Consider the following 69,096-nt stretch of genomic DNA (forward strand, 5'->3'; position numbering starts at 1 on the left):
CCTCCCAGAAGTCCCCTCATGCCTGGTTCCCAGTCAGTGCTCACCCCACCCACGAGGCGAGCAGCAGCTGCATTTCCTCCCACCACAGATTACTTTTATTTGCTCTGGAATGTCATATAATTGGGGACATAAGCACGGACTCTTCGCGGAAGGATTCTTTCGTCTTGAGGTTCACTCATGTCATAGCAATTTGTCCTTTTGAATGCTGAGGGATAGCCATTCTCTGAGCACACTCCAGTCTGTTTATGCTTTCTCCTGTCCATGAGTACCTGGGGCCACAACAGACAAAGCTGCTACAAACATTTACGTAAAAGTCTGTGTGTGGACCGGTGCTTCCATTTCTGTTGGAGAAACACCTGCAAGTGGGATTGTTAGGCAACAGAGTAGACTCTGTTCAGCGTTATAAGAAGCTGTCAAACCTTTTCCCTAAGTGGTTATACCACGTTGTGCTCCCATTGGCGCCATGTGGCAATTCTAATTGTTCTACATCTCTGCTACCTTCTGGAGTTTGGAGATTTAGCAATCTGGTGGGTGGAGGTAGCATGCGATTGCATGGTTTTAAGTTGCACTTAGCTCTTGACTAATGATATTGAGCATCTTTTCACGTGCATATCGAACCTTTGCATCTCTTCTATTGTAAAGTAGATCTCTGCTTAACTTCTTCCCAAAGGGGTCTTGAGATATGCGAATTGCCCTCATCTAACTTATAGAGAGGAGCAACCTTCTCGTGTGTATTAGTTTCCTAGGGCAACTGTAGCAAAGGACCACAAACTAAGGGCTTTAAAGCAAGAGCTCTGGAGGTCAGACGTGCACAATCAAGACTTTTTCCTTTCCTCCCCCAGCCTTTCTCAATCCTTGGTATCCCTCACTTCGCCGCGGCAACACTCTGATCTCTGCCTCCGCCTTCCCCGCGCGTCTGCCTTCATCTCCTCTTCCCTCTTCTTATAAAGACACCAGTCATAGTGGATTCAGGGTCCACCCTATTCTAGTATGATCTCATTGTAACTAATTCCATCTGCAATGACCCTATTTCCAAATAAGGTCCCATTATGAGGTCCTGGAGATTAGGACCTCAACATACCTTTTGGGGGGACACAATTTGAACTGCTCCCTAAATTATGCTCAGACTCCATTTGGACAACAGTGATGCCTCCTGAAAATTTTAGAACGCTTCTCAGCACTAACTCTGAGGCAGGTACGGTGCATGAAGTGGAATTGTTATGTTAGCATTACCGGTAAGACGTTTGACCCCTCCAGGGACGGGTGGAGAGGTCAAGGAACCTGCCCAAAGTTAGCCTGGGAACAAGGGTGTGAAACGCCAAACGTCATGCCACGCCTACGGCTTTCCCAGAGCAGTTCTTCCACTGGCCTCAAGGTGGCGCCGGAGAGCAGATGGTGGATTCCAGCACTTGGCGTTTAAGCACATCTCCAAGTGAAAGGTGAACAAGAACCATCCGAGTCCTTTGTTCATACGTAGCTCTTGCTTCAGTTGGTCTGAGGAGGAGCCAGGAAGGTTCGCTTGTACCAAGTTCCGAGGGGATGCAGATAAGGTCAATGGCCCTCTTCTAACGTTCCTAATAATCACACAAACAACCAGCAGGCTCTGTGCCCTGAGGTAGCCCCATGCCACAGAGCAGGAAACGGATGCAGATTTGAATCCAGCTAGTCTAGTGCAAGGAACACTCCTTCAGTATGAGACAGACAGTGTCCAAAGGGGACCCAGGCCGGGGCCTGGGGTGGGGGCTCTGGAAGTGGGAGGGGGGCAGTGTGAGATTCAGGGTCAGCAAAGAACCCTCCTCTATCCTGGGCTGCTCCCCCTAAACTCTCACCAGTGAAATCTTTCCTCTCTCTCTTTCTCATTCTCTTTTCTATCTTCCTAACCTTCAGAACCTTTCTCTATGATTCTGCTTCAGTCTCTCTTACTCATTTTTTTGTGTGTGTGTCAGAGACAGAGAGACAGATAGAGAGAGGGACAGACAGGCAGGAAGGGAGAGAGATGAGAAGCATCAATTTTTCATTGCAGCTCATTAGTTGTTCATTGATTGCTTTCTGATTGCTTTCTCATATGTTCCTTGACCAGGGGGGCTACAGCAGAGCTAGTGACCCCTTGCTCAAGCCAGTGACCTTTGGGCTCAAGCCAGAGACCTCAGGGTTTTGTTTATTTATTTATTTATTTATTTTTATTATTTTTTTTTTTTTTGTATTTTTCCGAAGCTGGAAACGGGGAGAGACAGACAGACTCCCGCATGCGCCCGACCGGGATCCACCCGGCACGCCCACCAGGGGGCGATGCTCTGCCCTTCCGGGCGTCGCTCTGTCGAGACCAGAGCCACTCTAGTGCCTGGGGCAGAGGCCAAGGAGCCATCCCCAGCGCCCGGGCCATCTTTGCTCCAATGGAGCCTCGGCTGCAGGAGGGGAAGAGAGAGACAGAGAGGAAGGAGAGGGGGAGGGGTGGAGAAGCAGATGGGCGCTTCTCCTGTGTGCCCTGGCCGGGGATCGAACCCGGGACTTCTGCACGCCAGGCCGACGCTCTACCACTGAGCCAACCGGCCAGGGCCAGAGACCTCAGGGTTTTGAACCTGGGTCTTCCGCATCCCAGTCCAATGCTGTATCCACTGCGCCACCGCCTGGTCAGGCTCTCTCACTCATTTTTAAAGCTACCCAAAAGTGCAAGCCCTCTCTCTTTCCCCCTCTATCTCAATCCACCTTCAAATCACTTCTTCTAATCTCTTTTTCTTTAATGCTCTCTGTCATCATCTCTTTCTCTCTTTCTCTCTCCCTCCTTTTCCCCCACAACTCCCACCACCCTCCCCCTGGCCTGGCCTCATGCCCCCACATATGCTATTGTTGGCCCCAGTGCGGTGTGTTTTTGGGCAAAGGTGCGGGACTCCCACTCTCTAGGCTCTGCCCTGCACCAGCTGCACAAGTGGCGTCAAATCACTAAGCGCTCCTGCCCACCAGCCTCCTGGCTTGGCTTGTGGAAAGCCTCCCTCCTGACGTTGCTGTCAGACCTGGAGAGACAGATGCAGAGAGGTGTCTGGCACTCAATAAATGATTGTCATCATTATTATGATTACTAATAAAAGGGAACCCACCACCGGCCTCTCTGTAGCCAACAACTAGATACTTATCTGATGTGTGGAATGCATGTGCAAAATACTCCCACTAACAAAACTGAGGCCACTCCCTGGCCTCGGTTTCTAGCCAGGATCAACCTCCCCCAACAGTGACGACAAGGACACCGGACACAGGACACACCAGTTTTCAGAGTCACAGCCCAGGACACTTATCACCCTTAGTTCTGGCTTCTGTGAGATCCTGAGCCAATACTGTGAGTTTTAGGGGTGTGTGAAATCAAGTGAGAATCAGTGACAGTTGGTTTCAATTAAGTGTTAATTTAATAAAGCAGGGATATGAATAGTATCAGAAGGTGGCCACAAGGAGTGGTGACACAACACACACACACACACACACGCATCTGTGCGTGTACACACACACACACACACACACACACACACACACACACACACACACACCCTTTCTAACCCTGCCTGGGGTCTCAGCCTCAGGACACAGTCTTTGCCAGGTGTGGCTTGATGATTTTACAAGCTTCTGTTTTCACTCCCTTTAGACTTTAGGTGCAGAGGTTGAACATCATAGGCATGATTACTGTTACCAGTTTTTATGGAATCTTTCTTTCTTTCTTTCTTTCTTTCTTTCTTTCTTTCTTTCTTTCTTTCTTTCTTTCTTTCTTTCTTTCTTTCTTTCTTTCTTTCTTCTTTCTCTCTCTCTTTCCTCCCTCCCTCCCTCCCTCCCTCCCTCCCTCCCTCCCTCCCTCTCTCCCTTCCTCTCTTCTTTCTTTCTTTCTTTCTTTCTTTCTTTCTTTCTTTCTTTCTTTCTTTCTTTCTTTCTTTCTTTTCTGAAGTAAGAAGCAGGGAGGCAGAGACACAGACTCCCGCATGCACCAGACTGGGATCTACCTGGCATGCCCACCAGGGGGCAATGCTCTGCCCATCTGGGGCATTGCTCCACTGTGGCTGGAGCCATTCTAGTGCCTGAGGCAGAGGCCATGGAGCCATCCTCAGTGCCCAGGCCAACTTTGCTCCAGTGGAGTCTTAGCTGTGGGAGGGGAAGGGAGAGACAGAGAAGAAGGAGAGGGGGAGGGGTAGAGAAGCAGATGGGTGCTTCTCCTGTGTGCCCTGGCCGGGAATCGAACCCAGGACTTCTGCATGCCAGGCCGACACTCTACCACTGAGCCAACTGGCCAGGGCTTCTTCTTTTTTTAAAATTGGATTCATTGGGGTGACATAGGCTAATAAAGTCATGTAGGTTTCAGCTGTACAAAGAACCCATCTTTTCTTTACCCCCCCTCCCTCTCTCTGTCTTCCTTCTTCCTATCCTCCTTCAGTCTCACAAAATGTGTAGTGTGATTCCTATGGGCCTGGAATTTTAATTTATGTAATTGGAATTAGATTATGTATCTCTTACTCTAAGTCACTTTTCAAACAGTGCTGTGTTTTTAAGACCCAGCTGTATTGCTGTGCTCATGCACCTGCCCCACTGTGTTGAACTCCAGGGTGATGCCCCCACATTTACCCAACAATCCCCCCAGGGAGGGAGATGCATTGACTGCCAGCTCCCAGCCACCACAAAGAACACTGCAAGGCACATCCTTGTACGTGCTTTCTTACGGGTGTGTAAGGATTTCTTTGGGATGTATAGCCAGGAGAGAAATTGCTGAGTTGTAGGTTGTGAGTCACCATGTAATTTGATGAAATAGTGCCTGATCCTTCCTCACAACTGGAGGCCCCACACTCCCCGAGTAGCACCTAAAACATCCTAATGTCTGTATGTCCCTGACCACGCTTAACACTATGCAACCTTTGAATTCTCTCCAGCCTAATTGGTGCAAAGTGACATCTCCTTGTTTCAATTTACATTTCCCTGGTAACTAATGAGTCTGAGTATCACCTCATGTGCATGTTAGCTTTTGGGGTTCTGCTTCTGCAGATGGCCTGTCCGTCTCCTCTACCCACTTTCTCACAAGGGTGGCCACCATTTTTCTTATTAATTCACAGGAGCATCTTATAGGTTCTAGTACCTTATTCACTTTTCCACATGACAAATAACTTTCCCATTCTGACAAATGCCTATAAATAGTTCCTTTCACCCTCCTTTAATCCCAACTCTTCATCCTGACACAACTACACTAGTCAATGTTGTGTCCTAGGACCTGTGCTCTGGAAATCTTAAGAGTCATTATTTCCTGTTCTGGAGATCCAAAGACACCCTCCTTGCTTTTATTCTGTTAATGTTATAATGTGTCTTTCCCATACTGGCTTTAATACATCTGGAATCTACCTGCATAGGTGGCATTATGGAAGAATCTAAGTTTACTTATTTATTTTAAACTTTTATTATTTGGTTTTTTATTTTATTTATATTTTCTCAATTATAGCTGACATTCAATATTATTTTATATTAGCTTCAGGTGCACAGCATAGTGGTTAGAGATTTTTATAATTTACAAAGTGTTTTCTCCAATAAATCTGGCCCCTACCTGACACCATGCATAGTTATTACAATATTATTGACTGTATTCCCTAGATTTAGTTTTCTCTACACAGTGAGCCGGTTTTCCCTATACTGTTTATAAGTATACTATGGTTCCCCCATTCACTTGGGTTGCAGTTTTATCCTATTTTAGACATGCTATATAATATTATATTGAGGTTCAGGGATCCCTTTCTGAGCTCTTTTTCTTCTGTGTCACCGATCCAGCTGTCTGTCCTTGCATGAGCACCACACTTAAAAAGAATACATTACCCGCGCTTTTTGGTATGTCCTAATATCTAGTAGGGCAAGGAGCTTACTTCTTGCACCACCACAGCCCTGTCCTCTCAGCACTTACATCACCATGTGGGGAGACACGGAGCCTCTCCGCCCTTAACAGAAACTATTTACAGACCTCTGTCCACTCCTGGTTCGGGAGCTGGACTCCATACTGGGAAAGACACATCCAAGAAGAGAAAGTCAAAGCTACCCAGGAAAGTGTGCGCCGCATCTTAGCTCAGCGTTCCGTTCCTGAAACTTCGTTTCCCCATCATCTCCTCTGGGTCAGCATCCTGAAAACCGATGACAGTAGCCCAGGTCCTTGAGGTTTTGTTCTCCATTTCAAGCCCAGCTGTTGGCAGTCCATGCTGGGAGCAGTTGCTTGAGCGAGTCACGGAAACATGCAGGCTTCTTCTTTCTTCTTGCTGCCCCATCGTTCTCCTGTGGCTTTCCTTCTCAGGATGCAAAGTGGCCGGCCCACTTCCGGGCACCCATGTTCCAGGTGAGAAGAAGGGGAAGGTCTAAACACATGCCCTCCCTTTTCTCAGCCAAACAGAAACTTCCCAGGAAAACCCTGACACTGACCTTCAGCTTATATCTTACTGCTTAGAGCCCAGGCCACATGGCTGCCCAGATGTAGGGTGAATATCTTTATGTGGGTCATGTGCCACCCTGAGTAACAGCTGGCCTCAGAGGGTAATGAACGGGGGAGAATGAGGACCACATCTCAGTTTTGCCCAGTTTGTCCCATGCTTCAGACTGGTTCACAACACCCTAACCTCAGCCTCCACTCCCACACCTCCCTCCCGACACCCTGCTCACCCTTGAGCCTGAACGTGACCGAGGGTGTGTCTGGACTCTGACATCAGGAGGAAGAAGCGTGGGGATGAAATATGAGCAGAGACTCAAGCTCCCTGCATGTCCCATACTTTTTATCATAACTTTAGCAAATGCCACATCAGCGCATTACCGTTAAGCTGGTTGAAGAAACAAGAAACTGCCCAAATGCCCACTTGCAGTAAAAATTGGTAAATAAATTGGCATACGTTTATACAATAGGATGCTGTGAGGCAATGAGATGAGATGTTTACAACTACTGACAAAAATCTGGCCCTGGCTGAGTGGTTCAGTGGATAGAGCATCGTCTCCATATGTAATAGGGTTGCGGGTCCCGGTCAGGGGCACGTACAAGAAACAACCAATGAATGCATAAATAAGTAGAACAACAACAAATTGGTGTTTTTCTCTCTCTGTCTCTCTCTCCCTCCCAATCAATAAAAATTTTTTAAAAAAATCTGGAGGAAACACACAAATAAAATATTGAACTAAACAAATGTTGTGTGATTTTTTTTCTATAAATCTATCTAGACAAATACATTTATATTTCTTTATGCAAAGCACAACTAAACTAGTTTTGTTTGCTCAGGGAATTGTCAAGACTGGTCCCTGTTGGCATCTGCTTGCACAGGCTCTTGGCCTATGCCTCGCCTGTCCCTGTCCCTACCTCAGACCCTCTGCCCTTGTCCTTTGTCTGTAATGCCAGACCCCGGGTATTCCCAGGGGTAGTCAGTCACTTTTCTCCCTGTAGGTCTCAGTTCAAATGCCACCCATTACTGTCCCGGGCTTCTGTGACAAATTATCACAAAGTTAGAGGCTTGAAACAACGCACATTTATTCTCTTACAGCTCTTGAGGTCAGAATTCAAAATCGGCCTCAATGGGTGACAGTCAAGTCCTGGGCAGGCCGGGCGGGGGGCGGGGGTGTCTGCTGGGGGCTCCAGGGGAGAAGTCACTCCTGTGTCGCCTGCATTTCCAGGCTCGTAGCCCTTCCTTCCTCAGAACCAGCAGTTTAGCCCTCATCTCGTTCTGACCCCCGACTCCCTGTGATGAGGACCCTTGGGATTGTAACGGTCCCACCCAGATAATCCAGGATAACCCTTCTATCTCAAGAACCTTAACCACACCTGCAAAGTCCCTTTGCTGAATAAAGTCCCATATTCACAGGTTCCAGGGTTTAAGACGTGTACATCTTTGTTGGGGGGCGGAGTTGTTACACTGCCCACCACACCCTCTGTGTGACCATCCAATATAAACAGGTGCCTCCCCCTAACATTACTTCTCTTTCCTTGTGCCCTTCTCTCATTATATTCATATTATTTACATATGTACAATAGGACCTAATGTACTTGTCTATCTCTGTGTGGAACGCGAGCCCCATGAGGCAGGAATTGTTTTCGCTGTTTTGCCTGCCGTGCCAGCCTCTGGAACCTCGTTCCTGGCACACAGTAGCCGGACTACTCGATCAATCTTTGTGAAGAAATAAAAAGCAGCTGGAGGGGGTCTGTTTCTTGTGATGGAAATAACGTCCCAGAGCAAGCACAGCAGTGGGGGCGGGGATGACCTGCCCCTGGCGGCCGCAGGGCCACCTGCTGAGTGCGGCAGGGGGGAGACCACACACAGAGTCCACTTCGCCTTGGACGCTTTATTTCTGGCCATTCTGGGAAACGTCCCCAGGACCCAACTGGAGAGATGGGATCAGCCCACTGTCAGGGAAGAGAGAGACCCTGGAAACTCGGGGTGGGGGTGGGGCTGGAGGTTAGCACTTCAACATTCTTTGGAAGGAATGAAGGGGGAGACTCTGGAAGGAGTGTCAGATCCCCTCAGGGGTGAGGGCCTGCAGGGGGTGGGGGCGCCAGAATGCTGAGCCCTGGGATGACTCAGGAGTTGGCCCGGATTGTGTTCTGGATCCACTTGGTGAACTGGCAGAGGTTGGTGTAGACACCAGGTCTGTTGGGCTGAGCACAGGGAAAGTCTCCCCAGGACACGAGGCCCTGCAGGGTGCCACCACAGACCACGGGGCCCCCGGAGTCGCCCTGGGGGGAGAAAGGGACGTGGGGCAACAAGGCACAGAGACACAGAGACAGAAAAGGTAGATAGATGAAGAGACACAGATAAAGACAGAGAGAGAGAAAGAGAGAATGTTAACATTTCACCCTACATCCAAATCTGTCTCTCTACCCAACTCTGACCTCTCCTTGCTCTGAGCCCCCCATTGCACCCCTCCCTGTTTCCCCCTCACTGCACCCCTCCCTGTTTCCCCCTCCTTTAGCCTGGGAAGACTGGGCTGCTCCTGCTGGACACTTCCTCCTTCTCCTTCCTTGCTCTCACTCTTCCTTGACACCAGCTCATCTTGGACAGAGACGTCACTCATGCAGAGAGGCAGTTTGCAGTGAGAGGCTGTCCTGCGTGTTGTAAGATGTTCAGCAGCGCCCCCGGCATTTATCCACTAGGTGCTAGTAACTGCCCTCCTTTCTGCCCCCACCCCCTGCACAGTTGTGACAACCAAAAATATTTCCAGGCATTGCAATAAGTCCCCTGGGGTTGCAGAATTACCCCCAGTTAGAAACTGTGAATGAAAAGGGGGCTGCCTGGCATGTCTGACAAGCTCAGTAACTGAAAGTAACCAAATAAGATGTTCTAATTATTAAAAATAAATTCTAATTTGAGTGAGTTATTGCAGGAAGTCACATCTTGTATGACAAGTTAACCCTGACCTTGAGCAAGCCCCGCCCATTGTTTTTGTGTTTCTGGAATAATAACATACTTTAAATGTCAGCATGATCTCTTCTCCAGACCCACAGAGACAGACACCCTGATACTGGGAGGAGATGCCCTCAACATTCCTCATGGTTATCTTTTACCCCCCGTAGCTCCGTAACTATGAACACCAGACGTTAACCACCCATGTAAAAGAAACATGTATCTCCCCATGTTTCTTTGTATCCAATCCTAGAGACACCCCTTCCTTTTGCTTTCTCCCACCTCCTTAATGGACCACCCATGGATTCTAATAATAAAATAAATAAACCCGCTATTCCCTGGAGCATTTTCTCAATCCTTTAAAATTTTGCCTCTGGTCTGACTCAGATAAACTCTTTAAACCTTTCTTGAGGCTTGGAGCTTCCTTTGTGGACAGAATTGCTGGACTAATTTGGGTTGCTGATCCTCAGTTATCCATAGCTCCGTGTTATCAGCTTTCTACGATAATACTCACCACTCTTTACTGTCATTTCTTAATTATTTTTTTATGCAAAATAAGAATGACTTCTCAGAGCCCAGTATCAATTATAAGAAAGCCTAACCAAGGCCTGGAAACAACCAAAGTGTCACGGGCACACGGTACAATTAGTTCCTGTGCCATGGAGATGTCACCTGGAACCTGTGTGTTCCTATGGACCGATGTCACCCCATTACACTTAATTTCTAAATAAAAAAAATTAGAAAAAGAGAAAGCCTAAGACTTGGCTTCCTTTCTCATTAGCAGACACCATTTAAAGCAGGGGTAGTCAACCTTTTTATACCTACAGCCCACTTTTGTATCTCTGTTAGTAGTAAAATTTTCTAACCATCCACCGGTTCCACAGTAATGGTGATTTATAAAGTAGGGAAGTCACTTTACTTTATAAAAGTTATAAAGCAGAGTTACAGCAAGTTAAAGCATATAATAATAATTACTTACCATGTACTTTATGTCAGACTTTTGCTAAGTTTGGCAGAATAAATCTTTATAAAACAACTTACTATCTACCTTTTTATTTATACTTTGGTTGCTCCGCTACCACCCACCATGAAACCTGGAACACCCCCTAGTGGGCGGTAGGGACCAGGTTGACTGTCACTGATAAAGGATAAAGAGCTTCACTCCCTGGACATCTAAGTTTTAATTTTAATTTTTTTCTTTTTTTTTAAGTGAGAGGCGGGGAGGCAGAGAGACAGATTCCCACATGGGCCCTGACCAGGATCCACCTGGAAAGCCCACTAGGGGGCGATGTCTGCCCATCTGGACCACTGCTCTGTTGCTTGGCAAAACCAAGCAATTTTAGTGCCTGAGGCGAGGCCATGGTGCCATCCTCAGTGCGCAGGGCCAACTTGCTTGAATGAGCCATGGCTGTGTGTGTGTGTGTGTGGGGCGAGTGATAGAGAGAGAGAGAGAGAGAGAGAGAGAGAGAGAGGGAAAGAGAAGGGGGAGGGGAATGATGGAGAAGCAGATGGGTGCTTCTGTGTGCCCTGACCAGGAATTGAACCTTGGACTTCCACACCCTGGGCTGATGCATTACCACTGAGCCAACCAGCCAGGGCCTAAATTTTAATTTTCTTGTGGCTTAATTTTTTTCACGATTTCTGGCTTTAAAAAGCTGCAAATTTTCTTTGGAGAGGCTGTCAGTTAAGTGCGCTGAGCCTTGGCTTCTCATCTGTAAAATAGAGCTAATAATAACAACACTTAAGTGGGTTACTCCACTGAGGTATGTGAACTACTTAAAACAGTGTCCAGTGATCAGCTGCTCTCACTATGACACTGTTCATATTAATGTTGTTGTTATAATTTCTTCCTTTCAGTGACCAAGCCCAGACCACATGCTGGTATAAAAAAAACAACTTGTAGTCTGCAAAAATGAACAGACAAAAACCAAGCCATACAAAATTTCAAGGTACTAGGCTTGGCTAGAGGAAAGCTGAATGGTTTAAAATGCGAGCCTTCAAATTAGACATGTCTTCTTTTGATGATAGCCACCCTCACTGCTCTATCCAGACAGGTGTGCTTCCACTGTGACGTGGGAACAGAATTGAAACTGGGAGATCTGGGAAGGTGTTGCAGTTGTCAGGTGTGTAAAATTAGGGTGGTGGAGGTGGTTAAGAGCTTGCTAATTTACATCCCACTAAAACAAACACCTCAGGGGCTAAATACATATAGGAGAAGAGTCCTGATTGCTGTAACTGTTTAATTTTAATTTTTTAAATTTCTGTCACTCAATAAATAGAGCTTCCATGAGAACATAGGTAAGCTCTGTGTTGGGGATCAAGAAATATTGTTAAACATTGGTCCCGCCCATCTCTCCAACCTCAACTCCTGCTGGCCTCCATCACTGCCCCTCAAACACTGTTCCCTAAACATGCTGGCTTCTTCCTGTTCTTTGAACCAGCCAAAATTCTCTCTGCCTCAGGGCCTTTGCACATGCTTTACTTACCTTTTAACCTTTGCAAGGCTGGCTCCTTTGTGCCACTTAGTCCCTGCTCAAATGCCACGTCTCCCAGAAGGCCTTCCCAACCACCATTTTGAATATTGCCCCCATTGCTGGCTATCCTAAAACTATGTTTTAGTTTCTGCCTAGCCCTTCCCACTCTCTGAAATTACCCTATTTACACAGTTTCTTGGCCATGGTTTTATTTTCTAAAAAATTTAAAGGTGTCTCTTTTTACCTTTTTGCTCCTCCTGCCCTTTCAACAACTTTGTTATCAATCTTCTATATTAAATGTTCTCTTCTTCTTTTTTAAGTACCTAGCATGGGGTTTCCCTTTTTTTTCCTCAAGACATCTTCCTAACACTTGTTGAAAAACTCATGCTAGGGTTCGATCCCTGGTCAGGGCACACATGGGAAGCAGCCAAAAATGCACAACTGAGTGGAACAACAAATGCTTCCCTTCCCCCTCCCTTCTCTCCTTTCCTCTCTCTGTCTCTAAAAATCAAGCCCTGGCTGGATAGCTTTGGAGCGTCCTCCTGGAGTGCGAAGGTTGCCGGTTCGATTCCCCAGTCAGGGCACATACAGGAGCAGCTCGATGTTCCTGTCTCTCTTTTTCCCTGGCTTTCTAAACAAAAAAACAAAAAAACTCCAAAACAAACAAAAAATATCCAACCAATAAAACAAACAATAAAAATAACTTCCATGTTACAGATTTTGTGGGAAGACGATAATTCACTGCTATCTGCCTGAAATTTGCCAAAATAAATAAGCAAAACTGTGATGTCTGTTCTATGATTTGATTTCTTTACCCTGTTGTGCCCTGCACAACCTCCCAATCCTATCAAGCAGCTTTGATCTCTCCCTCTCGATCTGTGTCTTATCCAGCAGCCACCAGCTCTGTGGGGCGGTTGAAATGTGCCTGGCCCAAACTGAATGACACTGTCAGTGTAAAAATACATACTCACTTTCAAAGACTTATTATGAAAAAAATGTAAAATATCTCACTCATAATTGTTTTATATTAATTACATTTTGAAATGATGGTAGTTGAGATATTGGGTTAAATATATTATTAAGATAATTAATTTTACATGTCTCTTTAAAAAAAAAATTGTTGCAGCCCTAGCTGGATTGCTCTGTGGATTAAACATCGTCCCGGCACACTGAGGTTGGAAGTTTCATCCTGGTCTGGGCACACATGAGAAGCAGCCAATGACCGCTCAGCTAAATGTAACAATGAAGTGGAATAGCAGGTTGATGCTTCTCTCTCTCGCTCTCTCTCTTTCTTTCAATCAATAAAAAATTTTTAAAAAATGTTGCTATGTGAAAAGTTACTCATACACCTCATGTTATATATACTTCTATTGGACAGCGCAGTTGCATAATATAAGCTCTGTGAGAAAAGGGGCCCTGATTGATTTGGTCATGGCTGGACTCTCAGCACTGGGACAGGTTTCTGGCTCCAAAGCTGGCCCTTAGTGGGCATCTGCCGAATGAACCAGGGACGTCTCATTTCTTACCTGGCAGGAGTCTCTGCCGGCTTCATCGCCAGCGCAGAACATGGTGGCATCTATCTGTCCAGAGTAGGCCTCCTTGCACCGTTCATGACTTAGCACAGTGATGTTCAAGCACTGGAGGACCTTGGGGAAGTTAACTGTCAAGCAGAGACACGCAGAGTAGGACCACGGTGAGTGGCAGAGAAAGATGGGAAAGGCCAGAGTGCTCAGACAGAGACCGGGAGAAGACAGACAAAGGCCACCATGGAGAGGGACCTGGTCACTCACCTTGGGGACTGCTGGTTGTGCCCCAGCCAGAAACTAAGCACTTGGTCCCAGCACGTGGACAACGGGAAGAGATTTTGATGGGCTTGACGTCCTGACTCTCGAGGATTTTCCTGTTCAGTTTGATGAGCATGAGGTCATTGGAGTGGCCAGGGTGGCAATAGCCAGGGTGCGGGATGGTTTTGACAGCTTGGAACAGCTGCTGTCCACGTTCATAGACGGGTGACGTGGAATGGTGGCCGAGACGGATTTTGAAAAGTCTGAGGAAGATGGTGCAGATCACAACCAGTCCGGATCCCGATCCCCATATCCAATGCTAACCCCAGTCCCAAACCTAGTCCCAACTCCACGTTCATGCCACCCTCAACTTCAGTCCCCACACCACCCTGATCTCCAACCCCGTGCCTATACCCACCCCAGCCACATCTCCAACCTGAATTCTCCCCCCCTACAAACCACCAACATATGCATTCCTAACCCCAAGTCTAACCACACCGTACCTCAAATCTAACCATCTCCCACCCCATCTCCCACCCCATCGCTAACCTTGATCCCAACCGTACCCCAATCTCACATCTCTTCCCAATGTCAACTCCATCTCAATTCTATCCCCATCTCCTTCCAATTCCAGAGCCAACCCTAATTCTCTCTCCCTCTCAAACCATCAGGATATGCATACCTCTCCCCATTTCCAACCTCAAATCCAACTCTAATCCCGTCTCTAATCTCTTACCCACCCCGAAACCGGCAACATGTGCAACCCAATCCATCCCATCCCTAACTCCCATCCCCTCCCACTGCCCTCTTCCCAAATTAACCCCATCCCCAGTTCTATCGCCTCTTGCTCCCTCACGCACAACCCGTCTCCGCCAGACCGAGGCCTCCAGGGGCCCCCTCCCCAGCCGCCTTCCCCCAGCCGGGTTCAGCCCGGCTCTCGGAGCGCCACCCACTTCTTCCGGCAGTGGGCGGCGGTGAGTAGCCACTGCGGGTTCACCAGCGCGGCCCCACAGTAGAGGGTGTTGGGATGCAGCAGCAGCGCCCCCTGCCACGGCTGGGCGTGTCTGTCGCAGTCGGACCCATTGACGATGCGGTCGCTGTTGTTCCTGTCATTCGCCCGGGGGTCCTCCTCTCTGGCCTCAGCTTCAAGGTCCCGGGTGCTCCCAGAGGCCCCGTTGTCGCAGGAAGCACCGTCGTTTGCAAGAACAGGCGCTGGGTGCAGAAGAGGGGCAGGAAGGGGCTCGGGGATGGAGCTTGGATTCGGAGAGGTGTCTGATTTCTGAAGGGTGCTGCTGTTGAGGGCGTGTTGCCAGGGTTTTAGGGGCGGGGCCAGAGATCTAGAAGTGGAGCTTGAAGAAGTGTGGAATCCGCTGGGAGGGAGAGAGGCTTAAAACTCAAGGGCAGTGTCCAGGCTCAGGTGGTGAGACTGAGCTCTGACTGGACTTCAAGATTCTTAAGAATGGTTAGAGCTTGGTGGGCGGGACCAGGGAGGGTAATAATGGACAACCTCAGGGTGGAGCCAAGGGTCAGGGGGTGGAGCCTGAGGATAGGCCAGAGAACAGGACTTTAGGGGTAGAATGGGGTCAGGGCCACAACCTGGATGTGAGAAGGGCTTGGAACCGACTTGGGTAGGGCCGAAGCCAGGGACGTGAAGGAGCCATCCTATAAAAAGCACTAAATATGGGGGGTGGGGTAGGTCCTAGGACTTGATGACAGAAGGTGATGCCCTGCTTTCAGTGAAAGGGGGAATCACAAAGGCTGGGCTTGACTGGGGTGAGCACAACTCACGGTGCCCTGACTGTAGTGTAGTCTGCACTTGAGGTGTGGTTGAGGGACAGGGTCAGAGTCAGAGTGCACAGGTGGGGGGGGGGGACGGGGGTGGAGCAGAACCAGGAAGCGGGCTCAGCTTGGGGGACCCAGTGGAGGGGGCGAGCAGAACCGGCTTTCTGCATTCTGAAACACAAGTGCGCCTCCTGAATGCTCTTCCACATACAGGCCCGCAGACATGATACCCTACCCCATTGCCAGTGCTCCCCTAGTTTGTTCACTTGTTCACACTCTTGCTGATGACTCAGAGGACAGAAGCGCTGTGCACAGACTCTCAGAAACACACACACAGTGAAGCACACACGCGGTTACACAGAGACAGGCGCTTCCCCAGGGACAAACACACATTCAGCTGTTTCATGGTACAGACACATCCGAGGCACACACTCAGGGGAGACCTGACTTGATCTCACATCTACACAGTTTCAGTGACATGCCTGTGGACCTCGTCCACGCGTGCACACTGCTACCTGCACTTCTGCATGCAGGCAGGCTGGCACCATGACAAGATTCCAGTCAGTGGACCCAGTTTGGCACACCTGGTCCAACCTGCTTCTCAGCGCGTCTGTCTCATAGGGACAGCCTCTCCTGCACACTCACTCCGATGAGGCAGGGACAGACACGCCACACACAGCTGCTCTGTCACACACATGGCCCCATGCAAACACACCGTCAGATACAATCGTCTCAAGCAGTCAACTGGTCACACAGGGAGCCACACAAAATTTTGCACCCAGCCACAATGACACAATCACAAACATGGACATGGACTCACATTCGCTCAGTCCTGGGACAGGCACTCCTGTACCCCAGAGTCACCCACAACTTCATGCGCAGCGAGCCGGCATGCACACACAGGGGTTCTTGTTACCTGTCACCCCCAGAATCAGAGCTGTGATCAGGGCACTGACCATCCACGTCCAGGGGGTTCCTGCTGTAGCCATGGTCACTGCACCTGGCAGGGGAAGACAGAGAGTGGGGAGGCCCAAGTGACTTGGGGAACCTTTATCCCCACCTCCCCCGCTACCGGTTTCCCAGGGCAGAAAGGGAACAGGGGGACGGTGGCCACCATCACTGTCAGGTTGTACATTGGGGGAATAGACATTCAGCACCCTCCAGTCGGGGCAAGGAGGGAGGAGAGAAAGAGAGAGAGAGAGAGAGAGAGAGAGCTGCATCTGAGACTAGAGCCACACGCAGAGACAACCCACCCCCTGTCCCCCTCCCCTGGCCTCACCTGGCGCGGCCCCCAGGGAGGGGGTGGGGAGTCTGCTCCCGGCTCAGCTGCAGACTTCCCAGGCCCGCGCCGTACTGCAGCCAGCCGCCTCCTCCTCGGCTCCCGGCGCCCGGCCCGGGTTATAACCACCCACTGCCGCCTGGGGCGCATTCCCGGGCAGTGAGGCGCCCTGCCGGGCCTTAGCAATCACTCCTCCTGCCTGCCCCCCACCTCCGCCCCCGAGCACCCCCCACCCTGCCCCGAAAGCCACTCCCTAGCTCCCTGGCCCCGGGATGGGGAGGGGTCTCCGCTCCGGGGCGCGCTTCATGGCGGGAGGGTTTTCCTTTGTTCCCTGCGCCGGCACTCATTCCACCTCTCTCGTCCCCCTCAGCTCATCGTTCCGACGTTTGTCTGCGTGTTCTCCAACTCTGTTACCCTTCCAGCTCTCTCTGCTTGCTCCCCGCTGAATCCTTCCGAGTCTCTCAGTCTAAGGTGCCCACGGAGTCATCACTGCTCGAGTCTCTCCGTCTCTCTTAGCTTCCCCACCCTCCCCCGGCTGAGAATCCCTGCCTCTCGGTGGTTCAACGTGTCTGTTTCTCTGTCCCTCCCTCTCTGTCTTTCTGTGTCTCGCCATCCTGCTCCTTATCTGAATCCTTTGCATGCCACATGTACTTTGGCATTCTCCGCGTTAGTTTTTTAAAACTAGCTTGATGGAGGTATCACTGAGGCACGAGAAACTGTGCATGTTTAACATTCCAGGTTATGAGTTTTGAGACACACACGATCAACCATCATCACAATCAAGAGAGTAGGCACATTCATCACCCCCAAAGTCTTCCTTGTGCCCCTTTGTGTGTCTCTGTGATTCTGGATTCATCTCTACACCTCCCTGTCTGTGTATCTTTCCTCCCCCACACCTCTATGTGACTCTGTACTTGGCCACCTCTCTCTCGCTTTGAGTTTATCTCTCTAGCATTCTCTCTGTCACTAGCTCTGAGTGTCTGTATCTCTGTGTGTTTCTGTCCCTCTGTCTCTTCAAACCCGCATTTTGGGTCCAGACAACTTTGGTCACTTTGCCAAGGAACGTCTCAACTTCTTCTCCTGCCCTTCACCCTGTGGCCGGTGACTACCAGGGACCCAGCCACAGGAGCAGGGACCCAGCCTAGGCACACCCCTCACCCACACAGCTTGAGTGGCCCAGCTGCCCAGCCAGGTGTGGGTGAGAAAGTTGGGCAGGGCCACTTGTCTCTGAGGAAACAGCCTAAGAGGTCAGATAGGGGGCGGGTAGTTCCTGGCCGTTGGAGAAATAGGACACTGGGTGGGGAGCCCCGAAGGTGGCTTCTCCCTCCGTGGGCCTGGGCCATCTGGGGCTACCTCTCCTGATCTCTTCTCCATCCTGGTTCTTTCAGGATGTGCCCCAGCTTTGTGTGTCCATCTCTAACTGTGACTCCAAGTCTCTGTGCCCACTAAGATGTAAGAATCAAACACTCATTCAATGCATATTTGCTGAGCACCTACTGTGTGCCAGGCTCAGATCTATCCATGAGCAAAATGGACAAAGACACCTAAGATGCTGCCCATGGGGTGGTCACATTCCTTGAAGGAAAACCCTGAGCTGTCTTGCTCATGTCTGTCACCCAGCACCTGTTGAACGGAAGTTTTAGAGGCCTTGAAGCTGACTTAGTGCACAGGGGGAAAAAACTTAAAAAATAAAATTCTGAGGTTTATTTTTATTATAATGATAACTATTTCATGCATTAAAGTAAAGTGACCAACTTTTTTACAATGAAAAGTAGGACAAAAATAAATTAAAAAACACAATATCATAAATAAAAGAAACATTTTATTCATTGCAACAATAATACACTATAATAGGATAAATGCATAATAAAAACATTTATAATATTTTATATTGTAATTATGCTTACATACTTATTAATTTTTAATAATAATTATAAGAAAAAAGTACTCGCCTGACCAGACAGTGGCACAGTGGATAGAGCATCAGACTGGGAGGCAGAGGACCCAGGTTTGAGACCCCGAGATCATCAGCTTGAGTGTGGGCTCATCTGGTTTGAGCAAAAGCTCACCAGCTTGAGCCCAAGGTTGCTGGCTCGAGCAAGAGGTTACTTGGTGTGTTGTAGCTCCATGGTCAAGGCACATATGAGAAAGCAATCAATGAACAACTAAGGTGTCTCAATGAAAAACTGATGATTGATGCTTCTCATCTCTCTCTGTTCCTATCTGTCTGTTCCTATCTATCCTGCTCTCTGACTCTCAATCTGTCTCTGTAAAAAAGAAAAAGAAAAAAGTATTCATTTAGTAAAACTAAATACCAAACAAAACCACTAATTTGGAGGATATGCGGGTGTATTTATCATTTTCTAATTAAAAACTGTTTTATGCAACTATTAAATTAAAATGAATTATTAATAGATATGATTTGAGGTTAGATTTCCACTTTAAAACTCGAATTTTGGGAAAATACTTGTAAATAAAATTATACGTATTTGGAAATTATTAAGTAGATAATAAATTAATAAAACTTGAGTTGTGCTTACCTGTCTGTGATTGAATATTCACTGAGAAAGAAATAATCGTGAGTCTACAATGTTGTATGTGTTTGTTGTGTTTCAGTAAGAAGTACACAAGCCATTTTCGCGCTCGGTATATCACGTGCTCTCTCAAGGTCTTCCATGCGGAGCGCATGCATCTCATAATTGCGTCTCACTGCACTATACTGTACTGATTCTTGACGAATTGTCATGTCAAATACAAGTATGTCACATCACGCGCAATAGATCTACTCTGCATTGATCGAATACGTACATTTACAGATTAGTCTTCCAATATCAAAAAGGAGGACATGTAGGAGGATGGAACTTACAAAAGAAGGACTGTCCTCCTTAAAAGAGGACAATTGGTCACCTTAAATCTGGGCTTTGGCTGCTTAGCTCAGTTGGTTAAGAGTGTCGTCCCGAAACTATAAGGTTGAAGGGTCAATGCCCTGTCAGGGCACATACGGGAAGCAAACAAAGAATGCATGATTGAGTGAAACAACAAATGAATGCTTCTCTCCGCCTTTCTTTCCCTTCCTCGCTCTGTCTCTATCAATAAACAAAATAAAATTAAGCCCTGGCCAGATAGCTCGGTTGGGTGGAGCATTGGCTTGGAGCGTGGAGGTTGCTGGTTCAATTCCCCAGTTAGGGCACATACAAGAACAACTTGATGTTTTTGTCTGTCTTTCCTTGTCTTACGTAGAAAATAAATAAATAAGTAAATAAAATTTCAAAAGTGACAAATCTGGCAACCTAGTACGTTCTTAGTCTTTTAAGTTTAGCTTACAAACCTTTCATTCTAGATATGGGTTCTTTTAATAATGTTTGATCTAATTTGAAAACTATCTTCAAACATCTTAAACTACGTTTCTAAAACCAACACATTTAATCTCTCTGGGAAGTCCTTCAATTGTGAGAGAAACCTCCCAGCATTAAAACATGTTTATACACCTCTGTATATTATGCTTATAAATATGATCAATGTTGCATTTTTTTCAAGTTTCCCAACACTGGATATAAAGTTGGTTTGACTCCAACTTAAAAATCACAGATCGATGACACATTTCAAGCGGAAGTCACAAGGCTGTCCCTACAATGAGTAAAATTCTCTTAAACATACAAGCCCCTTTAGTACCAAATGTACAGAGATTCTGCTTCAAAAAATATTAGTGATAAAGATTGGGCCTTTAAATAGTTCTCTGCTTAATTTGAAAACATATCAGAATGGAAAGAAGACCTCCATGTAGCAGAGCAGTGAGGATTCTAAACTCTGGTACCAGTCTTCTGTCCTTCAAATTCTGAGTTGGCCACCTATTATGTGCAAGGCCTTGGGCCAACCATGGAGCCTCTCTGAGCCTCAGTTTCCCTCTCTGTAATTAAGGAACAATACTGGTACCTAGCTCACGTACTTGCTGTGAAGATTAGACAAAATGAGTTAATATATACAACCCTTAGAACAGTGCCTGGTGTGTGCTAATTAAGTGTTTATTGCTATTATTATTATCCATTAAGTAAGACGGTTAGCTGATGTTGATTTTGGTCTAGACTTTGATTGATTGGGTTCCTCCTGGTGATCCCAGTACATTTTATGGCCCTACTTATTGTTTATAACTTGTAGAAGGGGTGGGTCAAGGCAGGCCCGGTCCCTTCCCGTGACTCAATCTTTCCACGTTCTCGTAAAAGTCAACACCTGCCTCCTATCACACCCTCTGGATAAAATTTCCTATTTCCTTGGTTCTTAAGACACATAAGTGCTTTTCTCCAACTCTAATGATCTTTGGAACGGAGGCATTGTTGTTTATTTATTTATTTTTTTCAAACACTCCCTTTGTCTTGGGACCACATCACTCTTCTATTAAAGTTGACCCAGAATTGGCTTTGACTCTCTCCTATAGTGCAGTCACGCTGTGTAATAACTTCCTATTTCCTTCTAGTCTGCCCCGGGCAAAAGAAGGGTGCATTAAATACTTGTGCAACAAATCGATTATTGCCTCTGATCCTCCCTCTGTTCCTAAACGTTACTCCGCTCCTAAACCCAGCCCCGTGTAGGGCCCTCTATTCCCTTTCTCTGAGGGCTACTTGTTCCACTCGTCTTCCTGGGAGGACACGTGACTTAGATGTTATTTTTGTCTTCCTCAGCGATGGAGCAGTGGGGGTTGTAGGAGAAGAATGCCTGAGGTCAGGGACAGGCCAAGGAGGGGTTGAGGGCAGAGGGTGTACATTGTTTTGGGGCATGCATGATACACGTTGGAAGGAGAACCCCAGAAAGCATGCAGAAGCCTGGGTCCTCACGCAGCTCTGCCTGTCTGCTCCCCTCATTTCCTTGAAGGCCTCCATTCTCCCCTCTTCCCCGCCCATTCCCCCCTTCCCCCTCAAATAGACCTCTGTGAGATCTTCCTAATACCCAGACCTGACACTGTCCTTCCTTTCCTCAGGGTCCTCGGGATTAAGACCAACTTTTTCTGCATGGCATTCAGGGCTCTTCGCCGTCTTCTACTGACCTATCTCACGTTACCCACTTCTCCTGCCTCGGACCCCAGCCCCCACCATCCCGAGTGATTTGCTATCTTTGGGACACAGCAGGTATTCTCATACACCCAATCTTTTTAATTTATTTTTCTATTTTTAAATTGACTTTTTAAAGAGAGAGTAAGGGAGAGGAAAACATTGATATGCTGTTCCAATTATTTCTGCATTCACTGGTGGATTTCTTGTAGGTGCCCTGACTGGGGGTCAAACTTGCAACCTCGGCATACCAGGATGATGCTCTCACAAATTGAGCTACCTGGCCAGGGCCTGACAGCCCCAGGCTTTTCTACAGCTTGAACCCTTTATGAGAATGCTGCCCACCCAAACTTCTCCGTATAGTGGATGCACGTTCAGCCTTCCGTCTCCAGCACACCCAGCCCCAGCCCAGCCCTCACCTCTTCCCCAGGCACCATCACCTCAGCCTCCTTCTGACTGGTCCGTCCTACACAGCCCCAGTACTGCTTCTGCTCACAACCCTTCCATGGCTTCCCGTTACCCTCAGGAGAAAGTCCCAACCTCTCCACCTGGGGGCTGAGGTCGTCCTGGTCCAAACTATTCTTTCCCACCACTCTTTCCTACACACAGTGGTCCCCAAACCCTCTCACCTCCCTGCTTTTGCTGTTACACAAGGTGGGAGTCAGGGACACCTCCCTGAATGAGTAGAATGAATTAGGCTGTTGAAGTAATGAGAAATATCTGGATTCCAGAGCAGCAGAAGTGGGAAAAATCAAAAAGCATCACTAACGATAAAATTCACACTTTATTGAGTAGGCAGGTGTGCCGGGCACTAGCACACGTGCCTCACATGTTTGAGACCTGCAATCCTCCTGACAACAGCCACTGACTTCTGAGCAATGGACTGTTAGTATCCTTGTTTTACAGATGAGGGTCTGCATCAAAAGGAAGGCACTTCCCAAGGATGCCCGCTTAGCAAGTGGCACAGCAGGGATTCCCACGCAGGTTTAAATGGACCTGTGATCACTCCTCCGCAGGAAGCCCATGGAATAATCAGGGAGGGGGGCTGCTTGCAAGGGATTTTCCTGTGTCCTCTCAGTGGTGGGAGCAAGACCTCAGCCTGGGTCCCCACTCACTCCTAGTGATACAAGGATGGCGCTGGGGTAAAATCAGGCAGAATTAAGCATTAAAGGTCGGATCTGGGCCGGTAGGGGCAAGGCAAGGTCTTGGTCAGAGATATTTTAGAGGCAGCAAGTAGGGATTCAAGTCAAGAGTTGGATGTCACATGTCAGAGTTAGATGGCTTGAATGGTTTTTTCAATCCACTGGCTATATCTGCAGACATTGGTGTAGACTCCCGGCTTCTCCTTGGATCCACAGGGGACGTTACCCCATGACACGAGGCCTCGGAGGCGGTCTCCACACACCAGGGGACCCCCGGAATCGCCCTGTTGGAAAGAGGGAGAGAATCAGAAATGCAGGGAGGAAGGAGACACAGAGGCATAGAGAGAGGGAAAGGGAGACAGAGATAGAAATACTTGGAGACAGACAGACAGACAGACACACAGAATCACAGACAGGGAACTAGAGAGACCAAGGGAGACTTAGAAGCATGGAGAAATAGAGAACACCAAGATCCAGAGAGGCAGAGAGAGAAAAAGAGGAAAAAAAAGAATAAAGGTTTAGAACAGAACAGAGCCTGACTGGTAGAGGGGTAAGGGAGAGAGAAGGAGAGAGAGAGAGAGAGAGAGAGAGAGAGAGAGAGAGAGAGAGATATGCATGTCCTTCCTTTTCATCCAGCTCACTGTGCATCACTTTATCTTGGTCTCTTTCTTCCTCTTGGCTGGCCCAGGTCCTTCAGAGTAACTTTTGGCATAAGGTGGAGAGACCCAGTGGATGACAGTGGTGTAAACCCAAGTTAAACGTATTTGGGAGTGAGGATGGCGCCCCTTCTCTCCCCAGCTAGAGTCCCCCTCCTCCACAGCGTGGCCATGTTAGCAGGATCTGTGGGGGTTCTGAGGACAGTTTCCTCCTGCCATCTGCCTCCTTCCTGTGTCTCTCTGCTCCTTGTCTCTCCCCCTCCATCCTTGGCTGCATTTCCCATCTCTGCTGGCTGCCTTTGGGTCTCTGCCTGTCCCTGACTGGGTCTCTGCGTGTTGAATCGAGTCTCTCACCCTTTTCATGCCTCAAAGTCTCTCCCAGCTTGTCTCCGTAAAGCTCTGTTTGGGTCTCTGTCTGTGTCTCTCTCTTCCTGTCTGTCTGTGTTTTCTTGTCTCTGTGTTATAGAACTGGCGGGTCCGTAATCGGCCTCACCTGGCAGGAATCCTTCCCGTACTTCTCATCGCCAGCACACACCATGTTTTGGGTAATCTGGTCAGGGTAGGCACGTTCGCACTCCTCATGAGGTACCAGGTGGATGTATGCACACTGGATGGTGTTAGGGAAAACGTCTGACGAGAGAGAAGGGTCAGGCTCACTTCACAATCCATCCTTCCCACATCTTACATACAATCTCTCCCTTCCCCATTGGTCTTTATTTCCCACTAAGTCCCTTCTTCCTATTTGTCTCTTATTCTTAAAACCCATTGCCATTGGCCCTGACTCCTGAAAGGTCCCTCATATGTCATTCTTTCCTCCTATTGGCTTGTCTTCCTCATTAGTCACTCTTTGTGAGTCATTTCCTGCTGGTGTTTCCTTTCTCCTAGGTCCCGCCTCCACTTCTCTCTCCTCCAACGGTCTCACCTTTTCTAGTAGTTCCAGCTGACCTCTAGATTCTCTTCCTTTATTAGTGTCCTCCTTTATTACACTCCTTTGTTCTTTATTGGATCATTCTGGCCCATTGGTTCATCCTGATTGGTCACCACTTGACTATTAGTACTGTCCTAACTGGTCCATTCTTTCCCCATTGGCTTTCTCTCCCTATTGGCCCTTCATCCAATGGTCCACCTCCCTCATTTGTCCTTTCTTAAATGGCTCTGCACTCCCCCATTGGTTCTCCCTTCCTATTGGCTCTTCCTTCATCCAATAGTCTACCTTTTTTTTTTGGCCCTTCACTTACAAGGCTACATTCAATGGTTCCTGCTGATTTGTTGGACTTGTCTCTTCCTCTAGTGACTCCTCTTGACTATTCACTCTTCCCCAATGGTTCCTCCCCTATTAGCTCTCTCTACCCATTCACTCTCTCGATTTGCAACCTTCAGTTGGTTCCCCTGCTTTGTTCATCTCTCTTCTTTCATTAGTCCTTCCTCCGCTTATCTCTTCTTGATCATCGGTGTATACTGATCGGTCCCTTTTGAAAACTGGCCTCCTGGCCTCCTTCCTGATTGGCATCTCCCCATTAACCATCCCTCCTCATTGACTCTTCATCTTATGGACCATCTACCCATACCATTCACCCAGGGTCTACTCTCTCCATTGCCTATTTACTCATTGACCCAACTTTCATATTTGCTTCCCCTCCTCATTGACCTTTCACCCAATGATACACTACCCCATTGTTCCTCACCATTGGACCACCTTCATCTTTGACCCTCTACCATTTGGTTCACCTTTCCCATGACCCATCACCCATTGGCCTGCTTTCCTATCATTCTTGTCCTACTGACTATTTGCTGTCTTGCCCCAGCCCAGGATGTGGCAGCTGGTGTGGTTGGCGGAGCAGTCCCTCTCCAGGGTCAGAGGCTGGATGTGTTCAGAGAGGTTGGCTCGGCGCTTCAGGCGTAACAGCATGATGTCCTGGTCATGAGTGGCAGCATTGTAGCCAGGGTGGACCACAGTCCAGACAACAGAGCTTTGTTCCTGGAAACTCTCTCTTTCATAAATGTTGTGCTTCCCCAAGTAGACCTGAAGATTCCTGAGAAAGAGGAAGGCTGGGTCTCACTTTTAGCCCTTGGGCTGCAGCTGAGACTCCAGATGGGGCCATGGTGGGAGGTGGCGGGAGCCTGGTACACCATGAACTATCTGGCCTGTTTTCCCTCAGTCTTCCCAGCTCAGTAAATAACAATTCTATCCTTCCAAGAATAAACTTGGAAACTATTTTTTTTTTTTTTGGAGACTATTTTTGACTCTTTATTTCATGCTAACTTCTAAGCTGGATAGAAATCCTCTTGTCTCTACAAAATATATCCAGAATCTGACCACTTCTCACCTCTCCCCCTGCTGCCATCTTGGTCTGAGCCACCATCATCCCTTACTTGGACTATAGCAGTAGCAACCTCACCAAACACCTTGCTTCTGCCTTTGACCCTCTATGGTCTATCTTCCACAGAGCAGCCAGAGATATTTTCACAACATAAGTCAGTTCTGTACTTTGCTCAGAACTTACCCATGACTTCCATCTCACTCACAGTAAAGACCAAAGTATTCACCGTGGCCCACAAGGTCCTATCCATCACCTTGCAGGTTTCTCCTCCCAATTTCTCCCCCTCCTTCTGCTCCAGCCACACTGATTTCCCTGCCTTCCTTTGAACACCACAGTCATCCTCTCACCCCAGGGCTTTTGCACTGGCTCTTACCTCTGCCAGCAACTCTTTTCCCCAGATACTTGCATGGCTCACTCCCTCACCTCCTTCAGACGTGACCTCCTCAATGAGCCCTTACCTGGCAACCCAATTAGGATGCAAATATCCACCCTAACAGGCAATTCCTATCTCCCTCTCTTGTTCTCTTTTCCACCAGAAAATCTATCATCATTACTTTGTGTATGATAAGTGCATTATTAAATATTTATGTTTTCTTGCCTCTCCTCCTACCATAGCACCAGTGCCCAGCAGAAGTGTCTGCGATGATGAACATTTCTCAGTCTGTGTTGTTTGATATGGTGGCTGCCAGCCACAGGAGGCTCCCGGGCACTTGAAAAGTGGCTCGTAGATCTGGTATTTCATTTCATCTTTATTCACGTAAATTTAAATAGCCATACGTGGCTGATGGAACAAGTATCAAGATGTGATTTTTGTATTGTTCAGAAACAGCATCTCAGTGCCTAGAACAGTATCTGGAACATGACAGGTATTCAAGATCTATTTGTGATACAAATGAAAGAGCCACTCCCTTCCTCTGAAGCCTCCCAAAGCTCCCTCAGAATAAAGCCCAAGTATCTCATTCCTCCTGAGAACTGGTAACACTCCAGATTGTGGTTACTTCGGGGCCTTTGTCCTTGTGTTTCTTCTGCTCTAAATGCCTTTCCCCCTGCTTCCCTGGGCCAACCTTTCTCATTTGCCATGATTCAGCTTGAATTTCTTTCTTTTTTTTTTCTCAGAGACAGAGAGAGAGTCAGAGAGAGGGATAGATAGGGACAGACAGACAGGAACAGAGAGATGAGAAGCATCAATCATCAGTTTTTTGTTGTGACACCTTAGTTGTTCATTGATTGCTTTCTCATATGTGCCTTGACCGTGGGCCTTCAGCAGACAGAGCAACCCCTTGCTCAAGCCAGCGACCTTGGATCCAAGCTGGTGAGCTTTGCTCAAACCAGATGAGCCTGTGCTCAAGCTGGCGACCTCGGGATCTGAAACCTGGGTCCTCCGCATCCCAGTCTGACGCTCTATCCACTGTGCCACCGCCCAGTCAGGCTTAGCTTGAATTTCATCTCATCCATTGATAGGGGGTACCCCTCCTCTTTCCTCTTGGGGACCATCCCTGTTCTTTTCCTTCACTGAATTTAGAGTCATCTGTAATTTTATGATTTTTCCAGAGTTTGTTTGTTCAGTAATTATCTTTCTGCCCCTATGTTCCCAAGGGTGGGGACTCTCGTCGACTCCTGCATCCTCACTCAAGTCTGGCCCTTGGTGGGTGCTCGCAATCAATGGCACCAGATGAATGAATGAAGATGGTGGGAGCAAGTCAGTTCTCCCTGAGCACAGGTGGGGACCACCCTGGGGGACTCGATGACCTTGCATGATGAGACCCCTCTCTGCACAGTCATGTGAGCCACCTGCTGCTTTTGAAACGCCTGAGTTGTCCCTTGCTATTTCTCTGAGCCTCAGTTTCCTCATCTGCAAAATGGGGCCAACAGGCCCCTGTGGTGGGAATTCCAGAAAATGGAATTCCACTGCTTCACTGGGCAGCTGGCTCATAGTTAGCATTGAGCAGCTGTTGTTAATCTAACTTGCGGTTATTAGTGCCCCAAGGATTTGTCCCAGGCCCTCTATGCTCCTCTACCTAGGCCCACTTTTTGGGTGATCTCATCCTGTCCCATGGCTTTAAATATGACTTGCTTGCTGATGACATCTTAGTGTTTATCTCTCTAGCTTCAACCTCTCTTCTGACCGCCAGCGGCCAACCTAGCATCTTTGTTGGACATCTCCCAGGTATCTCAAACTCATTTGGGCTAAAGTGAAATGTCTGATGCTCTGCTGCTCGCACCCAAACGACCTCTCTTTCCCTCTCCTCTGACTCAGCGGGAGACACAACCAGACACCCCGTCATCCTAGGCAAGTCCTTGGAGCTCAGCCCTGCTTGCTCCACCCCCCACCCCATGCCACCAAGTCCTGCTGGCTCAATCTCAGAATAACTCCCAAGGTTTCCAACTTCCGTCCATCCTCACTGCCAGCATCCTGGCCCCAGCCATCATTTCATGGTGCCGGATGAGGACAGCGATCTCCACACGCATCCCTTCATCTGCCCTTGCAGTCCGCTTCCCACAAGGTAGCCAGGGTGCTTTTAACAATGAAATCGGATCTTGCTGCTTTCCAGATGAGGACTCTCCAATGGCTCCCCGTGCACCTGGCATTGAATCCACCCCTCCCTCCAGGCCCTGAGTGATCTGTTTCCCCAGTGAGAGGTCAATTCACCAATCCTGCTGGTTTTTTTCGCTGCTTTATCCCCAGGGCCCTAAACAGCACCTGGCACATATTTAATGCACAATTAAATATTGGTCAAATGAGACTGGTTATCAGATAGCCTCACACTGGGACAGGGGGATGTGTGTGTCGTTTCATGCCTGAAGTCTGCAAGACACTGGCAGGCTCTAATTGCAACCACCCTGCCCCTCCCCACTGTGGAAACTCACGGTTTTTTGCAGTGGGCAGCTGTGAGGACCCACAAGGGGTGGATAAGGACGCCCCCGCAGAGCAAGTGGCCTTTGTTGTAGAGAGCAGCTTGGTAGGGGTGAGACAGCTCCTCGCAGGGTCCGCCAGACAGCACCTTATCTTTCCTCTCTGCCTGGACTGCGGGAGGGAAGCGCTGAGTCAGAGAGGAGGTCGGGAGGGAACAGGTGCCTCCCCCAGGGTAAACCCAGCCCTGTCAAACCATCAAGATGATCTCCATCCCCACACCCTACCGTACCCAGTACCATCCCCAAAGCCGACTCCATCTTCACCCCAGCCTCCCACCCCCTTTCCTGTCTGCATCCCCCCCTTCATTGCTTAGCTTCCAACATCTTCCTCATTTCAAACCCAGCCCACCGCCACACCCACTTCCAATCTCTGTCCCATCGGCAGCCCCCACCCTGTCCCCAAACCTCCCCACCCCTCTTCCCTTTCTTCCCACCTGTGGCAGTCAGGACCAATGCTGCAATTACTGTCTTCACGGCCATTCCTGGGAAGGAAAGCCAAGCGCTCCATCAGTCCTCGCCTCAGACCCCACCTGGGCCCCTCCGCCTTCTCTCTCCTATGGCTCTCTTCTTCCTGGCCTGCAACGTTCCCCTGACCCTTGACTTTTGATCTTCATACAGCCTCCTGATTTCTTGTCTCCTGCACCCCTGTCTTCTATCTGAGGGTCCCCTGAAGGCAGGTGCCAATGAGAAGCCAGCATGGCGTCTGCTGGTCCCAGGTGCCGCTCACTGTACAAGTCTCATGAAGTCTTTGTACTCTCCCCTCTAGTACCAGGGAAGGTTGGCCTGGGAGTACCCTGATGTCTTTGTCTCCCAGAGCATTTTCTTCTGCACCCTGGCTCTGCGCTCACCTGCTGCTCACCCCTGCTGGTCGGTTCTGGGGTGTGGTGTGGTCTTACCTGCTGGGGCCCTCTGCCTAGTGGCCCAGAGGTTCTTGGGTTGGGGGCAGGGGCAACGCATGTCACAGGCAGACAGACAAGGAGGCAGAGTCAGAAACGCAGGGATCTGAGGGGAGAGAAGGGATTCTCAAAGCAGTGAAATCTTCTTGGAACAAGAGAAGGAGACAGAGTGAGAGACTGACCAAGACCGAGAGAGAGACAGAGAGATAGTAGAAGATGCCGGGTCTGCAGGGCCCAGGGCATCAAGGACTGCGTGACAGAGAACCCAGGGGCTCCTTGCCTCCCTGGAAGAGGCTGTTCTTATCTCCAGATGTTCCTTCCTGGTGCTTCCTTTTAACCCTGAATCCTCCGGTCCCTGAAGAAGGAGGCTGCCCCACCCTTTCCTCTTCATCAGTGCCTACACACATTCCTTCCGCCCCCACAGTCTCTGATGACCCCTGACCCCAGCTTCCAGGGAGGGGAGCACTTGTCCTTAAGTGCTCTGGGGGCCCGGACTCCTGGATCCGAAGGAAAAGGGGGCTGGGAGCCTGGAGACCTGGGTGTGGGGAGAAAAAGATGGAAGCTTGCCCTCCTCAGCCCTTGGACTTCTGGGTCCTTAAGCAAGAAAGTGTCTGAGGATCCCAAATGTGGGCCTCCTGGGTAAGTGAGCAGTAGCCCTGGCCTCCAGAGACCCCACCACCTCTGTCTGTCTGTGCTCAGAACCCACAAGTCCTTGGGCCCTGGGAACCAGGACGCAGGGGTTCGGTGGAGTTGGGGTGATTCACTCACCTGCCTTGAAGTCCCTCTATGGGGACTGACGACCTCCTTGTCCCCACCAGAGAGTGAGCCAGCTAGTGAGAAAGCATGTGTCACAACCTGGCACTCGGCCCTGCCCCGGGCTGGGCGCAGGCCCAGGCGCTGTGTGTGGGGAAAGGGCCCGGGAACAATCAGGCTCTGTCCGCCCCCAGCCCCCAGTGCCATGCTCCTGGCAGCTCCGTTTCTCAACCTCTTTTCCGGGCAGGCGGGTGGCAGGCAGCTGCATCCACAGCTCCCCTTTCTCCCTGCCTGACGGTCCTCTTGCGGTCTTAGCTCGTCTACTCACCTCTGCCCGGATATCAGGACTCCTGACCTTCCTGGTCCCCCTCTTCCAAGTCTGCCCACCTCGGAGCTTCTGTCCCTTTCTCTCCCTGGCCCTGGCGGGGTGTCTCCATGTCCTTCTTTCTCTCAGTCTCTAATGGTATCTCTCTATCGCTCTGCCTCTTTCTCCGTCTTTTTCTCTGTCTGCCTTTCCCCTTGATTCCCCGTCTCTAAGTCTCTCACTGGTTACCTTCCCCTAGGCTTCCCCATTTGGGGAGAAGCGAGCGCGCATGCGCGCGCGCACGCGGAGGAGCGTTAGGTTCTCGGGGAGCTGGGAAGGGAGACAGAGATGGGGCTGAGGATGCTTGTGGGGCACCGGAGGGTTTGGGGACTTGATGAAATCCAACATATGGAAATAAGCAGGAAGGCTACACACTGGGAGTGATGTGGGGGCTCTTGAGCTACGGAGGAATCCAGCAGGATCCGAGGTGGGAGCGCTGGTGTCCGGGAAAGGCAGGTGGCAGCAGGTGTGGGCTGGAGGAGCGAGGTGTCCGTGGCAGCGTGGAGGGAAATACCGGTGGGTGTGGCGATCCCAGGGACCGGCGAGCTGCAGGGCGTGGCACGGAAAATGGGGGATTGCAGGAAAGTCACTGGGCAACTGAGGACATGTGATCTTAATCAGGTCCACCTCAGCATCTTTTTTTTCTTGCCTTAAAAATAACTGTCACAATCTTTGCTTGGCCCCCATCACTGCCAGGATGAAAACCAATTTGGCATTCAATGTATTCTTTGGAACTGCTGCCCTGGCCCCCAGGGTCCCCCCAGGCCCTTCACACTCCTGTCCCCACTGAACTCATGGCCCATCATTCTTGCAGACAGCAGGCTGGACCTCTCCTAGCCTGTTGATCCTGAGATCCTGCCCCATCGCCCCTCCTCCCTGTGTGGTTCCCTTTTCTCTATCCCCATCCCTCCCCTGCTCAGACCTACCCGTCACCCCAGGCTCTTTATCCTCTTCTGCATCCTTTACTTGACCCCAGAGCATTCTTTCTGCATCCAGATCTGACCCTGTTTCTCTCCTGTTCGCAACCTACCCTGGATCCCACATCACCCTGGGGACAAAGTCCTAACCCCTCAGCCTAATGTTGGAAAATGTTCAGCACCTGCAATGGTGCTGGCCAGTGGAAGTACAATGCCCGGTGCATGTGTACTTTTAAATTTCCTGGTACCCACAATTTAAAAAGAAAAGTAAAAATAAGCAAGAGTTACTACTGCCTGACCAGGCGGTGGCACAGTGGATAGAGTGTCGGACTAGGATGAGGGAGACCCAGGTTCGAAACCCCGAGGTTGGTGGCTTCACTGAGGGCTCATCTGGCTTGAGTGCGGGTCGCTGGATTAAGCGTGGGATCATGGACGTGACCCCATGGTTGCTGGCTTGAGCCCAAAGGTCGCTGGCTTGAGCAAGGGGTCACTTGCTCTGCTGTAGCCACCTCTCGTCCCCCATCAAGGCACATATGAGAAAGCAATCAATGAACAACTAAGACACCACAATGAAGAATTGATGCTTCTCATCTCTCTCTTCCTGTCTGTTCCTATCTATTCCTCTCTCTGACTCTCTCCCTGTCTCTGTAAAAAAAAAAAGTTACTACCAACCTGTACTTCTCAGTCTTCCTTTCCCTTTTCCCCTCTAGTCCTACTCATGAGGACATAAAGGACAGCATGAGTAAGACAGTCAATAACATTGTAATAAGTATGTGTGGGGCCAAGTGGGTCCTGGAAATACCAGGGAGAACAGTTTGTAAAGTATATGATTATTTAACCACTATGCTACCAACCTGAAACCAATAGAAAATAATATTGAATGTAAAGTGCAATTGAAAAATTAATTAAAAATATAAAAAATAAATAATAATCTAAAAAAGAGAAATGAATTTATTTTAATATTTCATCTAACTCAGTGCATGCAAAACATTGTCACTTCAACATGAAATCAAAGTAGGAAGAATGTACAGATAGTTTGCTTTGTCATTTTTGCAAACACAGTTTGGGATCCGATGTGCATTTTATGTGTCAACAGCACATCTTGGATGGATCCTGCCACATTTAAAGCAGTCAAGAGCCACGACTGGGGCAAATCAGCCCATTTGAAGTTTCCTTGAACCATGTCATGACCTCTGACCTGTAAGCCTTCACCCATTCTATCCTCTCTTCCCAGAATGTTCTTACAACTTGTCCTACAAGTCTGCTTAGATATCACCTCCTTCAGGAAGCCTTCCCTGAACACCACCCAATTCCCACCCTGCTGTGGTTAGGTTAGTCACGCTCCCATCAGGGTTCCCACAGCAGGTCCCTCCCTCAGTTCACCTGCACCATGACCGTCTAGATTCATGTCCAAATCCCCAGTTCGACCGCAGGCTCCTTGAGGGCAGGCACTGGGGTTGACTCAGCCCTGTGTCCCAAGCTCCCGCACAGGTCCTGGCCCAGAGGAAGCCTTAGGAAATGTTGACCAAATGACTAAATGACTTTGTTATGCCCACTCCTATTTTACAGATAAGAAAACCGAGACTCAGGAGATGAAGTTTATTGCTCAACCTCAAACACCCAGGAAATGGTCGAGTTCAAGAGTTGAAACTCAGCTTCCAACCTGGTGGTGGCCATGGCCCATCTCTAGGCGCCCCCACCGGGTCTACCTCCCTGCAGAATGGGATGGGTGGGTGCAGGAGGAATAGTTGAGAGCTGTGTGGGAAAGGAGGGAGGTGGTGGGCAGTGAGGAGTGGAGGAAAGTCTAAAAGAGGGAATGAAGTCCGCGACCCCAGGCACTGGCCACTGACCTTCCAAGCTTTGTCATCCCCACATACCACACGTGTTTAATTATGGGACGATTTTGTCCCAGTTGACATGCACTGCAAAGCCTTCAATAAAGAAAACATTTTATAAAACAACTGTATGAACGTAGAGTCAGGAAAAAGTGATGGAAGTCACAAAGAATGGAAAACCAACCCTCACCAAAGGCTTCTTCTGTGTCAGAAAATGAACTTGCGCTTTCTGAATATTTTTTAGCCTTCATTGTGATCTTGAAAAATAGGCTCTACTTTTCTCTCTTTTGAACTTCTTTTTTTACTTTATTTATTTATTATTTATTTTTTTGAGATAGGCGTGGAGAGAGACAGGAACATCGAGCTGCTCTTCTATGTGCCTTGACTGGGGACTCGAACCAGCACTATGCTCTGGGACAATGCTCCGAAGGAGCTTTCTGGCCAGGGATTCATTTCTTTTTTATATTCAGAGGAAGGGAGAGAGGGGAGGGGATGGAAGCATTCATTGTTGTTCCACTCAGTGGTGCACTCACTGGTTGCTCCCTGTGTGTGCTCTGGCCAGGGATGGAACCTGCAACCTTGTTTCAGGATGACACTCTTAACCAACTGAGTTAACCGGCCAAGTTCAAAACAGAACTTCTCTTTTAAAAATTGATTGATTGATTTGAGGGAGAGAGAGGGAGGGAGGAAGGGAGGGAGAAACATTGATTTGTTGTTCTACTTATTTATGCATTCATTGGTTGATTCTTGTACATGCTCTGACTGGGGATCGAACCTGTAAACTTGGCCTACAGGGATGACGCTCTAACCTACTGAGCTACTCAGGCAGGCTGGTGCTGCTCTCTTATTTCAAAGAAGAAGGAACAGGGAGGTAATGTGTTTAAAGGGAAATAGTTTACTGGAGCCAGAACTGGCACTGGGACCCACAAAGCCCAGTTTCTGAGATAAGTGCTTTCAATTACTGTGCTATCTTGTCTACCCAATGAAAAATAAAGCATTTAAATAAAAATCAACAAGAAGGACTAACTGAAGTCATTGCAAGGCAACCCACATCCCAGACTTATACAAGAGAGCTGCGGAGAGGAAGAAGGGCCAGTTGACTCCTGCCAAACTTAGTGCAACTGCCATGTTTTTTTACTTTTTAAAATGTTGGATTGAATATTGATTTGGGGTGCCATGCTGGAGAGAGGGGAAGCTGATGGGACTTCATGGAGGTGGGTGGCCCAAACTCCTAAACATTCCTTCAACTTGTCACTGATCAGAGGCAGGACAGGCAGGGCTGAAGGCTTGGACTCCTGGGTCTGAGGGAGGAAGGGCCGGGGACCTGGACTCCTGTGTTTTGTAGGAGGAGGGTGTTGGTTTCCTGTGTGTGGAGTGTAGGTGGGGAGGGGCACGTGAGACTGAAGAGGGGATGAGAGGAGGAAAGGAAGAATCTGGAGCATGTTGGCCAGAAGGGAATTCTGGGAGAGAAACTGGAAAGGCAGGTACAGGGGTGAGTCCTGGGCTGCAGAAGATTCCTCTGTCAGCAGAATGAGGTGCGATTGCTCAGGGAGCCTCTGATAACTACAGGCCCTGGGGTGTAACCAGGCTCTGAGTCACAGGGGACTCCTCCCTCCTCTCTTCCAGAGTCCGTTTCCTTGCAATCTTTGAGAACAGGAGCCCATCTATGCGGGTTTCCAGCCCCATCTTTCTCTCTTACCTGGGATGCTAGATGTTCACTTGTGGCAAGCCCTTGTGAGATCTTGTCTACCTGCCAGTCCTAACCTTCCTACAGACCTTTTCCCTCTCTCCTCATTTGTCACCTGTGAAATGCTGAGAAGTGCTTTCAAATTTTTTTTAACCCTGATGAAGTAGGCATTTATCATTTTATCTTCTCTCTTTCTCTCTCTTTCATTCTCTCCCTCCCATTTAATGAATGGGGCAAATTGAGACCTGAGAAATAAAGAGAACCACACCACTGGACAAGTGGTGGGAAGGGAGACAGAGTCAAGACTCAAAATCAGATGCATTTCCCTTTCCTGTGTCCCTCTCTTAGGATCTCTTCTCCCCAACCTTAGCTCTGAAGAGGTTCCCACCTGTATTGCTCAGGTTATAAAAGTGCACGGGTGCAGAAGAAGAAACAGAAGGAAGAAGGCACCCATGACTATGTCCACAAGCAGTTTGGTTCATGCTCTTTATTCTGTGAATATTCCATTTCACATGGCGAGGATAACATACATATACATATACATTTGTATATTACTTTTTTCACTTAACAGATAGCATAAACATTTTTCCATGATACTAATAATTCTGTATAATTATTGTCTTGAACAGCTCCATTAATATCCTTGTCACAAATCCACTTATTGTTTACATAAACAGTCCACTGGTTCAAACCTTGCTCCACGTTTCGGATTTATAAGAATTACAAGGTCTAAGGTCTTGAATAAGGGTCTTGATTCACCTTGCCTGTTTTCCAAAAATATTACCCCAATTTACAGTTCCAGTGTGGTTCAGGTTGTTGGTCTCATTGCATCTTTACCGGCACTGAGATTTTTTTATTTTTTGTTTATTTTGACCTTAGTTTTTATTTTGCTTAATTTCATTGGTTTACATACATGATATTGTTGAGGTTTTAATACGACTTTGAGCAAAGGTAAAATAAAATATAACTACAAGTCATCGATGTTCTTATTTCTGTAAATTTCCTGTTTGAGGCATAGCAATGGAGAGATGAGAGTTCAGAGAGGTTAGCTATGCCTTCTCATGGTTTGCTTTATCCAGTCCATGTACTTGCAGACTTGGGTATAAACACCTGGGTCATTGGGTTGGCCACAAGGGAATGTTCCCCACGACACCAGTCCTTGCAGGGTGCCTTTGCATACCAGTGGTCCCCCTGAGTCACCCTGGAGGGGAGAGAGCAGATTAGTTTTGATTTCAGAGTAACCAGCACGGAGGTCTCCTATTCCTGGGAGTTATGAAGCCTTACTCTCATGAAAACACAGCCTTCCCCCGGGCAATGGGAAGAAACTATTTTTTTCTGTGCACCAATGGGAGAGCAAGAATTAATACCATCATTCCAAGATAATGTAGGTTTTCTGAAGACATTGGCTTGGGCTCTGGTCAATCACAGGCAGGGGGCAGAGCTTTCAAGAAGTCAGAGCCCCACTTAATTTTCCATCAAAACGATTCTTTGCTAAGCCATGAAACAAAGGCACCTCAACTCCAGGGAATCCATGCGTGCCCTTGCCCAGGGATGCTGTACAGGGTAGTCCTGGGAACCAGGGGCAGGACCAATGACCTAAGTCACAGGGTCAAGTGTAAAATGAAACTATGGACCACCTGGTGCAAATATATGAATTTCAAGACAACGTCGAGTGCTGTCTTGAACGTCGTGTGCAAGTGCATTAAACACCACGTGGGACTGTCCTGAGTGTGGGGATCTCTCCCTGCACAGCTTGCATGTTCATGAATCAGATCCTCATTGGGGAATAAAGGAGACCCCCCCATTCTTTTTTTTTTTTTTACAGAAACAGAGAGAGTCAGAGAGAGGGATAGATAGGGACAGACAGACAGGAACAGAGAGAGAGATGAGAATCATCAATCATTAGTTTTTCGTTGCGACACCTTAGTTGTTCATTGATTGCTTTCTCATATGTACCTTGATCGTGGGCTGTCAGCAGACTGAGTAACCCCTTGCTCGAGCCAGCGACCTTGGGTCCAAGCTGGTGAGCTTTTGCTCAAACCAGATGAGCCCGCGATCAAGCTGGTGACCTCGGGGTCTCGAACCTGGGTCTTTTGCATCCCAGTCTGATGCTCTATCCACTGCGCCACCACCTGGTTAGGCAACCCCCCTATTCTTTAGGACACAGAAATCTCTCCCATCATCCCTCTCCTTAACAAACACCATCCCCAAACTGCTGAAAGCTGAGAGTTCAGATCTGAGGAAGGAGAAGTGGGGGTAAAAAAAGGCAAAGAATAGAAGAGAAAGAGAGGTAAAGAGAAGAAAGGGAAGAGGAGGGGAAAGAGAAGCGAAAATATGGGACTGGGGAAAGAGGCAGAGATGGAGAAATAAAGAAGAAATAGAGAAGCAGAAGAGAGAGAGAGAGAGAGAGAGAGAGAGAGAGAGAGAGAGAGAGATCCTAGCAGAGAAAGGACACAGAGGAAAACAAGGAAATGAAATGAGGTGTAGAGAGAGGGGAGGGAAGATGATCCTCAGAGACAGAACAGGGTGGGGGATTACAGATGAGGAAGAGGGGTGGGAGGAGGAGGGGCCCCTTCTTTTCTCAGAACCAGGACCCAGCTGAAGTGAATGAGCCATAAGCTACTGGCATGAAATGTCAGTGACTGCAATAAATAATATATTAATGCAATACCTTGAAGATCTAATTTAATATGAAAAAAAAAATTCATGACCAAGAGGTTATCCCAATTTTAGATCAACCGGTTCAGTGCCATGCTGGGCTGAACCATAGAGGAAACCAAGGCAAATGGAAAACTCAGTAAAACTGGTTGTTTTTCATTGAAAATTCTGATATTTTGTTCATCAAGGACTTTTGCATGGGTTTAAAAAAAATGATTGCACTAGAATAGGAATTATCTTGGGTGCCCCTTAAAGTTTGTGCTTGAAACCAGTGCCTCACTCTCTTTCTCTGCATCCTGGTCCCATTTTCTTACTACCAGGAACTCCCATTCAACATTGTGCCCACACTCAGGGTCACGCCAGCCCCCCGGGCTCCCACTCTGAGCTAGGCAGGGGGCTGACAGAGAGAGTCAGGAAAGCTGGACTGTCAGCACCAGGGTCAGGCATGCAAACTGTGGGGAGAGGGGAAGGCAGGGTTCCATGCTGGGAGGAAGTGTGTGTGTGGGGGACAGGGCCAGAGGAATGGGGTCTCACATTGCAGGCGTTGGTCTTCGAGTTGGGGATGCCGGCACACAGCATGGATTTTGCCAGCAGGTCCTTGTAAACTTGTTTGCAGTCATCGAAGGAGATGAGCTTGATATCTGTACACATGAGCTCCGATGGAAAGGTCACTGTTGGGGAGGGGGTTGCAGGTCAGTTCAATGCCTGGACCGAAGACCCCGCCCGAGTGCTGGTGGGGAGAAGATGTGGGCCCTGGACCTTGAGTTAAGAAGTGGCCGTGGGCTCAATCCTATGGCCATGAAAAGGGGCATGCTTCCCGGTCTCCTGGGTGTGAGGGAGGAGGGGACCAATGGTCAGGGCTCCTAGGTCACTGGGCAGCCTCACCATCAGGGCTGGTGATGGTGCCCCAGCCAGAAACGGTACATGAGGTGCCAGGCGGATCGCAGTGGGTGGGCAGGTTGATGGTGTTCACCGCAGATGACAACCTGGCAGGGTGGCCTAGCTTCACCAGCATGATGTCGTTAACGTGGGTCTCTGTGGAGTAGCTGGGATGGACGAACGACTTTGTGGCCCTGATCCTCTGGGCTCTGCCAGTGCTCAGCTGGTCACTGCCCAAGTGCACATTGTACTCACTGGGAGAAGAGAGGCATTCAGAGAGAGATACTGTCACTGAGAGAGGGGAACAGGAATGCAGAGATAAGGGACAGGGACCCAGAGGGAGGGGGACAGAGCCCCAGAGGGAGAGCTGGAGCCCCTGAGGCTCTCCCGATGTGTACCTCATCTTGCAGTGGGCGGCAGTGAGCACCCACTGCTGGTTGACTAGCACGCCCCCGCAGTGGAGCTGACTGCCTTTGAGCAGGGCCACCTGCCAGGGATGGGAGCCTCTTGGACATGGAACTCCATCAATAATTCTATTCTCAGTATCTGATCCTGAGTGGAGAAATGGAGAAAAACATGGGTGGCAAGCATCCAGGCAAAGCTGAGGAGTCAGTCAGCTGAGAAATTTGCAGAGGCAGACAGACAGGGAGGCACGGAGAAGGGCAGAGGCAGAAACTGAGCCCAGCGCACAGAGAGCTGCAGACAGAGACGGAGAGAGACGGAGGGAGCCTGCCCAGAAGCCCAGGGGAGCGTCTGGTCTGCAGGCAGCCCCAGCCGGACGCTGGTGGGAGACACAGTGAGGGCAGGGGGCAGCCTGGGGGACACACGGACCCCACGGGTCAGAAGGAAGCAGGAGGAAAGGGGACACAGCAGAAGAGTCTTGTCTCCAAGGGAGAAAGCTGCTGCAGGGGGAGGGTCCTGACTCAGGGACTCCTTGGAGCGCGGGGCCCTGGGGAGGGGAGGCAGGGACGCTGTGAGGCCCAGGGGCAAGGTCAGGCCCCCCAGTCTGGTCCTCACCTCCTTGTCTAGCAGATCCCAGAGCTAAGGACAGCAGTACAACCAGCAGGGGTGAGAGACTGGGACTTGCCATGTGTCCGTCCTCTCTGACTGTCTGTTGTTCTGTCCCGTGGAGGAAGGGTCTTTTCTGCTGGGGCCGGAAAGACCAAGAGTTCAGGAAGCAGGAGTCCTGGTCCCTAGCCCACTGCCCTTCCTTAGACTCAGGAACCGTGCATGGTTTGCAGGCAGCTCTTTTCTCAAACCCAGAAGCCCTGTCCCTCAACCTCCTTCCTGCTTAGACCTAAAAACCTTGCTTCCCTGACATATGTTCCCTGCAGCTCAGGTTCTAGGCCCACAGACTCCCTCCCTCTCAGAGACACCCAAAATTCCACCTCCTGCTTCTCATCTCTCAGAACGAAGCCTCCAGCCCCCCCCCCCATATTTATCCCCTCAGAAGGAGGCGCTAGTTGTCAGCTGTCCACTAGCTTTGCCTCCTGCCCCCCAAAGGCGCCTCTCACCTGCTGTGGATCTGAGCTGGGCTCCAGACCAGGTAGGGAGCCAAGCCTGCCTAGCCCTGTGCAGGGCGTCCCTCTTATAGCTCACCCGCCCCCGCTCCGGCGCCCGGTGTTTTAGGGTGCGGGCGGAGCCAGCTCTGGGACACCCCCTTCCTGAATTTGCGGTTGTCTGGAACCCCTGAGGCAGCTAAAGCAATAGGCCTGCATTCTGTCTCCGCCCTCACTCCCGATGCCGGGCGGGGGCGGTCGGTCCTCAGCCGGCTCGCCCCCGCACATTCTGGTCCTGGTGGCAGCTACCAAGGGAGGGACAGGTGCTGGCGCTGAGGGGCAGGACAGGAGTCAAGGACCCACACAGCTCAGGAATCGTCTGAGTTCTGTGTCGTCCACTGTGGCCAATTTCCTTGCCTTCAGCCCGTCTGGGGGTGGGGTGGGGTGGCGGAGACCCTACATCCTAACTCTGAGCACCCTGTAGGGACTTGTCCAGGCTGAATCTTAAATGTACCATTGGACCTGAATCCAACCCCTAATCTAATATACGGGTACAAATGAGAAAGGGGAGACTTTCCAAACTTCACCCACTAAATGCTTACTGTGACCACTTAGTCTGTCTCCTACATGTATTTCTATACAGACTATGTACTGTTTTTGTAACAAAAAATATCTGTAGGAGGTATTATCTAATATAAACTTTTATTCAGCCTATAAAATATCTTGAACATTTTTCCCCCCTCTTAGTACATTTAGATGATTTCTCCCTTTTTACACTGTGGCATAATATTTCATACTCTAATATTATTCTGATCATGTGACCCATTTCACACTGAAGTACACCTGGAGGGCTTTCATCAGAGTAATGGTGAGAGGGATTTCTTTGCTTACAGAGCTTTTCCTCTCTGCCAGAAACTGTTCTGGCTTAGAGGACACAGCTTCGACAGAACAGCAAAAATTCTACATATGAGTGAAATCATCTGGGAATTGTCTTTCTCTGACTGGCTTCTTTCATTTAGCACAATGCTCTCCAGGTCCATCCATGCTGCTGCGAAGGGTAAGATTTCCTTCTTTTTATGGCTGTGTAATATTCCATTGTGTAAATGTACCACAGAGGGAAAGGGAATGGTTGAAGAAAAGAACATGAGGTAAACATTTCCTTCAGTAGCTATCCAGAAGAGGGGTTGATGGGTCATATAGTAATTGTATTCTTAATATTTTGAGGAATCTCCATACTGTTTTCCATAGTGGCTGTATGAGTTGACATTCCCACCAGCAGGAGTGAGGGATCCTTTTTCTCCACAACTTCTCCAACTCTTATTATTACCTGTCTTGATCAGTATCTACCTGGCACAGTAAAAAGGGAGGCAGGAAAGGAAGGTATGACCTAGAATGTTTTAGCAGGGAAGGCTTTTTTTTTGGTGTAATTATTTTTATTATTTATCAATTACAGTTTACATTCTATACTATTTTGTATTAGTTTCAGGCATACAGCATAGTACTTAGAAAATCACACACTTTACAAAGTTTTTTCTCTGATATTTTCAGTCCGCACCTTGCACCATACATAGTTGTCAGGATATTCTTGATTACATTCTGTATGCTGTACTTTACATAACAGAAAAGACTTTTTAACTTGAGGTGGGTGAGCTAAAGGGAGAAGGGCGGGCACTGGTGTCAGACACATCACAGGACTCATGTGGCACAGGGACTGAGGAGCAAGGTAGGACTTCGACTTTACTGTGAGCAGAAACCGTTGCCTCATTATTTTAGATAGCACATTTCTACTAATGGAATTGACCCCCACTTCTAAGTCAGAATAAGTGTGATTCATTCCTCAGCTCTGAGCCCAAATCTTTTCTTAATCCTGACCTCTAACCCAATTCTACCTCTGTCCCATAATTTGATGCATAATATACATTATTGTTGCCTATCCAAGCATTCACTCCTTCTAAAATTCTGTCAGAACCTTGATTTGGTTGGATAACCTTGAATCCTCATGTGACTACAGCTAAGGTTTCCTGCATCAAGCATGCAACCATATTCTGCTGTGCAGGGATTGGTTTAGGAATGAACATGTGATGCAGTTCTGACCAATGAGGAATGAGGGGAAGATCACTGGGCTACTTCTGTGAACCACTGTCTTCTTTCCAAAGTGAGACAAGAGAAGAGCTCTCCTTTACTCTGTCAAACGGTGTCCCTTCTGGATGTAAATTCTGGAAGCGAGGCAGCCCTCTTGGAGCCATGGAGGGGAGGGGCAAGTAGACAAAGCCATAGCAACACTGATGGCCACACAGACAGATGGAGATAATGAGGGTCTTGTGAGGTCACTGAGCTGGTAGATTAATGCTCCATGGAACCCCCTCGTCTTATGTCATCATCAGGTTCTTATCTTGGTTTCAAGGTTGTTTTTGGCTCCCACAGTTAAACTTGTCATTACTAATACCTCAGTGTTGAGTCCAAATCTTGTGTCAGATTCCAAATTCAATCTTAAACCATAACTGTAAAGGGTATTCAAACTAGAGTAGAATCTTCATGTGGTATCCAAAGTCACCAGCAAACCCAACCTTATCTACTGTGGCAGCTCTTTCTCCAGGATATTTCCAACACCTTCTCTCAGACCTAGTCCTTTACACACTATAAAATACGTACCGAGCACTAGCTGCACCAATGCTGAGGATACAGTGCAGCTCAAGCCTGGACATGCAGAGTCCCTTCCTTCAAGGAACTGACCGTCCACTGTTAAAGAGAAATTAATCAAGTCATTGATACACAAATGTAAAATTACACTTATAGTGAATGTGCAGAGAATTGTGAAAGCACTACCAGCGGGTTTTAACCCCAAAAGTAACAGCTGAGAGTGGAAAGAAAAGTAAGCATGAACTAGAAAACAAGGTAAGGGGCCTGGAGGAAACAGAGGGTGCAGAGGTCCTGAGATGGAAGGGGCGTACAGATAGAGCTCAGAGAACAGAGGTTGCCTGGAGTCAGATGAAAAACCTTGCAGGTCATGGTGATTTGAATTTTACCTTGTTGACAATGGTGAACCACTTGGATTTTATTCAGAGGACAGACATAAATCATTTGTATTTTCAAAATATCAATCTGGCTGCTTTGTGCAGGAGGAATTTAAAGGGGATGTGGAGGCACGAGGAGGCTATTGCTGTTGTCCAAGTGAGAGATGCTGGTGACTTGGACAAGGCCATTTGGGAGGTGGAGCTGGTAACAGAGGTCACCACCTCTGAATTCTATTACAAAGAGGAAAGGAGCCACACTTCTCTGAAGCCCTGCTATTTACTCACGAAGAAGCAGAACTTCTCTTCTGCTAAGTTTTGCCTATCTATCAGTGTTTCTAGTTATTTAATCTGATTTTGTTGCTAAACATTTGTCTTCACAAGCAGAGGGAATGTCTCTGATATTTGTTGGTGTTTTCTGTAACACTCAGCCCAGACCAGGGAATATAGGAGATACTTAAGTAATATTAGTTTGCAAACCACTAGCATCTGCAGTTCTGACAACTTTAGACTCAGCCTTTCCTTGATCCCTCAGCTGCACAGCTGTGGGACGAGATAAAATTTGGTTCCCCAAGTCAGACCAATCCAGGCTTGACTCGTAGGTAACTTAATTTTTCTGAGTTTCACTTTGTCTCCTGCTCTCTAAAGTGGGGGAGAGCAGATCTGCTTCTTGAGGCAAATGGGAGGATTAAATAAAATGTTGAAAGAAAAATGGCTGGGCACTCACAAGCCCTGAATTAATATTACCTGCTTTATCACATCACCCAGTGAATACAGCAGCTTCAATTTCTTGTTGTACCTTCTGTGTGATGTGCCACATGTCAGACCTTGTCACTATTCCTCACATAATTTCTAGTGAGAATTGTCTTCTTCATTTATATAGATGAGAAAACAGAGGTTTAAAAGAGATGAGGTCACTTCAGTAGCCATTCAGTTCACAAATTCTAAGGGGCTGAATTCACATGCTGGAGACTGCTCATGGTCTGACCATTGCCCAAGCCCACACTCTGAAAGGGACATTTTCTGGGGACACCGTTATCCATGCTGAGTTTCATATGGCTGAAAAATAATTCAGGACCCCCTCAGCCTATTAATGATGCCACCCCTCATGCTGACAAGAGTCCCAGACCAGTTCCTAAATCCCACCCACACACCCCAATGCACATCACCCTCGCCCTCTCACCTAGCTCCCGAAGCTGTGCCTGTTGACTCATCCTCTAGCTCACAATCACACCTGAGAACTGGCATCTGCCCATCCTGCCAGCTGTGCCTTGCCCCGGGGGACCCTGGCCACTGATCCTGGGACCTTCTGGTTTAGCTCCTTTGTCTTCTGAAGGCCAATTGTTTCTCATTTCCTGGATTTACTTCTCCCTTCTTCAAGAACATCACTTCTTGGGAAGATGTCCTCTCATATGCTTTTCGTAAAACTACCAATTATACTTCTTTTTCTAACCCCAATCCTAACATTTTGACCTTTATCCCACCCTTATTCTCATGTCCAATCCAATTACTACCTAAAAATCTTGCTCTTATTATTATTATTTTTAATGTATTTTTCTGAAGCTGGAAACAGGGAGAGACAGTCAGACTCCTGCATGCGCCCGACCGGGATCCACCCGGCACTCCCACCAGGGGGCGACGCTCTGCTCACCAGGGGGTGATGCTCTGCCCCTCCAGAGCATCGCTCTGCCGCGACCAGAGCCACTCCAGCGCCTGGGGCAGTGGCCAAGGAGCCATTCCCAGCGCCCGGGCCATCTTTGCTCCAATGGAGCCTCAGCTGCGGGAGGGGAAGAGAGAGACAGAGAGGAAGGAGAGGGGGAGGGGTGGAGAAGCAGATGGGCGCTTCTCCTGTGTGCCCTGGCTGGGAATCGAACCCGGGACCTCTTGCACGCCAGGCCGATGCTCTACCACTGAGCCAACCGGCCAGGGCCCTTGCTCTTATTTTTGTCTCCAACTTTACTTTCCACCTTGTCATCAACTCTACATATTACCTTGACTCTTTGCTTAAGAAACCTCTAAAATAAAGTTTACCAACTTCCAGTCAAGATGCAAAGTACAGCCTGACCAGGTGGTGATGCAGTGGATAATGCATTGAAATGGAACGCAGAGCCAGGTTTAAAAACCGAGGTTGTCAGCTTGAGCGTGGGCTCATCCAGCTTGAGTGTGGGCTCACCAGCTTGAGAACAGGGTCACTGGCTTGAGCATAGAATCATAGACATGAACCCATGGTTGCTGGTTTGAGTCCAGAGGTTATTGGCTTGAAGCTCAAGGTTGTTGGCTTGAGCCCAAGATTGCTGGCTTGAGCAAGGGGTCACTTACTCTGCTGTAGCCCCCCAGTCAAGGCACATATGAGAAAGCAATCAACGAACAACTAAGGAGCTGCAGTGAAGAATTGATGCTTCTCATCTCTTTCCCTTCCTGCTCGTCTGTCCCTATCTGTCCCTCTCTCTGTCTGTCTGTCTCTCTCTCATACACACACACACACAGATGGCAAAGTAGGTACTTTGTGTTTGCCTCCTCTCACTATTATATTAAAATTGTAACTAAATTATAGAATAAGTTTCATTGAGAAACACTTGAAAACTATCTGTACTGATTTCCTAGAACTAAGGATATAAAGAAGAAGCCACATCAAGAATGGTAAAAAAGACAGAGAAGTAACAATGAGGAGGTCCCACAAGAATGTTGTGGTGATGAAGAATTGGGGGATATCTCCACTGCAGAGATCCTCCTTGAAGAATGAAGGGTCCCAGCCCATACAGCTCTCCCTCACCTAGGGCACTAGTGCTGGGGGAAGAGTTCCAATAATATGTAGTTGTGAAATCTATGGGGGATTTTATTCTAGAAACACACAGGGCTGCAAGAGACAGAAAAATGCTGCTCTTTAAGTGTATGCCACAGACTCCCTCATTCACAAACTCAGTTGCTTGATGCTTCAGTGCAGGGGAAGCAGCTCAAAAACTACCACAGATACATAGGAAAGAACTAAATTGATTAATCAGGGTGAAGGCTGGAGAGGCAAAAGCCAGAGCAGCTCTTTCTAGAGGAAAAAGTACTTGCAAACACTGCTATTATTTGTTTAACTCTCCTTCCAGTCAGCTACCTTGGTGCAGGCATGCATCAAATCTGACTTTGGCCTCACCAGAGAGGCTTTCAACAGGCTCAAGTCCCAACACGCCTAGTGGCTGGTTTCAAACACCATCTGAGCACCACTCAGTGAGTTCCACAAATGATAATCCTGAAGGGTGGACTTGGCTGGAAGCAGAGCCTTATCACAGTTACTTCTGCTCCATGGAATCAGCTTCATGTACTATAGTCATGGCGAATCCTTACATCCAGCCAACCTGAAGGTCAAACTTACCAACTGATATGCCAGAAGCAATAGAGTCCCAACTACCACTGGAGGACACACAGAACCCATGGGGGCACTCCTGGAGCACTCAGCTCAAGTGACCAAAATATTGTGCCACTGGCCCCACCCAGGACACTTTCTATATCAGGCTACTCTGTCAATACTGGGAGACATAGCCTGACCAGCCAGTGGTGCAGTAGGTAGAGTGTCAGACTGGGGCACGGAGGACCCAGGTTTGAAACCCTGGGGTCACTGGCTTGAGCGCAGGCTCATATGACTTAAGCAAAGCTCACCAGCTTGAGCACAAGGTCAGTGGATTGAGCAAAGGGTCACTTGGTCTGCTGTAGCCCCTGGTCAAGGCACGTATGAGAAAGCTATCAATGAACAACTAAGATGCCACAATGAAGTATTGATGCTTCTCATTTCTCTCCCTTCCTGTCTGTCTGTCCCTATCTGTACCTCTTTCTGTCTTTCTCTCTCTCTGACACACACACACACACACACACACACACACACACACACACACCTCCCACATAAAAACAAAGACTGTGAGACATAGAAGATCCATCTAATACTTGGAAGCAAACACCACAGGGTTGCAGACAAAATGGGGAGACAGAGAAACATGTGCCAAATGAAGGAACTGGACAAAAAAACTACAGAAAAAGAAATAGATAAAATGGAGACATGCATTCTACCAGATACAGAATTAAAACACTGGTTATTAGGATGATCAGTGAACTTAGAGAAAAATATATGAACTCAATGAGAACTAAACAAAGAGAGAGAAAACATAAAATGGAACCATCCAGAAGTGAAGAATACAATAATTGAAGTGAAGGATACACTAGAGGGAATCCACAGCAGATCAGATGAAGCAGAGGATCAAATCAGGAATTGAAATATATGAACAGAAAACACTTAATTAAAACAACAAAAGGAAAAAAAATAATTTAAGAGAAATGACGGTAGTTTAAGGGACCTCTGAGACAATATCAAGCAGATTTATATTCACATAATACAGGTACTAGAAAGAGAAGAGAAGAGAGAGAGAGATAGAGAGAGAGAGAGAAAGACAAAGGGATTGAAAACTTATTTTAAAAAATAGTAACTGAAATCTTTCTTAATCTGTTGAAGAAAATAGACACACAAGTCCAGGAAATGCAGAGAATCTCAAACAAGATGAACTCAAAGAGGCCCACACCAAGACACATCACAATTAAATTGCTAAACGTTAAAGACAAAAAGAGAGTACTAAGTGTAGCAAGAAAAAGCTCTGGCTGGATAGCTTGGTTGGTTAGAGTGTCAACCCAATAGGCAAAGGTTGCAGGTTTGATCCCAGGTCAGGGCACATACAGAAACAGATAGATGTTTCTGTCTGTCTGTTTCTCTCCCCCTTTTCTCTCTGAAATCAAATAAAAATTTAAAAAGTACCAAGAGAAGAACAGGTATGTACAGGGAGCTTTTATAATAATGTTAGCTGATTTATAAACAGAAACTTTGCAGGTCAGAAAGAAATGGTATGAAATATTCAAAGAGATGAAGGGCAAAGAACCACAAGCAAGAATATTCTGCCCAGAAAAGCTATCATTTAGAATCAAAGGGTGCACTGGCTGGCTGGCTCAATGGTAGAGCATTGGTCTGGCATGTGGATGTCACTGGGTTTAATTCCTGGTCAAGGATCACAGAAGAAGCACCCACCTGCTTCTCCACCCCTCCCCCTCTCACTTCTCTTTCTCTCTCTCTCTTTTTCTCTCTTTCTTCCTCTCCTGCAGCCATGACTCAATTGGAGCGAGGTGGCCCTGGGTTCTGAGGATGGCTCCATGACTTCTATCTCAGGTGCTAAGAAAAGGTCAGTTGCTGAGCAATGGATCAACACCTCAGATGGACAGAGCATTGCCTCCTAGTGGGCATGCCCAGTGGATCCCAGTAGGGGCTCATGTGGGAGTCTCTCTGCCTCCCTTCCTCTTACTGAAAGAAAAAAAAATAAGCAAAGGGGAGATAAAAAAGTTCTCACACAAGAAAAAGATAAAAACATTCATTACCACTAAACCATTATTACAAAAAAATTATAGAGATATTAGGTAGAAAAGAAAAGAAAAGATCAAAACTATGAATAAGAATATACAGGGAAAAAAATGTTCGCTGTCAAAGGCAAACACTTAATAAAAGCAGTGGATCAACCAACTATAAAGTAAGTACAAAGGTTAAAAGACAAAAATAGGAAGATCATATGTAATTATAACAATAAATTAAAGAATACACACAGAAGAAGTAAAAATAATTTAAAATCATAAACCTGCATGAGGTGAGTGATAATTGTAGTAATCTTAGAATGTATTTGAACTTAAGCAGCCATCATCCTAAAATAGACTTCTATAAACACAACTTGGTATATATGAAGCACAAGGTAAACCCCAAATAAAAAATCTATGAGATTTATAAAAAAAATAAAGAGAATGCAAACCAAACATAACACTACAGAAAGCCATCAAAACATAAGAGAAGAGAGCAAGAGACTAATACAGTAACAGGAAGAACTACAAAGACGATCAGAAAACAGTTAATAAAATGGCAATAACTACATATCTATCAATAATTACTTTAAATTTAAATAGGCTAAATGCTCTAATCAAAATACACAGGGTGGCTGAATGGAAAAAAACCCAATACCCATACATATGCTGCCTACAACAGACCCACTTAAGCTGGAAAGACACACACACACACACACACCAAAAATAAAGGGATAGAAAAGGTATTTCATATAAATGGAAACAAAAAAACGAAACAAAAAACTGGGATAGCAATACAGTACATATCAGTCAAAGTATCCTTTAAAACAAAAGCTGTAACAAGACACAACGAAGGGTGCCTGACCAGTCAGTGATGCAGTGGATGGAGCATTGTACTGGGACACAGAGGACCCAGGTTTGAAACCCCAAGGTTGGCTGGCTTGAGTGTGGGATCATAGACATAACCCCATAGTTGCTAGCTTAAGCCCAAAGGTAGCTGGCTTGAAGCCCGAGATCACTGGCTTGAACAAGGGGTCACTTGCTCTACTGTAGCCCCCCGGTCAAGGCACATATGAGCAAGCAGTCAATGAACAACTAGATGCTTCTCACTTCTCTCCCTTCTTGTCTGTCTGTCCGTTTCTCTTTCTGTCTCTGTCACACACACACACACAAAGACACAAAGGAAGGCATTTGATAATGATAAAGGGATCAATCCAATAAGAGGATAAAACTCTTGTAAACACCTGTGAACCTAATCTAAGAGCACCCCAATATATAAAGCAAGTATTGACACATATAAAGGGAGAGATTGGCATTAATATGATAATAGTAGAGGACTTTAACACCCCATCGAGATCAATAGATAGGTCTTCCAGACAGAAAAAGAACAAGAAAACAGTAGCTTTAAGGACACATTAGACCAGATGGAATTAATCGATATTTTTTAGAATATTTCACCTAAAAGCAGATACACATTTTTTCAAGTGCTTATGAAATATTTTATAAGATAGACAACATGTTAGGCCACAAAACAATTCTCAATAAATTTATGAAGATAGAAATTATGTCAAGCATCTCCATCCACAATGATATAAAACTAGATATCAATTATAAGAAGAAAAATAAAAAAATCACACAAGCCACTGGAGGTTAAGTAACAGTGCTACTAAATAATGAATGAGTTAACAATAAAATCAAGGAAGAAATCAAAAGACACCTTGAGACAAATGAAAATGGAAACACAATAACCCCAAATCTATGGGACACAGTGAAAACAGTTCTAGGGGGAAAATTCATAGCAATACAAGCCTATCTCAAGAAACAAGAAAAGTTCAAATAAACACTATAACCTTACACCTAAAGGTACTTGAAAAATAAGAATAAACACAATCTTAAGTGAGTAGAAGAAAAGAAATTCTAATGATCAGAGTGGAAAAGAAATGAAATAGAGTCTAAAAAATGGGAAAGATAAATAAAACCAAGAGCTGCTTTGTTTTGAAAAGGTAAAGAACATTAATAAACCTTTAGTCAAATTCATAAAAAAGGGTTAAAATTCAAATTTTTGAATAAGATCAAAAGTCAAAGCAAAGTGACAGCCAATGCTACAGAAATAAAAGGACTATAATAAAGCAGTTAAGTTTTTAATTTTTTGAGGAACTCTTATTTTTTTTTTTCCAGAGATAGTCAGAGAGAGGGACAGATAGACAGGAAGGGAGAACGATGAGAAGCATCAATTCTTAGTTGCGGCACCTCAGCGTTTCAAACCTGGGTCCTCTATGTCCCAGCCTGATGCTCTATCCACTGCGCCACCGCCTGGTCAGGCTTTTGAGAAACTCTTTATATGGTTTTCTATAGTGGCTGCACCAATCTGCATTCCCAGCAACAGTACAGGAGAGTTTCCATTACTTGCAATCACCAAGATATGGAAGCAACTTATGTGTCCATCAGTACACGTGCAGATAAAAAAGCCGTAGTACATATATACAAGGCAGTACTACTCGACCATGGAGAAAGAATAAAATCTTACCTCTTGCAAAGGCTTGGATGGACATAGAGGGTTTTATGCTCAGTGAAATAAGTCAGTCAGCTAAAGACAAATGCCATATGATTTCACTTAATTGTGAAATCTAAAGAACAAGATAAATGAAAAAAATGAAACTGAAACACTCTCACAGACACAGAGAGTGGGCTCGTGGTTGAAAGACGGGAGTGGTTCTGGGGAACTAGATGAAAAAGGTAAAGGCATTAGGAAGTATTAATTGATAGTCACAAAGTAGTCATGGGGATGTGAAGTACAGCACAGGGAATATGATCGATAATATTGAGCTAACTACGTGTGATGCCAGGTGGGTACTGGAGATACTGGGGAGAACACTTGAAACCAACACAAGATAATATTGAAAGGAACTGTAATTAAAAATAAAAATAAGAAGATCAGGCCTGACCGGATGGTGGCGCGGTGAATAGAGCATTAGACTGGGAGGCGGAGGACCCAGGTTCGAAACCCTGAGGTTGCTGGCTTGAGCGTGGGTTCATCCGGGTTGAGCACAGACTCACCAGCTTGAGCATGGGGTCGCTGGCTTGAATCCAAGTCACTGGCTTGAGCAAAGGGTCACTGGCTCAGGTGTGACCTCCAGATCAAGGCATATTTGAGAAAGCAATCAATGAACAACCAAGGTGCCGCAACGAAGAATTGATACTTCTCATCTCTCCATGTCTGTCTGTCCCTCTCTCTGACTTTCTCTGTCTCTGTCAAAAAAAAAAAAAATCAAGAAGACAAGAATGTCTACTTCCACAAGTTTTATTCATTATAGTATCGGAAGTCCTAGCTACAGCATTGGAAAGGAAAAAGTTAAACTATAATTATTTTAAAATGACATGATATGCTATATAGAGAACCCTAATGATGCCACCAAACCCCCCCAAAACCCATCAGAACTAATAAATGAATTCAGTAAAATACAAAATTAATATTCATAAATTAGTTGTATTGTTTGAGTCTCAAATTTATTCTCCCCCCTCTTTCTCTTGTACCCTCTCCCTCCTCCTCCCCCTTTTCCTCCTTCCCTCCCTCTTCTTCTCTTCTAAATCAGTAAAAAGTTTACATCATGATTTGAAATACATATTCATTGTAAAAGAATTTCATCTATTCAATTAAAGCATCCATCACCTTATATATTTTTCTCAATATAACCCCATGGACTGTTTCTATCATAAAACTATTCCTAACGGAGGGGCTATTGTGGGAGTCACGTCCTGTGTCCTAAATGATAGGTAAACTTCACCTTGAGCAGGCCCTGCCCACTTTTTTTGTGCAACTGGTGTAATAACATGCTTCATATGTCAGAATGAATTCTTTTTTTCAGATCTCCAGGGATAAACAGAAGCAGATAACCCCAACATTCCTCATGCTTACTTTTTACCCGCACACCTTGGTGAACTGTTCGTGTGAGATGTTAACCGTCCTGCATCCCCCTGTAAAGGAAACCTGTGTCTCTCCATGTTACTTGGTATCCAGGCCTAGAGGTGTCACCACTGTATCTTTCAAAAATCCAGCAAGAGCTCTGTATCAAGTCATGCTAATAAATCCGCCTCCAGACTCGTACAATGGAGCAGAGGAGTGACAGGGCCAGGCGCCTCCGGCCTGACTTGGTGCCACGGCCATGTTTTGTTACTTGTTAAAACTGTGAGTAATACATTGATTTAGGAGGGCATTCTGGAGAGAGAGACTGATGGAGCTTCATGATGGTGGGTGCCCCCAAGTCTAAGACATTCCTTCAACATGTCATTTACCCAGAGGCAGGATGAGGCTGGAGATCTGTACTCCTGTGTGTGAGGAATGAGGGGGCTGGTGGCTTGAACTCTGAACTCTGAGTCAGAAGGGATCTGGGGCCCCCAAATCTTGAGTTTCAGTGAAGAAAGGGCTGCAGGCCTTAACTCCTGGCTCCGAGGGAATAGGTGGTTGGGAGTCCAGATTGAGCGGATTGAGGGAAGAGTGTCTTAGGATCTAGACTGATGGGTCTTAGATGTGAAGAAGTTGAGGGCTTCAACTACTGGATCTAAGAAAGAAGGGGCGTGGGAGTCTGGAATTCTGGCTCTGAAAGAGGAGGTGATGGGCAGGTAGACCCTTGGGTCAGAGGTAAGAGCATCTGGGGGCACAGACTCTTAAAACAGAGGGAGGAGGTGCTGGCGGCTAGACTCCAGTATTTTGAGGGGTCCTGTTTTCCTCTGAGCAGGGTTTTGGTGGTTGTAAAATTTGTGCAGTATGGGAAAAAGTGGGGAGTAAAGTCCAAAAGAGACTCAATAGGAGGGTGAGATGAGGAGAGGAAGGATCTGGGAAATGTTGGGGGAAAGGGAATTCTGGAGGAAAAACTGGAAACACAGTTGGAAGGAGTGAGTCTTAGGCTGGAGAGGTTCCCGGAGTCAGCAGAGTCTGCGGTGTGATTGCCCAGGGAGCCCAGGAACCAGGAGTGTGGGGACCTTGCCGGGTTCTGAGTCACAGGGGAGCCCTCCCTCTTCCCTCTTTCCTTCCACAGTCCCCTTTCCCAAATTCTTGGAGAACAGGAGCCCACCTACCCACGTTCCCACCCCACTTTCTCTTTTATTCCAGACTCCGGGTGCTCAGTTGTGTCAGGCCTTCCGTGAATCCCAGTGTCCTAAGTGCCAACACTATTTTTCTTGAAAATCACTTTCCTTTCTCCAAGTTTGTCACTGTGAAATGCTCAAAACAGCTTTCAAATACATTACTACCATAATGAAGTTGGCATGCCTCTTCTCCCTCTCTTCCTCCTTCCCTTCCCTCCCCTTCCTTCCCCTCCCTCCCCTCCCCTCCATCCCCAGTTGGGGTAGAGATGAAGTAAAGGCTCCGAATCAGATACATTTTCCTTTCCTGTGCGCCTCCGTTAAGATCTCCTCCCCTCCACAATCTTAGCTCTTCAGAGGTCCTACCTCTATGTTTCAGGCTATAAAAGTGCACAGGTCGCTCTGCCAGAAAACTGTTGGTTAAAGCATTGTCCGGAAGTGCAGAGGTTTGCAGTTTGATCCCTGGTCAGGGCATATACAGGAACAGATCGATTTTCCTGTCTTTCTCTCCCATCCTCTGTCTCTAAAATCAATAAAGTGAACACTAAAGCAAAGTGCACAGACACAAAAAAGGAAACAGAAGGAAGGAGGCACCCCATGACTATGTCCACATGCCGTTTGGTATGCACTATTTCAGATTTTTATTCCATGGATATTTCATCTTATACGGTGAGAATCTCATGCATATACATTTTTGTGTCTTCCTTTTTTCATTTAACATTAGATGACATAAATGTTCTTTCATGACACAATGACTCTGCATAATTATTATCCCGAACAGCTTCATTAATATCCTTGCCTTAAATAGATTCATTGTTCACACAAATAATCCACTAATTGGGACATGTTCACTGTTTCCACTTGTTGGGCAAATAAGTTTGTAAAATTTGAGTTATTTGATTTTGCTCACTTTTATTGTTAAAAATGGCCACTGCTCAAGCTGCTCATGCTGCCATGTGATATGGCTAGTTACCTTTCTGCTGGGGAAGGGGCTTGGTTATGCTAATGTTTGCTAGAGGAGGGGTTGTTGCACTGAAAAGTTTTAAGAGAAGGAGGCTATTTTTGGAAAGAGTCAGCCAAGATGGCGGGGTGCTGAAGGAGAAGCCAGTTTGTGCTGAGAGAAGGAGATGGGAACCAGAGGTGACTGAGCTCATGGGGCCTTTGATTCTAGGAAAACAGGGAGAAAGTCAGTGGCTTTGGGAGCCCTGAATGAAAAGGGATGTGTTTTCACGCTGTGTGTATTTACTCCCCAGCTGGTTGCAAGGCTAGAATAAAGGTAATGGCCCACCATTTCTTGGTTCCGTTGTATCTCTATCATCTATCCTAATCAAATGCAAACCTGCACCTGCCTGGCGGCTGCGACAACCATGACTACTAGCTATACACCACTGCTTTGTTATGACAGATAATGTGATGAATTCAAACCTTGCCCACATTTTGTGTTTCATTTTATTTTATTTTCTGAAATTAGAAGTGGGGACACAGACAGACTCCCTCATGCACCTGACCAGGATCTACCCGGCATGCCCACTAGGGGGCGATGCTCTGTCCATCTGGGGTGTTGCTCTGGTGCGGCCAGAGCCATTCTAGAGCCTGAGGTTGAGGCCATAGAACCATCCTCAGTGCCTGGGCCAACTTTGCTCCAATGGAGCCTTGGCTGCGGGAGGGGGAGAGAGGTAGAAAGAAAGGAGAGGGGGAAGGGTGGAGAAGCAGAGGGGCATTCTCCTGTGTGCCTTGACTGGGAATCAAACTTGGGACTTCCAGACTGCAGGCCGATGCTCTACCACTGAGCCATCTGACCAGGACCAAACCTTGCCCACATTTTGGATTTGCTAGAATTACTGGATCAAAGTGCTAAATAAGACTCTCGATTCACCTTGCTCAACTGCCTGCCATTAAATGTACTCCAATTTTTCAGTTCCATTGGTGGAAGCTGAAGGACTCACTGCGTGTTTACCAGTGCTGAGGTTTTTGTGTTTTTTGCTAATTTTATTTTATTTCTTTGGCATATTATTGAGGTTTTAATATAACTTTTTAAAATAGTAATGCTAAATATGGCTAGAGGTCATGGGTACCTTTATTTCTGCGAATTTCCTGTTCAGGGCATAAGGATGGAGAGATGAGAGTATGGAGAGATTAGGAGTTGTTTTTCATAATCTCATTTATCCATTGATAGTACTTGCATACACGGGTGTAAACAATTGGGTTGAAAGGTAAATATCCCCTGGACACCAGGCCTTGCAAGGAGCCTTCGCACATCAGCGGTCCCCCTGAGTCACCCTGCAGGGGAGAGAGCAGATTAGCTTTGGCTTCAGAGCAGCCAGCACTGAGGTCTCACAGTCTCCACAGTTACCAAGTCTTTGTCCAGCCAGACAATAGCCTGCCACCCTGGCCAATGGGAAGAGACATATTGTCTCTGTAGACCAATGGGAGAGCAGTTATTAATGTTATCATGCAGAGGGCAAGCCAGGTTTTCTGAAGGCATTGGCTTGCTCTCCAGACAATGAGACTAATCACATGGAAGGTACAGAGAGGGTTTCCAGAAAGTCAGCGCCTCATTTATGTTTCATTGTGAACCACTCTTTGCCAAGCAACTGGGAAAGGGAGCGTTATCTCCTGAAAATCGATACATTCCCTTACCCAGGGATGGAGGACAGGGTAGTCTTGGAAATGAGGTAGGACCAGTGACCTAATTCACAAGGTACAGTGCAAAGTGAAAATGTAACCCACCAGGTTCAAATATATAAATTTCAAGACCGCAGCAGAGGTGAGTTAACCGAGCATGGGACTGTTCCGAGTGTGGGGTTCTGTGTCCCTGCACAGCCTTGCACTTTAATGAATTATTCCTCAGTGTGCGACAGACGGGGACCTCCCATTCTTTAGGACACACAGCCCTGTCCCATCACCCCCTCTCTATTTGCTCTTTGTGTACTCTGAAAACTGAGAGTGCAGAAAGAGCAAATAGAGTGAGGGTACAAAGAAGCAGGCAGAGAGAGAGAGAGAAATCCTAACACAGAGCGACACAGAGGAAAACAGGAAAATGAAGTGAGGTATAGAGAGGGGTGAGGGAAGATGATTCTCAGAGGCAGAGCGGGGTGTGGGGTTACAGATGAGGAAGGGGGACAAAAAGGAGGGGCCCCTCCTTTTTCCAGAACCAGGTACAAAGCTATATAAGGAGGGTATTAGCCCCAAGCACTTCTCAGTGACTGCAATGAGTATTTTAATGCAATACAGTAAAACTAATTTAATATAAAAAATTTCACCACAAACCTAGAATCCCAATTTTAGATAAACACAGGGTCAATAGAGTGCTGTGCTGAACCACATAAGAGCCCAAGGCAAATAGAATGAGCAGTTAATACTTGCTCTTTGTTGAAAGCTCTGATATTTTGTTCACATGGATTTTTGGCATGTATTATTATTTTTATTATTATTTATTTATTTATTTATTTATTCATTTTAGAGAGGAGAGGGAGAGACAGAGAGAGAGAGAGAGAGACAGAGAGAGAGAAGGGGGAGGAGCTGGAAGCATCAACTCCCGTATGTGCCTTGACCAGGCAAGCCCAGGGTTTCGAACCAGCGACCTCAGCATTTCCAGGTCGACGCTTTATCCACTGCGCCACCACAGGTCAGGCATTATTATTATTTTAGTGAGAGAGAGACAGAGAGAGGGACAGACAGGGACAGACAGTCAGGAAGGGATAGAGATGAGAAGCATCTATTCTTCATTGTGACACCTTAGTTGTTCATTGATTGCTTTCTCATATGTGCCTTGATGGGGGGGGGGGTTACAGCAGAGCAAGTGACCCCTTACTTAAGCCAGCGACCTTGGGCTTCAAGCCAGTAACTTTGGGCTCAAGCCAGCAACCATGGGTTCATGTCTATGATCCCATGCTCAAGGCAGTGACCCCGTGCTCAAGCCGGTGACCTTGGGGTTTCAAACCTGGATCCTCAGTGTCCCAGGCCAATGCTTTATCTACTGTGCCACCACCTGCTCAGGCTGCATAGATTATTTTTAAAATAATTCATTGGGATATGATTTATCGTGGTCACTGACCTTTTGGTGCCCCCTTAGTGTTTGTGCTGGTAAGCCAGTGCCTCACTCTCCTTCTCATGGTCCCAGCCCCATTTTCCCACCTCTAGTTTCTGTTCTTGAACTCTGTGCCCACCCCCGAGGCCACACTAGCCGCCCTGGGCTCCCATTCTGAGCTAGGCAGAGGACTGAGCAGAGAGCCAGGAAAGGGAACTGGGAAGGTTGGGGGTGGGGCTCAGCACCGGGATCAGGCGTGCAGACTGTGGGGGAGGGGAAGACAAGGCTCCGTGCCAGGAGGCAGCGGGGCCCAGGGCCTGGCTGGAGAGAAGGGGACTCACTTTGGAGGCATAAGAGAGTCTGTCGGGGGGAGCAGCACAGATGATGTATTCTTTCAATAGGATTTTGTGAAACTTCCTGCAGTCCTTGTAGGATACGAAGGAAACATTCGAGCACATGAGCTCTGGCGGATTGGTCACTGTTGGAGAGGTTAGGGGTCAGCCAGAGTCTTGGGGCCGGTGGACCCCCGAGGGTTGAGGTAAAAGAATGGGGCCTGGATATTGAAGCAGGAGGGGCGGGGTGACTCAATACTGCGGTTATGAGAAGGGAGCTAATCTGGGACTCCTGGGTTTGCGGAAGAGAAGATCTTGGTCTGAACTCCTGGCACTGAGGGAGGAAGGTTCTGAGGTCCAGATTCTCGGGTCAGAGGGTGAAAGGTGAAGGGACCAGGGCTCCTCCTATCTGTGGAAGGAGGGAGTTAGGGGTTTCAACACTTGGGTCTGTGGGAAAAGTTCCTGGGGGCAAAAAAGTTCCGTGTGCCCCCTGCCCTCACTGTGTCTCCCACCAGTGTCCAGCCGGGGCTGCCTGCAGACCAGACGCTCCCCTGGGTTCTGGGCAGGCTCCCTCCCTCTCTCTCTCTGTCTCTGTCTGCAGCTCTCTGTGCGCTGGGCTCAGTTTCTGTCTCTGCCCTTCTCCGTGCCTCCCTGTCTGTCCGCCTCTCTCTCCATCACTGTCTCCGGGAATCCACCCGCGGGGACCTCAGTCTTCCCCTGATGCCTGCCTGCCACCCATGTTTTCGCCATGTCTCCATGCAGCCCAGGATACAGGGGAAAGGATTTTGTCTAAGGGAGCACAGGGCTGGGTCCTGGATACGTAGGTCTCTGGAAATGCATCTGGGGGACAGGAACTCTTAGTCTGAGTGAGGAGCAGGCGGGGGTTCTGGACTCCTGGGCCCAAAGAATGCAGGCCTTAGATTTAAGGGTTATGGATCTTGGGATGGAGGATCTAAAGGCTAGGAGTCCTGGATCGAGGGTGGAGAACCCGGGGGCTGGGACTCCCAGGTCTGGAAAAGGATAGTTTTGAGGATCTGGGCTACCAGGTTACAGTTGTAGCCTCACCTACATTGATGGTGATGCTGCCCCAGCCAGAAATGGTACAATTGGCCCCAGTGGGTTTGCAGTGGGAGGGCAGGTTGACCTTCCTCACAGTCGATGACAGATTGGCTGGGCTGCTAAGCTTCACCAGCATGATATCATGAATTTGTTTTAGCATCCTGAACGCAGGGTAGGGGAATGACTCTGTAGCTCTGATTCTCTGGGTTTTCCCACCAACCAGAAGGTCACTGCCCATCTGCACGGTGTACTCACTGGAAAAAATAAAAGGCAACGTTTGGAGAGAGACACTGTGATTGAGAGAGGGGGATAGAAGGGGACAAATCTCCTGAGATAAAGGGACAAAGATCCAGAGAGAGATCGACAGAGACCCAGAGTGAAAGAGAGAGAGACACAGAGAGAGACAGAGCCCCCAGAGAGTGACACGGAGGCAGAGAGTGGCAGGGACAGAGACCCAGAAGGAAAGCGAACCGCTGTGGCTCCCTGCACCTACTGTCGATAGCAGTGGGCCACGGTGAGCACCCACTGCTCGTGGATCAGCACGCCGGCACACTCGAACTCACTGCCCTGAAACAGGGCCACCTGCCAGGGTTGGGAGCCTCTTGGACATGGAACTCCATTAATAATCCTTTCCCCTGTATCCTGGGCTGCATGGAGACATGGAGAAAACATGGGTGGCAGGCAGGCATCAGGGGAAGACTGAGGTCGCGGCGGATGGATTTCCGGAGACAGTGATGGAGAGAGAGGCAGACAGACAGGGAGGCACGGAGAAGGGCAGAGGCAGAAACTGAGCCCAGCGCACAGAGAGCTGCAGACAGAGACGGAGAGAGGGAGGGAGCCTGCCCAGAACCCAGGGGAGCGTCTGGTCTGCAGGCAGCCCTGGCCGGACACTGGTGGGAGACACAGTGAGGGCAGGGGGCATCCTAGGGGGCACACGAACCCCAGGGGTCAGAAGGAAGCAGAAGAGTCTTGTATCCATGGGAGAAAGCTGCTGCAGGGGGAGGGTCCTGACTGAGGGACTCCTTGGAGCGAGGGGCTCTGGGGAGGGGAGGTGGGGTCGCTGTGAGGCCCAGGGCCAAGGTCAGGCCCCCCAGTCTGGTCCTTACCTCCTTGTCCTGCAGATCCCAGGGCCAGGGACAGCAGTACAACCAGGAGGAGTGGGAGACTGGGACCTACCATATTTCCTATCTTAGCCTCTGTGACTGTCACGTGGAGGAAAGGCGTGTTCTGCAGAGGGCCAGAAAGACCAAAAGTTCCAAAAGCAAGAGTCTCAGTCCCTAGCTTGTTCTTTCTCATACGCAAGCTCTCAATTCCCTAACCCCCTCCTTCCTCAGACTCAGAAGTCCATACCTGAAACCCCCTTCTACTCAAGACCGCAGAATCTAGCTTTCCATACCTACCCATTTATAATTTAACTAGAAAGCCCAGCGGTCATACGAAATGACCGCTGTTCTAGATATTATAAATTGTAATTAAAATGATTTGTGGAAAGGTGTCTGCTAATTCAAATTGAATTACCCAGGGCAGGCGGCGAGGATGCCCCTTTGCTTAGTGCCCCACGGGGTTTCCCCCTTCTACTTGCTTAATTGCTTAAAGTAGAGTGCAATGAAGGAAACCACTGGTGGTACATTTCTTAAGAGCCACCACTAGCTCAATAAATAAAGGTGATTTAAATAATAAAATGTTAATTCACATGTTAAAGATCTCTTTGTATTCAACATTTCTTGTGTAGATCTTTCCATCATTTTTAAGGTCGCCTTGCAGAGGACCATCAAAGGACCAAAATTTTTAATTTTACGTCCATTCTTTTACGAACTCTTGAACAGGCAACATAAAGTTGATGGTGTCCAAATGCAGGCTCAGGTAAAAAAAAATGCCAACACGCTTAAGCGTTTGGCCCTGAGACTTATTGATGGTCATTGCATTTCTCTCCTGCCTTTGTTCAAGGGACTCATTTTGTTGAGACAGGCTTTTTTGTCTTGCATCTGAGGCAAGCCTTGTTTCTCTATGCTCATCAGTCTCATTTTGCTGAGAAAGACGCATTTGCTCTGCGACTGAAGCAAGCCTTGTCTTTCTCTGCTCAGTGGTTTCTTTTTGTCGAGAAAGTCATTTTTGTGCAGCTTTAGCTCCTTTTCTCTCCTCTTCAGTGCTGTATTTTCTAGGAGGCATTCTTAAAAGAAATTACGTTAAGACGTAGTTTTTATGTAAAACAGGTGATTGTCAATGCAAACAAATGTTCACCTTCCCCGTGACACGCTCAATTTGCGTTCAGCCGTGGCAACTTCACCCCATTGGCTAGTACAGTTACGCAAGCAACCAATAAGCTATCGGCGACAAACAGACAACCAATAAGCTATCAGTGACAAACAGACACTTAAGCCGCATATAATAAAGATATCCCAAGCTCTCTTTTTGATAAAAGAAAAACACCCAAAACTCATACCTCAAGGCCTTTCTCAGACCAGAGTGCAGGACTCTTCCGGTTTCCTCTACAAGCAAGAGTCAGAGGTCTGTTCAGACTCCCCACCTCAGCCCAGTGAGACTGTGGCTGCTCGCAGCAGGTCTGACCTGGGCTCAGACGAGATTAAGTCAGCTGTGGAGAGCCCTATGCAGGGTGTCACTCTTATAGCTCATCCACCCCACTCCAGCGCATACACAGAGTCCTGAGAGCAGGAGAAGTTGGCTCTGGGTGCACTTACCTGCATCTGTTCTTATATGAAACCCTTGAGGCAGCTAAAGCCACAGGCCCGCATTCTCTCTCCACTTTCAATCTGTAGGCGATGTGGGTGGTACCCAGCCGATTAGATCCCAGCCAGAGGTGTAGGGCAGTGGTCCTCTACCCCTGGGCCGCGGACTGGTACTGGTCCATGGGCCAATTGGTACCAGTCTGCAGAGAAAAAATAAATAACTTACATTATTTCCGTTTTATTTATATTTAAGTTTGAACAATGTTTTATTTTTAAAAAATGACCAGATTCCCTCTGTTACATCTGTCTAAGACTCACTCTTGACACTTGTCTTGGTCACGTGATACATTAATGCATCCCACCCTAAAGGCCGGTTCGTGAAAATATTTTCTGACATTAAACCGGTCCGTGGCCCAAAAAAGGTTGGGGACCATTGGTGTAGGGAACATAACTGGCGTCCGGGGCACAACACTTTATTGGCGCCCCCTCCCCCCTAACTATGCTTCTACTTTGCTTTTCTTCTTTGTCTTGGAGACATCTGGTGCCCCTCTGTGAGTGGTGCCCAGGGCATGATAGACCCCCTTGCCCTCCTCTCTATGCCACTGGCCCAGCACAGTCTAGCTCCACCATGTCTGGTGACAGCTGCCAATGGAGAGACTCGATGCTGGAGCTGAGGGGCAGCAGTAGGTTCCTGTTGGGCAAATAAATTCTAAAATTTATGTTATTTGGTTTTGCTCACTTTGATTGTTAAAAATGGCCACTGCTTACATGATGATGTTCTCACGTGATACAATTAATTACCTTCTTGCTTGGGAAGGGGCTTGGTTATGCTAATATATGCTGGGGGAGGGCTTTCACGCAAAAGGTTTTAAAAGGAGGAGCTAGGAAGACATTTTGAGAGAGAGAGAGAGAGACCATGTTGTTGTACAGAGGAGGAGATCATGTTGTTTCAAGGGAGAGAGGCCACATGGTTGGAGGAGAGGAGGCAGTCAAGATGGCTGGGTGCTGAAGGAGAAGCAGTTTGTGCAGAGAGGAGAAGGGAGATGGGGAACCAGAGGGGATAAGACTGGTTTGGGCCTTTGATTCTAGGAAAACTCAGATGTATCAGTAGCTTTGTGAGCACTGAATGAGTGGGTTTTAGAACCCAGTGTGTTTGTTTTTACTCGTTTGCCGAGTGTGAGCTAGGAATAAAGGTAATGGCCCATCAGTTCTTGGCTCCACAGTTTTGTTACTGTCTGTCCGAATTAAATGTTAACGTGCAAAGGCCAGTGGCTGTGATGGTGGCTGTGGCTACTGGCTTTACAGTTCCATTGACCTGTCCGGCTCAGGAATGGTCTGTGTCCTGGGTTGTCCTCTGTGGCCTTTATATGTCTTGCCCTCACCCTCTCTCAGGGGTGGCCTAGATCCTACACATCAACCCTGATAAGCCCATGGGAACTTTTCCAGGATGAATTGCAGATGTATCTTTGAACCTGAGCCCAATGTCCACCCTAATATAAAGTTATGAATGAATAAGAGAAGGCCTTTCTAAGTCCATCCACTAAATGTTTACTGTTATCACTTAGCCCACATCTCATATTACACCTAGATTCCTTTTTTGTTTCTTTTTTTCTTTACTATTATTATTAAACTTTTTTTTTATGTTCAGTGAGAGGAGAGGAGGCAGAGACAGACTCTCGCATGCACCCTGAGTGGGATCCACCCAGCAAGCCCACCAGAGGGCGATGCTCTGCCCATCTGGGACATTGCTCCATTGCTCAGCAACTGAGCCCTTCCTAGCACCCAAGGCGAAGGCCATGGAGCCATCCTCAGTGCCTGAGGCCAACTCCCTCTAATCAAGCCATGGCTTCAGGAGGGGAACAGAGAGAGAGAGAGAGAGAGAGAAGTGATAGGAAGAGGGGTGGAGAAGCAGATGGGCGCTTCTGTGTGCCCTGACCAACGATCAAACCTGGGAAATCCACATGCTGGACCTATGCTCTACCTCTAAGCCAATCGGCCAGGGCCTTATACCTAGATTTCTAGACAAACTATGTATTTGTAACAAAAATATCTGTACTAAACATTACCTAATGTAACTTTTTATTTACTCTGTGAATGACCGGTACATTTAGATCATTTCTTCGTCTTTAATACTGCTGTATAGTATTCCTAACTATATGTTTATTGTTATCAATGTGAGAGATAAAGATGGTAATAAGTGAATGGAGTCAAGACGCATTTAGGAGAGAAAATCAACATACCACAGAGATGGGTTGAATGGAACTTGTGGTGAGGGAGATGGAGTTGTTAGGGCTGCAAGTTCTGGTTTGATGAACAGTGGTATCTTTCAATGGGAAGGCATGGTCAGATCTGATCGAGAGCTTGTAAGAGGATGAGAAAGACCTAAGTTAAATTTCAAACATAATTCTAATTCCACCATTACTTTGAAAGAACTCTCAACTGCAATGGTTACAGGCTTGAGTTTTAACCTGCAACCTAATTCTTATTTAATCCTCATCCTCAGTAGTGCTTTATCCTTGACCAAGTCCAATTGATACCTCAATGTGGTACCTACTTCCTGACCAAGCTCCTGAATCCAAATATCACCTCAAGCTACATCTCAAACCTCAACTCACCTCATCCTTGACTCTTGATTTGAACCCTGAAACCTTAACCATAAGCCAAACCTTACCTTGTCCCAAACACTAGATGTCACCATAGCCTCAATTCCAACCATGATCTCAGGTGTAACTCAAGACTTTAGTCTGCATCCCTGTCATTCTCCAGGAAGTCTACATTGACGTCTTCCCCATGAAATCATCTCTAACCCACATCTGACCCTGGTCATAACTCTCTGACCCAAATCCCAGCCCTGGTCTCATTTCAAAATCAATTTCTACCTGAAATCCCAACCTCACGCCCATACTCAACTGTTTTCCCCACCCTTTTCTCAAATCTACACACCATCTTTACTCTTCCTTTCACAAAAACATTAGTAAGTCTACCAAGTAAAAACATTCTAATGTTGATTTCATAATGACTAAATATAACCAAGCTGTTTGCAAACCTACATTTAAGGCCTATGGGAGGACTAATTAAAACAATGGAAGAGAAATGGATGTGTATGTAGCAGGCACTGAACTGATATTAGCTGCCTTTCCACATCACCCAGAGAATAAACAGCTTTGATTTCTTGTTGTATGTTCTATGTGACGTGTCAGGAACGTGTTGGACCTTGTCACTATTCCTCTCATAAGTCTGAGCGATGATTGACTTCCTTTGTTTTTATAGGTGAGCAATAAAGGTTTATTTATTTTTACTGTACTTGTGATTTTTATTGGCCAGTAAAGTAGTACATGTGATGAAGCAATATTGTATTTATGTAGAATATTTCACATTTTCATTTTATCTTTATCATTCTCCTAACTCTACAGATTCAGACACAATATGCCACAATCATCAATAAATAAAATAATAAGCCCTGGCCAGTTTCCTGAGCTGTAGAGCATCCATCTGGTGTATGGATGTCCTAGGTTCGATTCCCAGTCAGGGAACAAAGAAGAAGCAACCATTTGCTTCTCCACCTCTCTCCTCCGCCCTCCTCTCTCTCTCTCCCTTTCTAAAATGAATCAATAAAAAAATAAAAAAATAAGTTAAACAAAATAAACAGCATGGAAATTAATTAAAAATAAAACAAAACTTTATCCAGTTATGTTACTATTTGGATGCATTGGCAGTGAGAACGCCACCAGATGTCAGACCGGTGGAGTCAGACTGGGCCTTGGTTCAGCAACCTTGGTACTTGAGATCTGGCTAAGAAAGAATTTAGAGGCAAGATTCAAACTATAAGCAGAGTTATTTGTTTTTAGAAAGTCACAGAGGTAGAAGAGGTAAGCTGTAGAAGAAATGGGCTTAGGAACCAAGTTACAGAAGCAAAAGAGGGGCCCTTGGAACTTAGGGAAGAGAGAGAGAGGCAAGGAAAATGGTGCCTGGGTGAAAGGGGTGGGGAATGGCATGGGCCTGCTTCATAGAGAGAGCTGCCCTGGGTCCTTGTTCTCAGGGTATTTATTTGGAGGTCTCAGGAGGATCCCAGTAGAATATTCATCAGCTTTCCAGGTGTGTTCTTTAGGGCCGTGGTCTCTACTGATTGGTGGGCACCTGGGCAGGAGGTGTCGAGTAAAGTAAGATTTAAAAGACATAAGGTCATGTGAGCAACGTCATTCAGCTCAGGAATCAGAAGAGGAAGAATTTGGAAATTCTGAGAACTGCTCCTGGTCTCACCAGGAGATTTCCTGATGACACTGTCACATACTCTGAGTCTTATTTGACTGAAAACAAATTCAAGACCCCATGAGCCTGTTAGTGATGCCACCCCATACATGGCGAAGACTTCCAAATCTCAGCCCTGCTGTGTCCTTCAGTTCAGGCTGAAAACTATTCAAAATCTCACCCAGGCACCCAGACTCATTCCACCCTTGCCATCTGACCTATCCTGAACCTTTGCCTGTTAGCTCATCCCCAAGCTCATGATCACACCTGAGAACTGTCACCTGCCCTTCCTGCCAGCTGTGCCTTACCCTGAGGGACCCTGAACACTGATCCTGGAATCTTCTGATTTCACACATTGGGATCTGAACGCTTATTTTTTTTTTTACTTCCTGGATTCACTTCCCCTTTCTTCAAGAACATCTCCTCCCTTCTTAAAAACTGCTCCCTTAGTATTTTTGGTGAAACTGCCAATTTTTTTTGGTACTTCTACATGACCTCCCACCCATTGAGCTAGATGCACGACTCAGGTTAAGTTAACAGAGTACTGTATCTATTATAGAAATAATGATTGGTCCATGGGAAAGGGCTCTGTTCAAGCTAGACCAGTCAGAGTTCCTTGATATTAAAATCAAGTTGCCAGGAGAAAGGAAGAGGTAGGGTTTTTTTCTCTTTTTTTTTTCTGGGTTTTCTTAACTGGGTCTGTCTGTAGCTGCTGTATATCCTCCAGGTCTACAGGGGCTAGAATGATAAACACAAAAGAACAGAAACAAGCAGAGATGAGAAACAGCTAAGAAGAACATGGGCGAGAAAAACAGAGGCAGAGAGGAGGCAGATTGAGAGATTAGGAAATTGTCCCAGACAAACAGAAGAGAACTGATTGGCTTTAGTCATCATTTCAAGAACTTGAGAATGTGGTACCCGTGTAACTTCCTCAACATCATAAGCTATGCCTGCAGACTTCTTAGCTACCTAAGCTTAGCTATCTTAGCTACCCTCTTTTGCATAAGCCAGTTTGAACTAGGGCTCTGACACTGTATCCAAATGTCCCCTGACTGAGGCACAATTGAGCTTTCTGTTTATGTGGGTCCTTCAACCTTTTGTCCACTCTTAGTTGCTCTGTTCCTCTGCCAGACCCCATAGTCCACTCTATTCCTGAATTTCTAGTTCACATTGGACAATCACTTCCGTTTTATGACATCAGCCACTCAATTTCTTCTTCTCATCCTTTTCTCCCTCCTCCTCCTCCTCCTCCTCCTCCTCCTCCTCTTCCTCCTCCTCCTCCTCCTCCTCCTCCTCCTCCTCTTCCTCCTCTTCCTCCTCCTCCTCCTTCTCTTCTTCTTCTTCTTCTTAAGTGAGAGGAGGGGAGATAGTGAGACAAACTCCCACATGCACCCCGACCAGGATCCATCTGGCAACAGGGTCTGGGGCTGATACTGAAATCAATGTAGCTATCCTCAATGCCCGGGCTGACGCTCGAATCAATAGAGCCACTGGTCATGGGATGGGAAGAGAGAAAGAAGGGGGAGGTGGAGGGAAGAGAAGCAGATGATTGCTTCTCATGTGTGCCTTGATCAGGATCTAACCCAGGGTGTCTGCATGCCAGGCTGACAGTCTATCCAGTTAGCCAGGGCCAGTTTTTGTGTTTTAATTGTGTGTTTCTGCCTATTGATTGTCTGTACACACCTGGTACATTGTAATGTTTAATGTGACTTTGAAAAATGCTCAAGCCAAATATGATTTTAGATTATTGATATTTTATTTCTTTGAATTTCCGGTTCAGGGCATAGTAATGAAGAGATGGGAGTATGGAGAGATTAAGAGTTTTCTCTCATGGTATCATATATCCATTTGCGGTATTTGCATATTTGGGTGAAGACAACTGGGTTCAGGCGTCGGAATAAAGACAAAGGTTTCCGGGACACCAGGCCTCGCAGGGAGCCACTGCACATCAGTGGTCCCCCTGAGTCACCCTGGAAGGGAGAGTGCAGATTAGTTTTGGCTTCAGACCAACCAGCACTGCGGGGTCCCATACACCCCCACAGTTTATCAAGTCTTTGTCCTGCCAGACCACAGTCTTCTACCCTGGCCAATGGGAGGGATTCATTGTCTCTCTGGACCAATGGCAGAGCAGAAATTAATGCTATCATGGAGAGGACAACCAGGTCTTTTCTGAAGACATTGGTTTGAACCCTAGCCAATGAGACCAATCACAGGGAGGGGGCGGGGTTTCCCGGAGGTTACAGCTCCATTTATTTCCAATGGTGAAGGAATCTTTGCCAAACCAATGGGAGAAGAGAAATTACCTCTAGTGAACCCATACATCCCTTACCCAGGGATGGGAGACAGGATAAGTCTCAGAAACCAGGGGCAGGACCAAAATCTAAGTCACAGGGTTCAGTGCACAATAAAAATGCTGACCCTTATATTCAAATACATGAATTTCAAGACAGCAATCGGAGTGCGTGAAACCAAATGTGGGACTATCCCGAGTGTGGGGCTCTGTGTCCCTGCACAGGATGCACGTTCATTTATAAATCAGCTCTCAAGGTGGGACAAGGGGAAATGCCCCATTAGGACACTCAGCCTTGTCCCATCGTCCCTCTCCCTAATGCACACCATCCCGCTGTTCCTGAAAGCTAAGAGTGCAGACATGAGCAACGAGATTGGGGTTACCAAAAAAAAAAAAAATCAAATCAAATGGAAACAGAGAGAGGCAGAGATAAGCATAAAGGGAATAAAGGGAAGAAAGGAAGGAACAGAGAAGCAGAAATATTGGATGGAAGAAACAAGAGTGACAGACACAGAATGAGGGAGCGAGAGAGAGAGAGAGAGAGGAGATCCCAGCACAGTGATCACAGAGGAAAATAAGAAAATGAAATGATGTTTAAAGAAAGATGAAGGAAGATGATTCTCAGAGGCAGAGCAAGGGTTACAGATGGGGAAAGGGGAACAAAGAGGAGGGACTCCCTTTCTCCTTAGGACTAGGACCAGTGCAAAGATATATAAGCAAGACATTATCTTGGGGGAC

General features: G+C 47.3%; 5 protein-coding genes across 8 annotated transcripts in view; all 5 read right to left on the bottom strand.

Annotated features, from left to right (window-relative positions):
- Window positions 1-8,293: 8,293 nt before the first annotated feature.
- LOC136399175 (kallikrein-5-like) lies at window positions 8,294-16,827 on the bottom strand. The gene is made up of 6 exons (XM_066374114.1): window positions 16,691-16,827; window positions 16,328-16,411; window positions 14,583-14,841; window positions 13,636-13,892; window positions 13,372-13,505; window positions 8,294-8,704 (listed from the first exon to the last, which is right to left on the bottom strand). The coding sequence occupies exons 2-6, from the start codon at window positions 16,398-16,400 to the stop codon at window positions 8,549-8,551; spliced, it is 879 nt and encodes a 292-aa protein (XP_066230211.1). The 5' UTR covers window positions 16,401-16,411; window positions 16,691-16,827; the 3' UTR covers window positions 8,294-8,548.
- A 5,670-nt stretch (window positions 16,828-22,497) lies between these two features.
- Window positions 22,498-30,991, bottom strand: LOC136399177 (kallikrein-6-like). Of its 3 annotated transcripts, XM_066374116.1 has the most exons (8): window positions 30,742-30,991; window positions 30,429-30,490; window positions 29,661-29,766; window positions 29,199-29,246; window positions 28,720-28,876; window positions 25,316-25,563; window positions 24,024-24,160; window positions 22,498-23,158 (listed from the first exon to the last, which is right to left on the bottom strand). In XM_066374116.1, exons 3-8 carry the CDS (start codon window positions 29,719-29,721, stop codon window positions 23,006-23,008), a joined length of 804 nt encoding a protein of 267 aa, XP_066230213.1. In that variant the 5' UTR covers window positions 29,722-29,766; window positions 30,429-30,490; window positions 30,742-30,991; the 3' UTR covers window positions 22,498-23,005. The 3 variants fall into 3 exon arrangements, with proteins under 3 accessions (XP_066230213.1, XP_066230214.1, XP_066230215.1); XM_066374117.1 differs by lacking the exon at window positions 30,429-30,490; XM_066374118.1 differs by lacking the exon at window positions 29,661-29,766.
- A 4,727-nt stretch (window positions 30,992-35,718) lies between these two features.
- LOC136399182 (kallikrein-7-like) lies at window positions 35,719-40,299 on the bottom strand. 2 transcript variants are annotated; one of them, XM_066374124.1, is made up of 6 exons: window positions 40,268-40,299; window positions 39,771-39,897; window positions 39,152-39,305; window positions 38,760-39,007; window positions 38,409-38,545; window positions 35,719-36,417 (listed from the first exon to the last, which is right to left on the bottom strand). In XM_066374124.1, the coding sequence occupies exons 2-6, from the start codon at window positions 39,841-39,843 to the stop codon at window positions 36,262-36,264; spliced, it is 768 nt and encodes a 255-aa protein (XP_066230221.1). In that variant the 5' UTR covers window positions 39,844-39,897; window positions 40,268-40,299; the 3' UTR covers window positions 35,719-36,261. The 2 variants fall into 2 exon arrangements, with proteins under 2 accessions (XP_066230221.1, XP_066230222.1); XM_066374125.1 differs by having other exon boundaries at window positions 39,771-39,900; window positions 40,268-40,293.
- A 17,622-nt stretch (window positions 40,300-57,921) lies between these two features.
- On the bottom strand, window positions 57,922-60,312 carry LOC136398193 (kallikrein-7-like). Its single transcript, XM_066372568.1, has 5 exons — window positions 60,240-60,312; window positions 59,627-59,780; window positions 59,158-59,387; window positions 58,084-58,238; window positions 57,922-58,005 (listed from the first exon to the last, which is right to left on the bottom strand). Exons 1-5 carry the CDS (start codon window positions 60,310-60,312, stop codon window positions 57,922-57,924), a joined length of 696 nt encoding a protein of 231 aa, XP_066228665.1.
- Window positions 60,313-67,872: 7,560 nt separating this feature from the next.
- LOC136399183 (kallikrein-7-like) overlaps window positions 67,873-69,096 on the bottom strand; it is a 4,278-nt gene continuing 3,054 nt past the window's right edge. The window contains exon 5 of the mRNA XM_066374126.1: window positions 67,873-68,038. Coding sequence (XP_066230223.1) covers window positions 67,883-68,038 — 156 coding nt within the window. The 3' untranslated portion in view covers window positions 67,873-67,882. The remainder of the gene's footprint in view (window positions 68,039-69,096) is intronic.

The sequence above is a fragment of the Saccopteryx leptura genome, chromosome 3 (assembly GCF_036850995.1).
Source record: "Saccopteryx leptura isolate mSacLep1 chromosome 3, mSacLep1_pri_phased_curated, whole genome shotgun sequence".
NCBI lineage: Eukaryota > Metazoa > Chordata > Mammalia > Chiroptera > Emballonuridae > Saccopteryx > Saccopteryx leptura.

Coding starts and splice junctions, on each gene's coding strand:
- LOC136399177 (XM_066374117.1), bottom strand. CDS start 29,721: ATGCGTTGCCCCTGCCCCCAACCCAAGAACCTCTGGGCCACTAGGCAG. Junction 29,247..29,660: donor TAGGCAGAGGGCCCCAGCAG/GTAAGACCACAC, acceptor TTTCCTTCCCAG/GAATGGCCGTGAAGACAGTA. Junction 24,161..25,315: donor CTGGGGCAAGACAGCAAATA/GTCAGTAGGACA, acceptor CTCTCTCGTCAG/ACGTTTTCCCTAACACCATC.
- LOC136399175 (XM_066374114.1), bottom strand. CDS start 16,400: ATGGCTACAGCAGGAACCCCCTGGACGTGGATGGTCAGTGCCCTGATC. Junction 14,842..16,327: donor TCTGATTCTGGGGGTGACAG/GTAACAAGAACC, acceptor TTCTGCACCCAG/CGCCTGTTCTTGCAAACGAC. Junction 8,705..13,371: donor CCGGCAGAGACTCCTGCCAG/GTAAGAAATGAG, acceptor TTCTCCCCCCAG/GGCGACTCCGGGGGCCCCGT.
- LOC136398193 (XM_066372568.1), bottom strand. CDS start 60,312: ATGGTAGGTCCCAGTCTCCCACTCCTCCTGGTTGTACTGCTGTCCCTG. Junction 59,781..60,239: donor GGGATCTGCAGGACAAGGAG/GTAAGGACCAGA, acceptor GTCTCCATGCAG/CCCAGGATACAGGGGAAAGG. Junction 59,388..59,626: donor GTGGCCCACTGCTATCGACA/GTAGGTGCAGGG, acceptor TATTTTTTCCAG/TGAGTACACCGTGCAGATGG.
- LOC136399182 (XM_066374124.1), bottom strand. CDS start 39,843: ATGGCAAGTCCCAGTCTCTCACCCCTGCTGGTTGTACTGCTGTCCTTA. Junction 39,306..39,770: donor GGGATCTGCTAGACAAGGAG/GTGAGGACCAGA, acceptor TTCTCCACTCAG/GATCAGATACTGAGAATAGA. Junction 38,546..38,759: donor CACCATCACCAGCCCTGATG/GTGAGGCTGCCC, acceptor CCTCCCCAACAG/TGACCTTTCCATCGGAGCTC.